This window comes from Schistocerca cancellata, chromosome 2 (genome assembly GCF_023864275.1).
Source record: "Schistocerca cancellata isolate TAMUIC-IGC-003103 chromosome 2, iqSchCanc2.1, whole genome shotgun sequence".
Lineage (NCBI taxonomy): Eukaryota > Metazoa > Arthropoda > Insecta > Orthoptera > Acrididae > Schistocerca > Schistocerca cancellata.
In genome coordinates this window covers 166,625,100-166,697,188 of record NC_064627.1, presented here as the reverse complement: position 1 = coordinate 166,697,188, position 72,089 = coordinate 166,625,100, and positions in this window count along the sequence as shown.

Genomic DNA, 72,089 nt, shown 5'->3' with positions numbered 1-72,089 from the left:
ATAAATGAAATTGTTTACCTCTGAAGCGCGTTTTCCCGCGCGCCCGACATCGTCACTCAACTGACTAGCGCAGTTCCCTTTCCTGAGGCCGTCCATCTGATTGGCTACAGCTTATTCTGCATTATTTTACATTTGACCATATTTAAATAATGAAAGATTGACCACTTTCACGTTCTGAATGAAGTAACAATAATATCCATTACATAATAAACGTTAAATTTTTTTACAGAATACCAATACAATTTTCTTCTTAATTTTGAATGTCACATTCAGTAACCTTGCATCATTGTGCTTTCTGATAAATAAATAAAGAACAAATATAACTATTATACTCTAAACTTTACAACAAATATTCTGTTACCTAATGATTCAATAAGGTGTCATGCTCTCATCGTTCAATGTGTTTTGTGTGGAGGAAATGAAGATCTGATGCTTAATTGAAAATACTGATAATTTAAATTTACTATATCTTTTAAACAAACGAAGTTACAGAGTTGATATTTACAACATTTATCGTTTTAATGATGCACTTCTGTATGAAATGTCGATCGTTAAGATCGACCAAAGCGTTCAGATTTTAGCATTCAGGTCTTTGTTACAAAACTTGTTAATTTCACTTTAACAGTAAATCATTAATTGTTGTAGATACGATCAATATTCAAGTTTTATTGGGATCACTACGAAAATTTATGGAGGACGGCAGATTAAAATTACTGTGACTTCATTCCCTTAATTACTACAGAATTAAATAATTTTCATAAATGTTTCCCTATATGGCCGATCTTAGGTCCGCCATATAAAACACTGCTATGCTTCGCTGGGTTTCCCTAAGAGCCAGCCGCTGTGACCGAGCGGTCCTAGGCGCTTCAGTCTGAAACCGCGCTGCTGCTACGGTCGCAGCCTGCGGGTATGGGTGTGTGTGATATCGTTAGGTTAGTTAGGTTTAAGTGGTTCTAAGTCTAGGGGACTGATGACCTCAGATGTTAAGTCCCATAGTGTTGCAGCTTGCGCAAAGAAAATGACAATGTCCTGGCGTAAGGGAAGGTATGGATTTGACGTGGAAAACTGCGGCAACCGTAAGGGGAATGAAAGATTTATTCAATTTTTTTACACTGCTTATCAAGGAACAATACAGGGGCCCTCTCGTATGATTAATGGGTTGCTGGATATGGTCCTCCTCCAGTACAGACGACAAAATTTTGTGCAGATCTGCGCAAAGGACGTTGAGCACTGGCCATCAGATCGAATGCAGCTGTAAGGTCAGCCCCGTGTTTAGATAATGTTACGCCCATGCGCCCAATAACTCTTTTCACCCCCACCCCCCATCTGAGAAGCACACAGGTAGTTCTCAACTCTTCCAAGGAATGAGAAGAATCGTTCAGCAGAGCAGTTCGTTGCTGGCTTGCTCAAATAAATTTGCAGAGCAATTCTGATGTTTGGATGACTATCAAAGAGATATTTCTCTCTTAGCATTTTATTTAAGACTGGTGAAGAAGGACCATTCTCATATCCAGAATTCAAAAGGAAGCTTTTGAGATGGACACATTCTGTTCCAAAATAATCCTCTATATCCTCTAAGTAAATATGCTGCATTATAGGGCCCATTTCCATCAAACCGGATAAGAAAGAGAACTTTTCAGAAAACTCTTTGTAGACACTAAGACGATTATTGAGCTCTACTGATAGTCTGCTCAATATAATTGAATCAGTGGTTCTGAAAAGGGCACGAGTCGACAAGAAGCAATTTTGGGAAAATCGATTAAAATTGTTTTTTTTAAGTATTTGATTTACATTTTTAAAGAATTTTTCATTAATGTATATATTTAACGTCTATTGTCTACCCTAAATTTCAAGTGATTATGTTTTTTGTAAGTGGACTTCTGCCTTTTTCAAAAAAAAAAAAAAGGGGGGGGGAAATTTGAATAATAACACTTTCTAAGAAATGTGTTTTTATTTAATGCTAAATTTAAATGTGTTAACATTGTATCAAAAATCATTTCTTATTTGGATTGTCAATAAAAAATAACAAAATATGTGCATTTTAAAGTTATATTTTATATTCAGTCATTATTGTGTTCTTCGTCTTATGTCGGCCATTCACATATTTCTTCATAAAAAGGGAGATGCTTCTTGGAATGTACTTAAAATTTTTTAATATCTTCAGCTTTCTTATGGTTGATTGGGCACTTGTTATGGTAAGCCTCCTCTGTTGGTAAGGAAATGTTTCCTGCCTTAGCCAGAGTAAAGTGGTGTAGTTTTAGTCCATCAATATGTTCATAAGCTATTAACACGCCAGGATTATATTTTTCACGCTGCAACATGAAATACTTTGACATATTAAAATCAGTTTTGTCCTTTTTTCTTTTTTGGCACCCTATTTCCCAAAGGCTCAGCCGACTATTTTTTTTTTTTGTAAAATTTTGCTCACCAACCTTTATATTCAACGATGAACGATTTTTTCATGAAGTACGCTAGTAAATTTACATTTTGAACTTGATTCAGCTACTTTCATTGCATACTCTGTAGGTGAGTACACACGATCACTCTGCTTTATATATCTTTTAACTACCGCAAAGTCACGGCCACAGGGGAGAAAAGAGTGCCCCCCATGTAGGACAATATTGTACAATTTTGTCAGAGCTTCCTGTTGCAAACAGACTCATGATAAAGCCTGTGACTGTGTGGTTTCGGTTTTCACCACCACAGGAATCTGAAAATAAATGAAGCTCCTTGGTGGTGTCAGGTTTGTAATTACGGACCGGTATGTAATGATTAAGAAGTGAGCACACCTCATTGGATCCTTTTCTCCCGAAGCCCCCATGATATAAACGATATACTGATGTTCCGTTTTTCATATCATTGATGCAAAACAAGTACACCCATAGTTGTCTCCTGTAAAATACCTCTTGCACTGGAATGTGCGGCAATAGCAAATTCTGCATGTAATCAAAACATATACATGCGATGTCATCTCGTTCAACACAATTTGCTGTTACTTCCTTCATTTTGTTGTAGAACTTTTGTGACCTACGCTTATGTGCCAACAGCTCTGCGGCTGCAAAACGCTTAGCGTTATCATTTACAAAATTACTTTTAAGTTTTCGACCGAGCTCCTCACAAGTAGCACACACATCTTTTTGTGGCCTTCCAAATGCATAGCCAAAGTTCTCCTTGTAATACTTCAAATAAAATGAATAAGTAACTTTAATGTCTGGATACTTTTTGCAAAACAGTACATGCATGATTTTTAGTTACCTCGGCATTCAAATACTTGATATTTCGATTTGCATAATGTGTTTCCCTTACTGGGAAAGAGGAAATATGCTCATTTATTTTTTCACAAACTGCTCCTCCATAGCTTTGTTTCTAGAGTTTTCTGATTTTCCTCGATTTCCTTTTGGAGATTCCCCTGCAGCCAGCAAGTCAACAAGTCTTCTCACTCTCTTTTCGGATACTCCATTCAAACTGATGAACGTTTTTTTGCAAATAAAATGTGTTACCTGCAAGTGTTATGCTGTACAAAACATTGTGGAGTCTGGCATTTGGGTTACCCTTCCGTGGTGTATGGCGACGAACATCAGATAAAGTCAGCTGTCCTTGAAGGAAAATATCTTGCTCCGTTTTAGTTTCAAATTCATGGAAATTTTTCAAAATTGATATCTTGTCTAGGTCACTGAACTTTGTAAAACACTTCATACTGCATTTGAAATCAAGCAAAAGCTACAAGTTTTGTTTGGCTTTAGCTGTCTTGTAATGGTTATTTAGGCAAACTGTGTTATCTGCATAATTCCGTGGAGATATAAGTGTAGTACTGTAGATTTTTAATTTATTTGTGCTTATGTACAGGTTAGACTGTATTTATGATATGTGAATGAAGATTAATAATTACAGTAGAATTCTTTGATTGGTCCCAGTAAACAGAATAAGCCTATATTAAAATTTTGATATATTTATTTTATTGGTTTTCATTAGCGAAGATGAAGGTAATGTTTGCCCCATGCAAATGTTATTTTTATTGTTTTTCTGACCATTATGTTGAAAGCTTATTTTGTATTAGATTATTTTTTTAACAAGATGCAACCTACATAAAAGTTAGGTTAGAAACTTACCTGCAATCGGGTCCTGCAGATCTGGCTCCAATGACTTTTCCAGAATAGCTGACGTGTTCATTTCTCTTTACTTTACAGTTTTTAATCTTATTCAGTTTATATTCTTCTAGGTTTCGTTGGCCAATTTTGAGTTTTCGAGATGATTCATTAGTATCACTGTCTATGTTTGCACGTAAATTAACTATAAAACTACACTCAACCAGCTGCTTGAAGAGTTTACTAAAATGGTCACCAGGCAGCAGTAGCGTAATTGTTTTGAAAGGGGCTTGAGTCCAGGACTAATGCCCTTTTCAAAACATTCAACAAATATTATACATTGGACTGATGCCGTTTTCATACAACACGATGTATCTATCTCTATAGATTCCGAATCCAAGCCTAACTCAATGTGGCAAGAAATGTGACTCGTGCCCTTTTTAAAATAACTGATTAAATTAAATAATTGGTCTTCAGTATCTCACCTTCAGATTTGCAAACCACTGTTTCATTTTCTGACTCAAAATCTGAGTCATTAAAGAACTTCTGTCTTTTCTTCACATGTTTTTCTTGAGTTTCATTGACTCGCAGAAGATGTTTTGTGGTCGGGGTAGTCTCCAGTTTTCTCTCTGCCAACTTCTTGTACACTAAAAAAGACTTAGTCATCTCATTTATGAAAGTCAGAAGTGAAATATAAAGTTTCACTACTGCAGATATGTCAGCTTCCTCTGACCAAAATACTCCCCCATATTGTAGCCATGAATGCAATATTTTTAGAGTTAAGCTGTTGCAATATCCATGTTGCTTCTGATTTAATAACAGCTTTCTCGCTTTTCTCTTCAGAAATGCATTTAAGAGCTTTATTGACTGCATCCCAAATAGCATTTAACTTTTTGCAGGCATCTTTTCGAGCTGACAATCTTGCAATGCAGAGAGACTTTGAACTCAAGTTTCCATCTTCGAAAATTGTCTGTAGAATTTTCCAGCTTTCGTAGGTGCCGAAGAAATTGTAAATCGTTTGTAGCAGGTCAAAAAATGTTGTAGCCATTTTACAGCATGTGGCTGCCATTGATCCTAACAGATTCAGGAAAGGAGTGGAGCGGGGGATAAAAAATCACAAGGGTTTGAATGACTTGATTTGGGCTTGTAGGTCAGAGTAGATCGCTGCCATATTTGCAGCATTATCATAGCTTTGGCCACCGCAATTGCTTATATCTAGTCGATGGGAGTTGAGGAACATACATACAGCATTTGCCAGTTCTTTTCCGATAGGTCCAGCATTTCTCATAAATTCTGCAAACCGCTGTAATAGTTGACCATCTTTATTACATATCGCATAACGAAATTTAACTGATTACAGTGTGAAAATCAGGTGCAGAATCCACAATAATGGAGAAATACTTTGCATCAACTATTGTTAATTTCTTCTTAAGTGCTAAATTATAAATTTGAGGTGTTTCCTTTACCCTGGATTCTATATTTAGCTATATGAGCTGCTAAGATTCGGTCAGATTCAGGTATCAGCTATAAACACATCTTAAAATTGCTATTCCTTAAGGAACCAAACTGTTCTTCATCTCCACGAAACGACAAGCTCCTTGAGGAAAGTTTTTTCACTACAGCCACTACGCTCTGTAGTACATTTCTCCAATACTTTACTTCTTCTTGAAGCTGAGTAATAAATTGTTTATCAACGCTACATAGAGTATTTACCCTTTGTCTGAAACTCACAATACAATCGTGATGTGCTCTGGAATTTTCATGTTCAGTTACCCTTTGATTAGCGTGTTTACAGTCACTAAAGCCACCTGCAGCGAGCTGGGATGAACCCCCAAACAGTTTACATGGTGCACAGTAAAGTGATCAGTGACTGGGTAAGTAAATCAAGCAATCGCGATGCACAATGTCTCCATGCAACAATTTCCTTTCAAACAAATCCCTGGAAAGAAATCTTCGTTTATCAGAATATGCACGAACTGACTTCACAAAATCACAGTTGCTGTACTGATTAAATCCATATCGTCCTATGTGATCTTGTGTTTTATCACTGATTTCCCAAAACAAAGTATCTTTATCAACAGTAGAGTCACGCTGAACTTCTCCTTGCCCCAGCTCTGGTTCACTTGCTGTGGAATTGTTCGTATGTTTGTTAGCAATTTCAGAGTCACTATCGTCGAGCCTTTCATCGCAATTGCTGCTGCACTGTGAATCATTTGTAGGTGTCAAGTACGCAAGAGAGGAAGAACTTGCAGGTAGAGAATCGAGTCCCTTGTTAACGAAAAACGTTTGCAGCTTTGGCGTTTGATCTAATATTTCCTTTCCACTTTCCCTCCTTTGTTCAACTAATTTTCTGTAGCCTGCGCCACAGAGACGTTTCCTACCGTCCATATTCACAGTTACGTTATGTCCGAACTTCACCAGATTACTGAAACGGGGGGAAACACACACAAGCAATAATAAAAGCACCCAGCTGAAACCAAGCCACATCAACGCTACATATGATACGTTCGTGCCTTGTCACACAAAAATAATCCATAGGCAGTGCTGCCAATTGCATGATGCAGAGATCCCACCCGTCTACCTACGATTTCCCCTCGGTTCATTCGAGTTAAAGGCATCACAAACTATCGAAACTGTTGTGCTCGTTTCGAATCCTTTGCAAACTCGAACGCTTTTTGCATGTTTCATAGTTCGACCACCTGGAGCGCTAGCTGACACCTTTGCTTGCTTTAGTAGAATGCGTCGGGGCGCATTCTACTAAAGACACTGCGGTGTCAGGCTGCGGTTGCTTAAGCGGAAAGCTTCCTGTTTCCCAAGTGGCCAACTTTTGAAAAGCCATCTGGAGTATTCACCAGAGTTACGTTGTTGTTCCAGAGGAGTCCAGTCTTCCCGAGAAATACATTTACGAGATTGCAAGAAAGAGCTGTGTTGACGTTAAATACAATTGTTCTCCATCGCAGCTGCTGGGGGCGAGGGGAGTGTCTACTGGGGGTGATTGTCGGACACTTTCGTCCTCCAACGGTAGGCCAACGGGAGGTGCTGCAAAATTTCCCTTTTGTGTTGGCTAAGGACCGCTGCCTCAAGGCAGGCCGCGTGCCACGAGCGACCGCGGAGGGTAGCGGAAGGCCAGGTGAGACCAGTGACCACACAGTGGTGGCATTGGGGCCACAGCAAAACAGCAATACGCTCTGAGTAGCAGATAGACGTTTGAAAAAGCGCTCAGGAGCGTTCATCAGAATTTCGTTGTTGTTCCAGAGGGGTCCAGTCTTTCTGAGAAATACCTTTAATAGATTGCAAGAAAGAGTTACGTTGACATTAGACAAAAGTGTTTTCCATCGCAGAACGACAGGCCTATTGGAAGCATTGGGAGCATGTGTAATCTGTGGGTGTTCGCCCCCTAACCCAGGGAGGTGGCATGTGGAGGCTGTGTGGGTGTATTTTAGACAAACAAGTTGCACATGGAGCGGGTGTCCTTTTATCCTCTATTGTTTAGTTGACTATACATGTTATTTTGTTGGCTAAGAAGCATCACCTCAAGGCAGCCAGCATCCACAGGGGTATGGCTGAAGGCCGAGTGTGGCCAGGGACCACGAGGGGATGGGTGTTAGTCACAGAAAAGCTACGAGGCGCTCGGCAGAGCAGCTGGCCATTTGAAAAAGCCTGTGTCCCCCCATAGGTGGATGAAGGAGGGAGGGAGGGAGGGGCGTATGAGGGGGGGGGGAGGTAAGAGGGCGCCAGTTTGTGGAAGCCTATCGATGAGAACGCACGTTCAACTACCGGCCCCTTTGCAGTCTTTTGGGACGACGATTTTCCCCAGTACTTGTGTTGCACTACGATTGCCGATTTTTTCACGACAATTTTGAAGTGTAATTAGAACTGTGATGCATTTTTTCCATCAGTTGTGGTAGTGTGTATTGGCTTCGGTCATCTGGGCTACAGGAAGGTTTTTGAGCAGGCATCTGTTGTGAAATCTGACATCAAACAGCGATAGGTACTGTATGCTTACAGGTAATACACTGTTTATACCCCTCTGTGTCCAACACCAGCATCTCATCAGTTGAACATCTTTCCTGCCAAAAAGAATAAAGATAGTACTTTACACCAGTGCCTTTTCCCTGCCAGCTTGTAGGTGAAGGGTAGAGTTTGAGTGTGTCTGTCACTAGTTCCGAGTGGTACTGTGAAATCCTTTTCCCAGGATAACACCAGTTGCATGATATCGTCGGTTTTTGAGCTGTTTTGTGATTTTAGGCCGTCCTTGTGTACCGCTATGCATATAATTATATAATTAGGCCAGAACTTTATGATTAATTATGTAATGGGGACCTATCTTTACTTCATATCCCGACCAAAATAATAAAGTACACTAATCTAATCTTCCTCTCCTGCATCTGGGCAGTTTCCATGTGTTGGGGGTGCACAAGAGGTTTCCATACAATGGAACAAGGGTGTGTTTACCAGAAAGGACGGCGCCATTTTTAATTTCCCATCATTTCTAAGCACCTCTGGTGGTATAGTTGTGTTAGGGAGGAGTGTACTTGGGCCTGCTGTCCAGAGGGACCAGGGTTTGAGTCCCCGAAAGGGCACTGCCATTTCCCACCAGTTCTTGGGTGGGGAGTGGGGTAGATCTTGGCACAGCCCTACATCAATAAAATTCCCACCAAGATTCAAAATTCCTGCCAAAATTTGAAATTTCCGCCAAAATTCGTAATTCCCACAAATAGGGAAGGTTGGGCGAGGGGATGGGAAAGGGGTGGGTGGGGAGGGAGTGAGGGGGCTGGGGCCCCCGTGCAGGCTGAGAAAAAGACGTTACGTAATCTGGGGGTGGGTGTGGGCGTGGTCGGGGGTGGGGTTTGCGTGGATAGAGACGGAGGGTATTAGTTTATGAATTTAATTAATCTGTATATCGATTTGACATCAATATTTCGCTGATGCCCCCACTACCCTACTACTTGTTTCTACCACCGAGGTCCTGCTTTGCAAGCACTTGACAGCTTCTAAACTTCCAATGATTCCCTTTAAACCGTTTTCTATGTAAAACGCTGAAATTTTCAAAGGCCCTCTCTTTCCTCTTAACTTTTAAAAAGATGTTTTGAATAGCAATATGTACTCTGTTACAGCAAGTAATACAATTCTGAAGGACTTACGAGCTTGGAGGACTGGCTACACGACCATTGTTATTGGCTGGATGTTGGTACAGCCTTAGACAAAAAATTTATAAAAAAAGAAAACAAATTATCGCTGGACAACCGCTGTAGAGTAATTCACTTAAGTCCTGCAATCTGCACGATGTGGTAACACCGTAGAGTGTGGAGTTGTCTGGAGGACGTGTTGTCCTTTTCTCGAAAGGTGGCAAGGCTGTAACTGCTCGTGGTCTAGTGGAGCTGGATTGGTAATTCAGCGTGTTCGGTCAGAGGAATAGCTGCCCTCTGCAATAAAAAAGAATGAATGAATCAACGATGAACTTAAATGGGTACCATGGGACGTCCACTCCGAGCAAATAAAATGGTCGACAACGAAAAAAACGAGATTAAAATCACGTAATGTAACCACGAAATCTGGAGAACGAATTCACTCCGTTCCTTTTTCTTCTTCTTCTTTTTTTTAATCACATTTCGATTGTCTGCGAACGTAGTCAGTCTGGTGGAGCTCAAAAATAACTCCATTCACTTTACAACCCACCTGTAATAACAGAAATCTCCATAACAATTCCGCCACACAGGTTGCGCCTGTGTCGAGACCAAGTTCGCGCCAAGATTTTCCTCGCCCTACAGCCGCCCCCGGCAGCCGGCTACCGGCCGCACGCCATTCGCCAACTTCGTCAGGCATCGTACGACTGGGTTAACGGGTGCTAAGATTGTGTTTATCAACTGTCATTTTCTAATTTGAAGCTCTTTCATCCTGCAGTTACATATTGGATTTTGCATGATCAAAAGTTATGAACGTTGACCCAGAAGAAGGCCGCTGCAATCGTGGCCGAAACGTTGGCTTTTCTATAGCAGCAGTAGTTTTTTTACATTATGACGCGGTACCAAACCCAGAAAACTTTTATGTCGACTGACTCTGGCCGCGGAAGCCTACGCAATTCTGTTATGAACGTTGTTCAAGAGTTGTAAAATAGAGCACTCTCAAAACGCGCGCCCACTCCGCGCGGCGAGCAGTGAACAGTAACGACAAGATTTAAGTGACGCTGCATAGCTAAAAGGTACCAGTAGAACCAGAAGAAGGTCGCTGTAACCGTGGGTGAAACGTTGGTTTTCTCCAGCAATAGTTTTATACTTTATAACGCGGTACCATAACCAGAAAACTATTATGCCAGCTGTCTCTGGCCTTGGAAGCTTACGCAGTTATGTATTATACGTTCTTGCAAAGATTTAGTTATAGTACGAGCAGGAAGAATACGTTTCAACAGCCGATACGAAATCTGGCAGTGAATTGAGAGCTTCTTGTGTCCGAAAGACACGGCGAATGAGGATCTGAATACGAAAAGTGCGCTGTTGAGCCAGAGCATTATAACCACCGGCCTTCATCGAAATAACCTCGTCCAGGCAATAGCAGCGTCACCTGGTGATGAATGACTGCTAGTCAGACATTCGCTCAGTGCATGTAGTATCAGTGAGCGTGTTGTTCGTGTGTAGAGTGGGGAAGGCGCGTGATCTGAGTTTTACCGAGGGCAGATTGTGATGGCCCGGAGGCTCGGCACGAGCATTTCGGAAACTGCACGGGGTTTCGAGGAGTGCTGTGGTGAGTGTCTTCAACATGTCGCGAAACTAAGGTGAAACGACATCCAGATTTCATGGGATGTCGTAGGCTCTGCAGACCAGTAAAACAAGACAGGCGGCGAACTGTGGCGGAACTAAAATCAGACTTTAATGCTGCGCAGAGTGCAAGGGTTGTCCGAACATACAGAGCACCGAACACTCAAATGATGGGCCGACGACCCATGTATGCGCCAGTGTTAACACCAAGACATCGGCAACTATGAATGAGAGGGCACGTGACCGTCGTCACTGGACCGTGGGGAAGTGCCAGAGCGTTGCGTGGTCCGATGAATCCCGATACCTCCTTCGCCATGCCGATAAGAGCGTGCGAATCTGTCATCTCCCAGGGGAACAGCTTTTTGACCCCTGTACTGCGCGATGGAGACAAGCTTGCGACGGCTCCATTATGATGTGTGAAACATTCACATGTACATCCATGGATCCAATGGAGCTCGTGCAAGGCATCATGACGGCCAAGGAGTATCCTACACTGGTTGCAGATCACGTACGCCTTCATGACGATCATGTTAACTGACACCAGCGGCATTTTTCAGCAAGATAATGCACCATATCACAAGGCCAGGAGTGTGATGGAGTGGTTCGAGGAACACAGTGGCGAGTTCCAGTTGATATGCTACCCCCCCCCCCCCCCCGACTCGCCAGATCTGAAACCGACTGAACACATCTGGGATGAGGTTGAATGTGGCGTCATATCTCGTCGCCCCCTCCACGGTATTTACGGGTATTAAGTAACTTGCGTGAGAACATGTGGTGCCAACTCCATCCAGGAACCTACCAAGGCCTCATTGCTTCCATGCCGTGACTCGTCGCCCTTGTTATCCGATCCAGAGGGGAAAAAATGGTTCAAATGGCTCTGAGCACTATGGGACTTAACAACTGAGGCCATCAGTCCCCTAGAACTTAGAACTACTTAAACCTAACTAACCTAAGGACATCACACACATCCAAGCCCGAGGCAGGATTCGAACCTGCGACCGTAGCGGTCGCGCGGTTCCAGACTGAAGCGCCTAGAACCGCTCGGCCACTCCGGCCGGCGCCAGAGGTGAACATACCGACTGTTAGGTAGGTTGTCATAATGTTCTGGCTGATCAGTGCATTTGTCAATTGATTTTATTCGCGTTTCTTAACTACCCCGCAGTTACTAATGCTTCGACTGTAGATGAAATATCATAAATTAGTAACTGTTACAATTATTCTAGTTTTTCTGTCGTAAGCACGTTGAAAACTGAAAAGCTAACTCACCGAACTCGATGCACATGTCTGGAGCGTCTGGAGTCTTTATACTGCATACATTGTGACAAAGCAACATCTATTTTGATTGGTGCAGACTTTTAAAATGTTTTGAGACCTGGTATCAAGGAAGGCATGATTGGGTTACGATTGTGGACGGGGCCGTAATCAATTGCTGTTGGTTAGTTTATTTTTCAATTATGTACACTTTATTTGGAAACAATAACAAATAAAAGGTGACAATAAATTAAGAAGTGTTCCATGGCTGAAGACCTTAATGACAACAAATTCAAAACTATTTCTCCGCTGAAGACCCCAATAGTGATAATTTAAAACTGTTTCGCGGCTGAAGGCCTGAATAGCAATCTAAAGAACCAGTCAAACTACTTCAACCTACAATTACAGTTATTAAAATATTTTTAAAAGAACAATCATCAAAAAGTCACTGCTAGAATACAATTGTCTAATTAAAAATTTTAAGACAAGTAACACCCACGGCTGAAGGCATTAATGACAACAAATTCATCTATTTATCGGCTGAAGGCCCCAATAGTAATAATTTAAAAACTGTTTCACGGCTGAAGGCCTGAATAGCACTCCTTTAAGAACCAGTTAAACATCTTCAAACTTGAAATTACAGTTATTAAAATATATTTAAAAGAACAGTCATTAAAATCTCCACTCAACTTAAACTTCCTGGATCCGGTTGACAACGAGGTTGTACCCCTCGCGACTACAGCCCTTCCATTCGGCAGTGCATGCGTGCCACCAGTGGTGCCGGCGTGTTCTCGCGCTGCGCGGACCTGGTTGCTCGTCCGTCCCCAACCGAACTGCCGACTCACCACCCGGAAACACCACAACCTCACCCCAAAGATAGTACCACCGTTACTACATATCGATAACAGCCGCTGCTGCCACTAGCGAACAGACAACGCTTGCAAATGGAGTGGCGCCAATGAACACAAGAAGACAACCGTAGCTATACCAGCTAAACTATGTCAACCTAGCAACGGCACCAAGGCGAGCCACAGCAGGGCTCATGTTTCTTTTGAGAACGCTTTCATTGGCATCGTCACCGAAACAGAAGAACACAAATGAGAGGACAGCTCAGCTTTCACTGCAAAACGTGAACATCTAAGGAGACGCTTCGTAAGATATGAATACCATTACGTTCCAAATCAAGAATTAGAAGAAAAGAGGGCTAAAAAACTTTATACAAATACTACACCAGTAAACATGTCCAGTGTTAGTTAGAATCGACCTGCTGCTATAGTGAAAGGAGAGGCAGTTGTCATCAGGACAAGGAATAAGGACTAAAAATGCAGACAATTATGTCTTGAATAAGTCATCCATAAGCAAAGCCGTCATTAACCGGTAGCGTTCTCGCTTCCCGCGCCCGGGTTCCCGGGTTAGATTCCCGGCGGGGTCAGGGATTTTCTCTGCCTCGTGATGACTGGGTGTTGTGTGATGTCCTTAGGTTGGTTAGGTTTAAGTAGTTCTAAGTTCTAGGGGACTGATGACCATAGATGTTAAGTCCCATAGTGCTCAGAGCCATTTGAACCATTTTTTTGTCATTAACCCTATAAATACTGGAAGAATGACAAGTATCTACTCACAATGATTACAGTAAAACAACTGCTGATGTTTTGTTAGCAGAACCGAAGAGCATCCACGCTGAAGAGCTATTAAGCTTTCATTATGCGCAAAACAATGAGATACCGAGATAACAATACGACAATACGGTCACCATGCTGAGTGTTGTGCTATTTTTCTATGCAGTGCTTCACCGTTGGAGTGTGGTGCTATTAACTGAATCCCTGGTGGTGTCATTTATAAACGAAGCCTCTATCCTGCCACAATACTCAGGTGAGAATTATCAGGGTGTGATACGACGGCACAGATGGGTAAACATTTGTAGTACATGCAGGGACTATCTGTATGCTGCTGATTCATGACGCTTAACTACCACTACGTCTGATTGTAGTTCAGACTTATTTTCTACTAGTGAAAGAGTTTCTCAGGAGTGGGTGGATAGCATTCACACCCTGGTACCTCACACCCAACACAGACCCATAATATGACAGGTTATCGCTGTGAAGTGCCATACATTCACGTTTTGCTGACAACGCCTTTCTTTTTTTCTTTTTACTTCTTTTGTAGAAGACTGTCGCCTCTAAATACGAATCTATTTATTACGCATTTGCAGAACATCACCTGCTTAACAAGAATGCGTTTTATTGAGGGTGCTCTAAATGTTCAGATCTTTTTCATACAGCTACTTGTGCTATAAAAATAGTAACAGATGCCCTCTTACATGCATTTTGCTTCTTACGCCTACCGATTCTTTAATGCGCCAACACTTAAGAGCTCGGCAAAGCTCGTGGCATGAGTAATTGTTGTACGTTGTTACGTCTCATGACAGAATGACTTGAAATTCTAATCACCTAAGACGCTTCTGTATGCTGCTTCATTTGTAGTTAAGTGCCTACTCAAAGCAGTTAGCTTTGTGACTTTTTATTTCTGAAATTCAGGTGTAAATTTTCTGTCCAAGTGTCGAAGGGTCCTGATCAGACTGCTGAGGAGATCAGAAGGGACTTTCTCAGTGACAAAATTGGTTAAAAGATCATTGTATTCACTGTACAGATTAGCGTGCCTGGATCGGTGTGTGAGGTCATTAGCAAGTTATGGAGGTCATAAAATGAAGTTAATTTTGGAGTCGAAACAAAGACAGAGAAAAGCCTTAGTGGAGGATTCACGCCATCTCTAGCTGCTAGCCGGGACTACGTATAGCTTCTGTTTGCAGCAACCAACACGTGACTTCTCTCCCACACTTCCTATTGGCTACCCATAACGGATGTGTAGGGGGCCTTATGGCAGCAGATCACGTTCCACAGTAACAAAAAGCCCTACTGAAGCGAGAGTCCTACTCGGCAAGTAGGTCACAATGAATTTCACGTATAACACAGGAAAATAACAAAATTATAAATAAAAAGTTTCAAATACTAATCAAACTGACTAGGCGACCTACACATTTCCTTATACGTGTGTATTTGAGTAGTGTTTACAATATGCGAAACTGACTGTTGCAATTTGAGTGTCTTTTTTTCTGCCGGCCAGTGCGGCCGAGCGGTTCTAGGCGCTTCAGTCCCAGGTTCGAATCCTGCCTCGGGCATGGATGTGTGTGATGTCCATAGGTTAGTTAGGTTTAAGTAGTTGTAAGTTCTAGGGGACTGATGACCTCAGAAGTTAAGTTCCATAGTGCTCAGAGCCATTTGAACCATTTTTGTCTTTTTTCTGTTGCTTAATTCAAGTGAGGCATTTGAATTTTGGCAGTTTGTATCTCATTATTCCTAGATTCACAGTGTACTTCATAATCAAAGGTATATGGACACAGTCCAAGAAGAATGTTGACAGTCAACTGAGAAAAGCAAAACACACACACACACACACACACACACACACACACACACACAAACACATAACGAAAATTTGAGCAATCGATGGCGCTGTTAAGTGACGTGCGGTACAAGGCTTCTCTGCGTCTGAGACGCCCCATGACTGTCTCCATGAAGGATCGTGCGCTGCTGGTAAAGCTCAGTTGGTCAGCTGAAGTTCCGAACACTCAGAGGTATGAAAAAAGGCGCTTTTCTGATCCTACAATACGTCGAGGATTGCTATCCATGCATCACCCATGTCCTGAAGTTCCCTCTGTTGACCTACCAGCAAGACAAACGTTCGCTCTGGAGTTTCCTACCTGTATACACATGGCAGTGTACAATGAATGTCGCCGGCCAGAGTGGCCGAGCGGTTCTATGCGCTTCAGTCTGGAACCGAGAGTCCGCTACGGTCGCAGGTTCGAATCCTGCCTCGGCCATGGATGTGTGTGATGTCCTTAGGTTAGTTAAGTTTAAATAGTTCTAAGTTCTAGGGGACTGATGACCTCAGATGTTAAGTCCCATAGTGCTCAGAGCCATTTGAACCATTTTGACAATGAATGTCCATGGAACATTCTGTGGACAGACGAAGCCTGTTTCCATTTCCAAGGACATCTCACCACACGGAATTGCAGAATATGGGCAACGGAAAATCCTCACGCACATCAACCGGTACCGCTTCATTCTGCAAAGGAGACTGGGGGCTGCGGGTTGACGGTATCGTTTATCATACGGTCGTATTTTTTCGAGGAGACGAGTCGTCCAGGTCCTGCTACCTGTACCGTCTTTGGTAAACGTTGTGAGAGTCTTTTGCGCACCAACGTCGTTCCAACCCTTCAACAACATGGATATGCGCATGGGGTCATATTTATGCTAGGTGGAGCACACCTCTGCACATTGCACAGCCAGTGAAGCGGTTGGTGCAGTGGCGTTTGGAAATGCTAGAATTATCAGCCGTGATTTCTCAACAGCCTGGCCGTTCGGATCACCTGATCTTACTCCGTGTGACTTCTGCAAGATGTTGTATTCAATGCTCCAGTTATAAACGTAGCTGAATTAAAGGCACGAGACATTCCGATTTGTTGTTGAACATGCTGTTTCTCGATTTCAGTTTGTGGTATAAAACTGTGGACAGCTTACTGAACATGTCTTGCAGCACTATCCAGACAATTATAAATGGTTCAAATAGCTCTGAGCACTATGGGACTTAAATATCTGAGGTCATCAGTCCCCTAGAACATAGAACTACTTAAACCTAACTAACCTAAGGACATTACACACATCCATGACCGAGGCAGGATTCGAACCCGCGACCGTAACAGCAGCGCGGTTCCGGACTGAAGCGCCTAGAACCGCTCGGCCACGGCGGCCGGCCAGACAATTACAAGCCGATGTTACTTTGCCTTTTATGCTGTTCTTAGCCACGGAACAATTAAAACCCGGTTTTTGCAGTCCGATGTGGCATGATCTTGCCGTGGTGGGTGGGCTTATCTAACTAAAGGCCTATTCACACCTGTGCAACTTCCCGTGAGCACTAGGCGCATGTGGCCGTTGCAAATAAAGGCAAAGGAGGGCATGCAGCGGTGCAAAGGTGCGCGTGCCTCTGATTTGTACGTACGGGCCACCTTGCGCAGGTGCAGAAGTCTCCCCACTTGAGCCACGGGGACACGTGTAACAGTTGTGCGCATGTCCGCGATTCTCTTCGTTTATTCGTTTTTTGGACTGTCACTGACAGTTGAAAGATTCAGTTTTTGACACCCGCTCGTGTTAGCACCATGGCTGATTGGGTTTCTGGAGGATTATCATTCCTTTCCTTGTTTGTGATTTGTCAAATCTGCCAGTTATAAAGACAGGACTAAGAGAAATGATTGTCTTCCGTTGCTGTCAAATAAGTAAAACATGCAAACAACGAAGGCAACCTTGAACGAGATTTAAAAAAAAAAACCTTCGTTCCTACTTCCGTTGAACATAACGATTATATGTCGAAGAAGAGGGGTCGTTCTGGAGCCCTTGACGTGCCAAATCCGTCCTGGTTCCTCTACGACCCGATTTCCTTCATTCTCGACGGGGAGAGATAAGCCAAGGCAGACGTTCACAATTATCGGAGAGAGATGCAATATTTTCATCATTGCAAAATTACATGCTTTCTGTCTAATGTCACCAGTATCCAAAGTCCCCCATCACTTCAAAACCAAGTTTAAGTTAACAACCATTCTTCCCTAGATTTTGAAAGTTGAATATAAACGAAAAACATTTCTCTCTCTCTCTCTCTCTCTCTCTCTCTCTCTCCCCTGTCTCCTCCGCGTCTCTCTCTCTCTCGCTCTCTCTCTTCTCTCTCTCTCTCTCTCTCTCTCTCTCTCTCTCACACACACACACACACACACACACACACACACACACACACACACACACACACAGATACGATGCTGTTTCACAAATATATTTGGAAATAACGTTGTATGTTATGTTCCAACAGCTGTGTATATAAAACCACCAATATTTTCATATCATTGAGTAGTTTAAATTAATGGAGTTCCTCTAAGATGCGTACGTGGTATTGCTTTCTTGTACTTATTCATTGCTTTCTTATACTTATTCATTGTAGGGTATGCATGTCGGCGAGAGCAAGGAGACTGGCTTCTCCATGGCTGATCCTGCCACTAAATGTGACATTATATCCGAAGTGATGGAGAGTGAAGAACTAGAAAATTGAGTTGTCGGGCCCAGTATGTTGGATACATGATATTTATTCATCTGTGTGCCTTGAAATACTATGTCGGATGCTAAATGATCTTTTATGTATGGTTTTTCTTCCGCCAAGAAATCCAAAACTTCTAGACAATTTCCATTATTTACTGGCACTTCAGATTCTTCATGATCTTGAAGAGCTAACATTTGCCGTGCTAAAAAGCAGATACAATCGAAATGTCTCTCCATTATACTTCTGTTTCGCTCAACCTTCTCGTCATGTTTGAAAGCTTCCATGCGTGTCGCTTCTGAAAGAAGATGGTTAATTCTTACTGTACCTAGCTGACTGTACTTAACATCTGCTGTGATATGTGAAATCGAAGATTCATGCTTTTTAACTTTCGAAAGGAAATTTTGAAGTCTCTCTTCGCCTACTCCCCACTTACGACGTTAAAAACCGTCCTTGCCCATTACAAAAAGTACACGGTGAAAACAAAAAAGTTTGTTCCTTACAACGCTGCCACTTAACCACAGTTTTGAACTGTACCATTGTGTTTCGAAACGTCTTACAAATTTTCCACAAAATTTTTTAATAGAGAGACTTGGCGACCGCTTTCGTTCCTTCACCAGGAGTTTATCTTCCAAAGAAAGACAAGACAAGTATGTAGGGCTTTAAGTTAAAAAATTCAGTGGCTCTTGTGAGGAAATAAACACGTCCATGGTGGTTTGAGGTAGTCAGCAATACAGTGCATTACAAGATAATGATTTAAATATTACACAACTTACAGTTTTCCTTTCGACAACACAATGACAAGACAAACTGACGATGACACCTCACACCTGACAGGGCCCACCGAAACAGACTTCATTGGTCAGTTAATCGCTACCATTATTTACGACATTTTAACTACAAAATTCATGTTCCATGTTCACCATTAGCACGTCTAGTACTGTTGAAACCTACAGACACGCGACGGAACTACTGACGTTTGCAACAACATCCAATGATGCACTCACATGTATTTTCTATGAATTATGAATGTCCTCTCGTTCTTTGTGTTTACTTAAAATACTTAACATTCTGTAGGTTAGTTGCTAGCGTGCTAGACGATGCTAAGTAGCGCTATCTATTAGCGAAGTGCTGAATGGCTTGTCTTCCACGTAGGCGTTAATCCACTTTCTGGCGAGCAGCAGAAACAAATCAAATGGCAGCTTTTTTTAAAAAAAAAGTTTCCACAATGCAAAAAACCCAGTCCGTCACGTAAGAGAAACGGGCTTACTGTGCTTGCTCGTAAAAATCAGGGAATTCCGAGTTGTTATTGGTTGGAAAGCTAGAGGTGTGGTGCTGAAAAGATTTATGAGGATACTTGATCATATCGGATTAAATTCACTTTGGACGAATTAATTTGGACTTTTTTGGTAGGCTCAGTCTTAGAGCCTTAATGGACGCTGCACCTAGCTCTGAGAAAAAAAAGCACTACGTAACTGCAGCAGCGCCCACGCGATCAGTGGTCACTCACGTGCAGCGAGTGCTGTCAGCGAGCCTGCAGCGCTAAACGCAACCCTTACTAAAAGTCTTGCATAAATTTCATCGTTGCCTCATATATGATGATATATATCTTTGTGCATTAATATTCGCCTTTTATGTGAAATGTTTCTAACAACTAAAATCTACAGAGACGATCAGATGTTTTAGTATTTGCTGTGAGTGGTGTGGCAACCTTATTAAATGAAAAGTAATTGCAGGAGCAGTGCTGTTCCACTTAGACACATATGTCTGTTCTCTTAATAAGACATAAATTCGCCAACAAAGTACTGCAGTGAGTAAAAGACTAGTTTTATATATAAGTAACGTCACACAAAATTGTCTTGCCAAGAGACACGTCCGTAATCAGAAGTAAAGTAGTCCATAAAGTTTTCTCGGAAAGTTCTTGCGTCAGAACTGGCGTTTCGTGGAGTTCTCTGAAAACCTAAACGTCCCAAGTTACTCCCATTATTTGTTCTCCATTTTCCTGATTTTTTCTTCCTTCGGTATTTTCACTATCTGTGTATACGGGAGGGCAGTACAATTGTGATAAAGCTGCGCTTCTTCGAAGGAAGTTGTGTAGGAAAACACATGTGAGAACAATAAGATCAACTGTCTCATTTCTCACATTCATTGCCTTTCTAAAAGTTTCCCATATAGATACTAAAACGCAAACGCGTTCTCCACTATAAGCCGTGCTATTGACAGTCTGTAATTATACACACGACACAGAGATCCGGACGCAATTCCCCTGGAAATGGTTTCATCATGTTGGTTGATAACGGAAAGGCATCATATGCGATAAACACATATGGTGTTGGGTTAGTACTTCCTGGAAGAGTCTTTTTCTCAGGGATATTTAACTTTCCAGTTTCAGCATCGGCGTATAATGACGTCCGGAGAAATAGCCACCATCAGATATCTGGCCTGGAATATCTACGTTTACGTGCCGAAATAAATATTTTTCATCAACAAAAGCCAAGAAAAGACACTGAAATTTTGTTTACTGTTTAAATAGCTGTTTCCTCTGTCGTGTGGGCGCTGTAGAACCACAAGTTTGCCGCCCAAAGACTCCAAACAGAGCAGGAAATTCAACCTCATTTCAAAATCACGCACGACATCCAATCGCTCTTCTCTAAGAGCTTGGAAGCTGAAAGTAACCAAAAAAGAAATTCAGATCTAATTAAACTAATTAAACGCTTTTGATAAAATCATACAACCTGTCCTCCCTACGCACGCAAACGCAAACACACACACACACACACACACACACACACACACACACACACACACACACACACACACCAGTTCTGATGGAATTTTGCTGAGGTATAAGTAAATGGATGTGTGTTAAACTTTCAGCAGAAATAACAATATATTCGCACATTCTTAAATGTAAACGTTAAGCATCAACTAAGTTGTTTGTTTTCCAGAGAAAGAAAAGTTAAGTGGCCGTCAACTTACTACAACGTAGCTATCCAGAGGTTTCACCAGAGCCTGGCAAACGCCTGGTATTATGTTACATATCGATGCGGTAGATATTTTGAAGGGAACATCAAATTGGGGTAATTGTTACCAGTACCAAGAAACCGAAGTGTCACACTTAATCATGTGGCTTCTCGTATGGCGTCCTAATACTTCGTATTCTCCATTGCTATCAATCGTCCAACAAGACGAAGTATTATCTAGAAATCACTCGATGACATATGAGTGAAGTTTTTAAGCATCACGCAACTTGCCCTCTTTATTTCTTCCACCATTCTCACACCTACATTAAAGGTAAAAGGCATTCGTTAACACAGCAGTGGCGCTTATTTCCGCAATTTCGTCGATTTGTCCAAATAATGCCGGCTAAGGCTAGCACAGCAGACATCTTGTCACTCTAATAGCGTACGTGGTCTCTCGAATCACGCATGCGCACATGCTTAAAAAGAGACATGCACCTATACCACGTTCTGGTCACGAATTTTGTTTGTTTATTGTACGTGAAATTCACATGCAAAAATTACTTTTTCAAAACAGTTCAACTCCCAAATCTCTGGAGAAAATAGGCTTTGAAGTTTTTCGAGGATCTTTAATTCTCTGAAATGAACGGAACATGTGCAACAGGCAGCGTGGCTTATCTGGGATTGTTCTACGGCGGTAGATTGATGACGTATGGATCGCTAGTTCAAATCTACGTGGGGGCTTTTTTTCTTTTTTGCGTTCATTTCGAAGACCTGCATCCTTTTATATAAATATATGGTAATGAACAAATAACTAATCGTTAATTTATGAGAAATGCACATCTTCTTGTTTTTCATTACATGTCACACACAGAATTCCAATTTTAACAACAAACATAAATTCTTAGTTGTCAATATTATATAAAAGATTGTTGATAATGACTGGTTAGTTTAAAAACTATAAATTTATTAACACTCGTTCATAAAATATCAATAATTAACCCTTTCGAGACGGGCCCGAATAGCTCTTGAGCACAGGTCCACAGCCACGGACGTAATATATCCTGCATTATGTGTCGTACAGTGAAATAATTTTGCAGGTACATTCAGTAGTATATGTGGAAACTGTCTGCAAATTGTGTTGCGGATAGAGTCAGCATTGGAGAAGTAATAATTAAAACGTCATACCTGTGAGACTCGGACTCCGACTCGAAAGGGTTAAGAATTTGTCTTTGCAACAAACTCTGCAATTTTGCGTTTGAAAATTAGAAACAAGGAGACATGCATTTTTTTAATATAAGTAAAGACCAGATTTGTGTTAATTAGCATATTTTTGATGAAGTTTATGTAAAATGATGTAAGTATTCAACATGAACGAAAAAATATTGCTTTTAAGAGCTATGTACTTACTTCTGATGCTATATACACGAAAGTTTCGCGTTTTAACGACATTCCAAAATAATCTTCTCCTTGTGTTCTACTATTTGCCAAAAACTCGTTTTGGTATCTTTAACAATTTATGAAATACGATGGATGTGATGAATAATTCACTATAGCTGTATCGTTGTTGGCACGGCACATACAATCCTTATTCTTAAGATCAGGGCCAGATATAGACTTCCTCCCAAGTCTAAAGAAAAATTCGAAATGTTACCTACATTTGCGACCGCTATTTTTCATTGCAAACTATTCAAACTTCGTATTGTGAGCTACAAATCCCAAAATATCACAAGTACTATGACTATTAGCGGAAAGGTAGGTAGTTCATCATGAAGCTGATATATGTCTATAAATAGATGAAGAATCAAAATGTTTCATCCAGGAGTTTCCGTAATATCGTTTGAGGAAGATTTTATAGAAGCCGATGTGTACACGTCATCGTTCTGCCAGAGTAGGGCGCCGACGCGGGCAGAGAACCTAGGTGTGCCTGGGATCACGCGTGCTCACAAGCTGAGAGAGGCATGCGCCTACAGGCTTGCCTCTACTTCTGTGTGGGTCAAACATAGCCGCAGGGCGACACGCCGCAAGGCACACAGGTGTAAATATACCTTAACAGTGCCGCAACTGTTGACTTCTGTTTTGTGCAGTCCTGCACACTGAACAGTACGGATGCTGTAACGTGCGACTGAAACCATAACCGACGTAATGCAATTCATCTGTCATTTGAAGCCGAGCCCATTTACATTAAGACACTTACAGCGCCATCGATTGTAATAATTTTGATTAGCTTTTTTTTTGTTCCATGGCGTTTCCCCCTGCTTTAATAATACGCTGTTTAAGTGAAACTGCAGCTTTAATTATGGATATATACAGGGTTATTACAAATGATTGAAGCGATTTCACAGTTCTACAATAACTTTATTTTCTGAGATATTTTCACAATGTTTTGCACACACATACAAAAACTCAAAAAGTTTTTTTAGGCATTCACAAATGTTCGATATGTGCCCCTTTAGTGATTCGGCAGACATCAAGCCGATAATCAAGTTCCTCCCACACTCGGTGCAGCATGTCCCCATCAATGAGTTCGAAAGCATTGTTGATGCGAGCTCGCAGGTCTGGCAAGTTTCTTGGTAGAGGAGGTTTAAACACTGAATCTTTCACATCACTATGCGTGAAACTTGCCCGCACGCGTTCAACCGTTTCTTCGCTCACTGCAGGCCGACCCGTTGATTTCCCCTTACAGAGGCATCCAGAAGCTTTAAACTGCGCATACCATCGCCGAATGGAGTTAGCAGTTGGTGGATCTTTGTTGAACTTCGTCCTGAAGTGTCGTTGCACTGTTATGACTGACTGATGTGAGTGCATTTCAAGCACGACATACGCTTTCTCGGCTCCTGTCGCCATTTTGTCTCACTGCGCTCTCGAGCGCTCTGGCGGCAGAAACCTGAAGTGCGGCTCAGCCGAACAAAACTTTATGAGTTTTTCTACGTATCTGTAGTGTGTCGTGACCATATGTCAATGAATGGAGCTACAGTGAATATATGAAATCGTTTCAATCATTTGTAATAGCCCTGTATATATCAGAAACAAAAAAAATAGGATTGAATGAAATCAAAATTGTGATCTTGCAAGAAGGCGGAGCCTGTTTAATTCATTATTATTTTCTGTAGATAAAAGATTAGCGCTTAAAATTCTTTTATGATCCATTTGCAATTACAATAATAAGTACATCTACAATACCGAATAGTAGCAACATAAGAAGTGAGGAGATAGCCGCAAGGAAATAAGAGCGAGAATTACCTGTTGCCTGCTCATATAACGGCAACAACACGAAAGAACAACGTATGAAGAGATATCGATTGAGCTAACGAAGCCTTGGGAATTCCAAAGAGGGACCTTACCCTCACTCCTCCAGTTCTGTGGCTATACAAACCAAATACGGCTGTACAGCAGACACAGTGAATCATGTATACCTGTAGCAGATTAAACGGCAGCCATGGTAAGTTGAGATACACAGCTAGCAGCGAACTTCTACCAGGTGGCAGAAAAAAGGTTTGCAGTGCAACATTCTGTTCGTCAAATATAGCCAGAGGCATTCATTGAGAGGTTGCTTATGCGATTCTGCTGGAATTAACTGTCGCTCAATCACGTCTCTATTTAAAAATGATGAATTGTAAACGAAATATTCCGTTATAGAAATTACCGTAAAAATTGAGTCATCGTTGTTAGGTTATAGTTGTTCATCTTCTTCGTCTTAGACGTTAATCCGTCGACTGGTTTGCATCCGCACTTCATTTCTCTTCAAACTAAGTTAATCTCCCCATCTCTGTATACTAGCCACATGAAATAGCCCAATTTGTACTACACGTTCTGATATTTGTGGTCACGTACAATTTTTGCCACCCTACTCATTTCTTCATTTCAGAACAAAGCGTCTCTTTCAGCTATGGGTATTTGATATGCTTTTTCCTTGACTTAACCCAATATTTCTCCAAATCACATTTTATTTCTGCAGCTGATTGTTCAAAGTTCTTCTGTAGCACCATATTTCAACTGCAGTAACATCAGCTTTTCTGGTTTTCGTAGCGTTCACGTCTCAGAAGCATATGATGCTATGCGGCAAAGAGTATTGTTTTGGTGTCTTCTGCTCCTTATTCAGTATCTGTTTGGACTTCATCGTCCGTGGGATATTGAATACTTATCTTTCTTTGGATAGAATGGGCAGCAGACATTAGGATGTGGAGGTATAGGTTCACTGTACAATTTCAGTTCGTGTACCGCAGTTGGCAAGGTAATGCCCAGGATTCAGTCATATTCCGACACGCAGATTTTGACTGTCCGACCACAGCTAGATGCTGTCGACGAAAGCGTACTGATGAAGATATAATCACATTCGGCCAACTGAAGATCTGCGTAAACGCTAAAGCGTTTAGTGGCATAAATAAATGTACATAAAAAGTGGTTGGTTGTTGTAGTTTTTCAAGAAATGGGAACGTTTGTAGAGGATAAGCAGTATTCTCTCACGCAGATCAAAAACATTCCTCAGATACATGGAAACTGTAGATGATTTAAGGGGTACATCATGAAGCCGCCGCAGTTTGCGATTCAGGATTTGCAAATTACGGCACAAGGAACAGGGCTACCTCTAGCTGCATTACAGGCAGTGAAGAGCACTGCATTCCCAGAGATTTCCATGAATTTCTAATATCAGTGTTCTCCCTAAGAACACTGATATTAATATCGGAACGTCTACCTTATTATCTTCCTTCAAGGCGATGTAAGTCTTGTATCTAGATAATCTTCTTGAATAGGAATATCAATAATTGGAGAAACTCGGTGGCCATTTTGAAAATTTTTTCTTGTACACTGCCTGATAAAAAGCTGAAGCAACGAGAAGAGGATGAAGAAACTTAGCGCGTGTGTAATGTTATTTAAATGATTGCAGACTCGAGTCAAATTTACAAAGTACTTAGCAGTATGAGCACATTTATCAGTAGGATGTTGCGACCCCCGTGACCTGGATGCACGCACTGATTGGGTTGGGAATGTTGTCTGCTGAGGCAATCTGTCCCGCAACTGCTGTAACTAGCCCTTGGTACCTCGGATCCTGGGACCGTACTAGATGGCTCCAAATACCATGACCCCAGGAGCAAACTTGTTGTGCCCCTCTGAAATATATGGCTACAACCAGATCGCCGCTGTATTCGTCGACGATGTTCATGCAGGCTAGTGCAGCACAGCAATCCATCAGTCTACATCTACGTCCACACTGATACTCTGCAAATCAGACTTAAGTGTCTGGCAGAGGGTTTACTGAACCATCTTCAAAATAATTCTCTGTTATTCCAGACTCGAACAATGTGCAGTAAAAACGAACACCTATGTCTTTCTGTGCAAACTCCGAATTATCTTATTTTATAATGATGATCTTTTCTCCCTATGTAGGTCGGCGTGAACAAAATATTTTCGCATTCGAAGGAGAAACTTGGTGATTCAAATTTCGTGATAAGATCCCGCCGAAACAAAAATGCCTTTGTTTTAATGATGTCCGAACTCATATCCTGTATCGTATCTGTCACACTGTCTCCCCTATTTCTCTATAATTCAAAACGTTCTGCTCTTCTTTGAAGGATCCGAGACCACGCAGCAGTGCTCCAAAAGAGGATGGACAAACTTAGTGTAGGCAGTCTCTTTAGTAGACCTCTTGCATTTTATGTTCTGCCAATAAAACGCAGTCTTTGGTTCGCCTTCCCCTCAACATTATCTGTGTGTCTTCTCCAATTAGAGTTGTTCGTAATTGTAATTCCTGGGTATTTAATTGACTTTACTGCCTTTAGATTTGACTGATTTACCGTGTAACCGAAGTTTAACGGATTCCTTTTAGCCCTCAGATAGCCGGCCGCAGTGGCCGAGAGTTCTAGGCGCTTCAGTCCGGAACCGCGCGACTGCTACGGTTGCAGATTCGAATCCTGCCTGGGGCATGGATGTGTGTGATGTCCTTAGGTTAGTTAGGTTTAAGTAGTTCTAAGTTCTAGGGGACTGATGACCTCAGAAGTTAAGTCCCATAGTGCTTAGAGCCATTTGAACCATTTTGTAATGCAGCTAGAGGTAGCCCTGTTCCTTGTGGCGTGATTTGCAAATACTGAATCGCAAACTGCGGCGGCTTACTTAAACTGCTGAGTGAAATTGAATGCAAGTGAACATACTTTCTCTTTACTCATTCTTATCATGTCAACACTGACCCACAATATTCTAGTGCAACGCAATCTGACTGCTCAAAAAAGGATGACAAGACTTCAAATAATTAATTCAAAAGCATAGCCCTGACTATAAGGAAATCTTAACAACAACCTATACATTTCATTAAGCACTTACCTCACAAAAATCTTCATTACGCGAACTACTGCAATACAGAGAGCGTCAATACTGCCAGCTAAATAAAAGATTCTAACTCCTAAAGCTACTAACTACTAATAGACATGTGGTTAGCAAAGGAAAGATTTTGTTGCAACTCAAATAATGTATTTTTTACCTTAATGAGGTGACATCCAGTTGAGGCACAAACATAAATCGTCATTGACATCTAGTACAAATGTATATAATCATGCCAGAATGAGATTTTCACTCTGCAGCGGAGTGTGCGCTGATATGAAACTTCCTGGCAGATTAAAACTGTGTGCCCGACCGAGACTCGAACTCGGGAACTTTGCCTTTCGCGGGCAAGTGCTCTACCAACTGAGCTACCGAAGCACGACTCACGCCCGGTACTCACAGCTTTACTTCTGCCAGTATCTCGTCTCCTACCTTCCAAACTTTACAGAAGCTCTCCTGCGAACCTGCAGAACTAGCACTCCTGAAAGAAAGGATATAGCGGAGACATGGCTTAGCCACAGCCTGGGGGATGTTTCCAGAATGAGATTTTCACTCTGCAGCGGAGTGTGCGCTGATATGAAACTTCCTGGCAGATTAAAACTGTGTGCCCGACCGAGACTCCGCTGCAGAGTGAAAATCTCATTCTGGAAACATCCCCCAGGCTGTGGCTAAGCCATGTTTCCGTTATATCCTTTCTTTCAGGAGTGCTAGTTCTGCAGGTTCGCAGGAGAGCTTCTGTAAAGTTTGGAAGGTAGGAGACGAGATACTGGCAGAAGTAAAGCTGTGAGTACCGGGCGTGAGTCGTGCTTCGGTAGCTCAGTTGGTAGAGCACTTGCCCGCGAAAGGCAAAGGTCCCGAGTTCGAGTCTCGGTCGGGCACACAGTTTTAATCTGCCAGGAAGTTTCATATCAGCGCACACTCCGCTGCAGAGTGAAAATCTCATTCTGGAAACATCCCCCAGGCTGTGGCTAAGCCATGTCTCCGCTATATCCTTTCTTTCAGGAGTGCTAGTTCTGCAGGTTCGCAGGAGAGCTTCTGTAAAGTTTGGAAGGTAGGAGACGAGATACTGGCAGAAGTAAAGCTGTGAGTACCGGGCGTGAGTCGTGCTTCGGTAGCTCAGTTGGTAGAGCACTTGCCCGCGAAAGGCAAAGGTCCCGAGTTCGAGTCTCGGTCGGGCACACAGTTTTAATCTGCCAGGAAGTTTCATATCAGCGCACACTCCGCTGCAGAGTGAAAATCTCATTCTGGAAACATCCCCCAGGCTGTGGCTAAGCCATGTCTCCGCTATATCCTTTCTTTCAGGAGTGCTAGTTCTGCAGGTTCGCAGGAGAGCTTCTGTAAAGTTTGGAAGGTAGGAGACGAGATACTGGCAGAAGTAAAGCTGTGAGTACCGGGCGTGAGTCGTGCTTCGGTAGTTCAGTTGGTAGAGCACTTGCCCGCGAAAGGCAAAGGTCCCGAGTTCGAGTCTCGGTCGGGCACACAGTTTTAATCTGCCAGGAAGTTTCATATCAGCGCACACTCCGCTGCAGAGTGAAAATCTCATTCTGGAAACATCCCCCAGGCTGTGGCTAAGCCATGTCTCCGCTATATCCTTTCTTTCAGGAGTGCTAGTTCTGCAGGTTCGCAGGAGAGCTTCTGTAAAGTTTGGAAGGTAGGAGACGAGATACTGGCAGAAGTAAAGCTGTGAGTACCGGGCGTGAGTCGTGCTTCGGTAGCTCAGTTGGTAGAGCACTTGCCCGCGAAAGGCAAAGGTCCCGAGTTCGAGTCTCGGTCGGGCACACAGTTTTAATCTGCCAGGAAGTTTCATATCAGCGCACACTCCGCTGCAGAGTGAAAATCTCATTCTGGAAACATCCCCCAGGCTGTGGCTAAGCCATGTCTCCGCTATATCCTTTCTTTCAGGAGTGCTAGTTCTGCAGGTTCGCAGGAGAGCTTCTGTAAAGTTTGGAAGGTAGGAGACGAGATACTGGCAGAAGTAAAGCTGTGAGTACCGGGCGTGAGTCGTGCTTCGGTAGCTCAGTTGGTAGAGCACTTGCCCGCGAAAGGCAAAGGTCCCGAGTTCGAGTCTCGGTCGGGCACACAGTTTTAATCTGCCAGGAAGTTTATATAATCATGAATAATATTCAATCTCCAGCTCGAACATGTACAGATCGTTAGCGCACGCTAACACTTCAGACCTCTACCCTCCATCAATGCTAACTTCTCACATTTAACATCCATCACTGCTGGCTGTTCATCTCCAACTCAACAGTACTTCCATACTGCTGTCGACTACTTTCCAACTGCCCAACACTACTGGCGATTAACTTCCAACAACGAGTCCGACCAGCCACAGAGTCTGTTACAAAGAAAGCGCAGTCAGAGATCCAATGCAAAGCGCTACACAGGGCTGCCAACACAGAAGCAGCGCACTTACAATACGACGCCATCCATCAGTGGTCCATGCTTCGCTGTCTCGGCACGCAGTAGTTTTATGTTACGAAGTTAACGGCAGCCTACGCAAGCACTGTAATTTACTCTTGCGGCTGCTGCTGGTCTCCGGCCGATTGTGCGTAATGACGCAGAATGTTGCGGGGAGTCCATTGCTTGATCTCGGAGGGCAGGCACAGGTGTGACAGCGTTTACGGTGTGCCTGGTGTCCATTACGACAGGCTTCTGTTGTGGCGGTCAGACCTTGACGACGGGAGTGCCTGGCCTGACGTTCCCACACAAACCAGCGTTAGGCCGAGTACCCCACAAATCTGGATATTGCTCCATTCGACCAACTGGCAAATGATGACTCTGCCGCATACTAGTACACAGCATCTCCGTGTTCGTCCCAGTGATCATTCAACATCTGACACTGTTCGCGCTGTTCGTGTACCGTACCAGGCCTACTAACAGCACTAAACAGGAACACCACTAACACACTCTAGTGGGTGTACTACCTTTCAGAGAGAATTGCAACTGCACTACTGGTCATTAAAATTGCTACATCGAGAAGAAATGCAGATGATAAACGGGTATTCATTGGACAAATATATTATACTAGACCTGACATGTGATTACATTTTCACGCAATTTGGGTGCATAGATCCTGAGAAATCAGTACCCAGAATAACCACCTCTGGCCGTAATAACGGTCTTGATACGCCTGAACATTGAGTCAAACAGAGCTTGAATGGCATGTACAGGTACAGCTGCCAATGCAGCTTCAACACGATACCACAGTTCATCAAGAGTAGTGACTGGCATATTGTGACGATCCAGTTGCTCGGCCACTATTGACCACACGATTTCAATTGGTGAGAGATCTGGAGAATGTGCTGGCCAGGGCAGCAGTCGAAATTTTCTGTATCCAGAAATGCCCGTACAGAACCTGCAACATGCCTTCGTGCATTATCCTACTGAAATGTAGGGTTTCGCAGGGATCGAATGAATGGTAGAGCCACATCTGAAATGTAACGTCCACTGTTCAAAGTGGCGTCAATGCGAACAAGAGGTGATCGAGACGTGTAACCAATGGCACCCCATACCATCACGTCGGATGATACGCCAGTATGGCGATGACGAATACACGCTTCCCATGTGCGTTCACCGCGATGTCGCCAAACAGGGATGCGACCATCATGATGCTGTAAACAGAACCTGGATTCATCCGAAAGAATGACGTTTTGCCATTCGTGCACCCAGGTTCGTCGTTGAGTACACCGTCACAGGCGCACCTGTCTGTGATGCAGTGTCAAGGATAACCGCTGCCATGGTCTCCGAGCTGATAGTCCATGCTGCTGCAAACGTTGTTGTTAGCAAACGTCCCCATCTGTTGACTCAGGGATCGAGACGTGGGTGCACGATCCGTTACAGTCATGCGGATAAGATGCCTGTCATCTCGACTGCTAGTGATACGAGGCCGTTGGGATCTAGCACGGCGTTCCGTATTACCTTCCTGAACTCACCGATTCCATATTCTGCTAACAGTCATTTGATCTCGACCAACGCGAGCAACAATGTCGCGATACGATTAACCGCAATCGCGATAGGCTAGAATCCGACCTTTATCAAAGTCGGAAACGTGATGGTACGAATTTCTCCTCCTCACACGAGACATCACAACAACGCTTCACCAGGCAACGCCGGTCAACTGCTGTTTTTTGTATGAGAAATCGGTTGGAAACTTTCTTCATGTCAGCACGTTGTAGGTGTCGCCACCGGCGCCAACCTTGTGTGAATGCTCTGAATAGCTAATCACTTGCGTATCAGAGCACCTTCTTCCTGTCGGTTAAATTTAGTTTCTATAGCACGTCATCTTCGTGGTGTAGGAATTTTAATGGCTAGTAGTGTATAATAATTTACATACCACCAAGTGGTGTATATGGGTACAAAGTTAAATTGACCGTCGAACAGACTTCTGAATCCTTCACAGACTTCTGAACCCTTCACTTTGTTTGTCAGGCAGTCTTTATTACAGTCTCCGATTACACAAACTGTTTCCTTACTGGTTTAGGGCATTACACCGTAACTCTTCAACTGAAGTACAATGCGCAATAGAATTAAAAGAGCACTTATTTGAAGCCGCGTGATTACCATCAGTTCGGACGCTTAAGTTTGAAATTTGTCTCAAAGGTGTGTACAACCTTCCTCTGTAACGGTGTAAAAGCGTGGCGGCCTGCGACATCACCCACAAACTCGGCGACGCCTCAAAGAGCAAGGTGTCGACACTTGTGGAAAAAAAAGGGCCACAGCTCAGAAGTTCATTTGATGTGCAAGGCTGGTTAATGATGTCAAACTGCCCTCAGGTTTCACCACAGCTCTGCCCAACGCTACCGTGGATGTGTCACACGATGGAAAGGTCGTCACAGTTTCTTTTACGCACATTTCACCACTTCTTTTGACGCCTCTGCGATGGAGGTCAGAACCGCGACGCTCGGAGTTGAAACCACGCGGTTTTCACATCAGTGGCCGAGGAGAACATTCCAGACACACCGCTCCCCAGAATCGGCACGAAAAGGCCGCAGGGGGGGGGGGGGGTCATAAAAGGCCTTTCCCTGGGGCGTTGATTCCCACGCATTCCGCAGTCGAAAACGACAGTTCGCAGTGCGACGGGCAACAGGGACACGTTCTTCACAGCCTTTGACACTGCTGACACCCTCGGGCGTTCCAACCCTTTTCTAAAGACATTGTCGGGCTACATCGCCATCGCACGTGATCGCTTTCGTTTGGAGTCTTCACCATACACTTCATTTTGTAACACATTGGTTTCACTAGCAGTTTTCCCAAGTTCCATCTGAGACTTAACGACAGTTCGTTGCTTTATTATTGCACTTACCATTTTACCTGAAAAAAAAAGCTCTTAGTCGGACCAGAGCCGCGGCAGCAGTGATTTGTCTTCAGATATCAGAGATGCTTTATTCGACTGAGAAGACTTCACGCTTCACAGCAATTGGTTGTTCATGTTTGGCGCATGTATACCTACACTGTGACAGTGTCAGTTCCGTTATTTTATAGCCACACCTCGGGTACCGTGAAACAACATAAAGAAACCTTATTGTCTCTGTCGCTATCCTCTTAGCACTGCGGAACCCCTCACTATGTCCCTGCTGTAGGCTACGGCGGTCTGCCCTAACACTCTGTGTGTTGACCGGAGCTCTTGACGTGGTGCAGCTTTTCTCGTGAACGCCATCTGTTTTTCAGCGGAGAGATAGTCACACTTCATCTGCCAAAGCGTTATAGTCTATGTATTCGGCTGTTGCAGGAAAAGATGTGTGTCACAGCGGTGCGACTGAATTGTCAACGCTGAAGTGTAAAACTGGACCAACTTGCTATTCACGGAGCGGCACGTGTACTGGTTGATCACTACGATCTCGAAAATTTATGGACAGCAATAGTCTTTTGGTTTAATATCCTCCTTATATACGACCACTAACGTCGCAAGAAAGGCACCTGCTAAATACCACCTTAGAAGGTCTGTATTGCCCTAAATATAGATCTTTTGGTTTGACAACTTTAAGTACTAAAATGATGTTTTCCGTCAAGTCAGCAATGAATTCTATGTCTTTTATGAAACCTCTAGTTATGTTTTCTCATTTGCTTTAATCTTATGTCACGGATGCAGCGTTTGTTGTTTGTGAAAAAATAATGTCCACATTGTCCTTTGTTGTCGTTTATATTCAAAATCATAAATCAGACCCTCACCACACCATATCAAAAACATTATCTGGACGTTTTAGTCACATACAGGATGTCAAAACTGTTAAATAGGCCATAATGCATTAATTAGTAGCAGTGTCTCGCGATTTCCACGAAATAAAAATGTAATGAAACATGTTTTTTCGGCCAATTTTGGTTTAAAAAAATACAGAATTTGTTGTGGGACATCGTGGAATATTCCTGCATTAGCCCCTATAGTTTCATGAAGTCCCGATAGGTGGCGTCTCTAACGGAGACGCGTTTCAGACAGAAAGCTGTCATTGAGTTTCTTTTGGCGGAAAACCAGAGCATCGCAGATATTCGTAGGTGCTAGCAGAATGTCTGGGCGCATGGCAGTGAACAAAAGCACGGTGAGTCGTTGGGCGAGGCGCCTGTCACATTCGCAACAAGGACGCTCAAACTTATCCGATCTCCCGCGTGCCGGCCGGCTGCACAAAGCCGTGACTCCCTCAATGTTGTAACGTGCAGACGCTCTCATTCGAGGTGAACGACGTACCGCAATCAAACACCTCAACTGGACGCCTCTGTTGGTAGTGCTGACACTCTCTTTCACCGACTGGGGTACTCAAGTGTGTCTACCCGCTGGGTTCCTTGCCACCTGACAGAAGACCATAACGAGCAATGAAGGATCATCTGTACGGAATTGCTTGCGCATTACTAGGGTAATAGTATCAATGTTTTGCCGAACGTCGTCACAGGCTGTATCGCGTCGTCTTATATTATTTTATTTTCCTATTGTTATTGCTAGAAAAATCTTTATTCAGTCGGTCGTCGAAATTTTGAAATAAAAGTTATTGTGGATGTCGCGTTATAAATATTTCGCGTGAAGCGCTGTTGCGACACAGGCAAAGATCAATTGTGGAAACCAAGCCACTGAATATTATAAATAGTGTTATTAAAGAATACGGCCGACTGAGTACACAAATAAGAGGGCACGTACATTCGCGAATGAGTGGTAAAAAAAAAGCGTTAATACTTGTAGGAAATGAGTCTTAAATACAGTTACGCTTGTACACTCTGAAATGTATGCGAACATACGAACGGGATAGAGGTACGTACATTTTGAGTGCAATCATTCCCCGTGACCTGGATAAAAGGAATTACAATTAAATGTATTTATTCATCTTAGAACGTAAATTCGTGGACTTCGAAATTAAATGAAAAGAAAGACTGCAGGTTCTGAATGTCGCGGCAAATATATTGAAATTGACGGTAGCGGCCACGAAAGAAAAAATATGAACACATTCACGTACCTCTATTGTTCAACAGCGTAGCCGTGAAGATCGTCGCCTCCATCTAAATTCTCTGCATAAAATTAAAATAATAGTAATAATTTTCCAGAGTTTCAGGAGCTGGGACCCATGGTACCACAAAAGACGAAATCGCTCTGCTTAAAAATCACTTTCATTATTTAACCCAATTTTATCAGTAAGAAATGGCACACAACGTCTTAACACTAGGACAGGATAACAGCGAAAGGTAACATTCTAAAATTAATAAACGAAGAGCGTAAGGCTTCTTTTGTTCAGTAAATGCTTTACGCATTAATCTCTGGTAGTGGAATTAGTGTCTATTCATAAAAAAAAAAGTATAATTCTTTTACAAGGCGATGAAACATGGGTTCATCACATCGAACCGGAAACTAATTGGCATTCCATGGAGTGGAGCCACACCACCTCTTCTCCGAAGAAAAAGTTCAAAGCCTCATCATCAGCCGATAAAGTCATTGTGACTATCTTCTGGGACTCTGAAGCGGATATTCTGTTTGATATCCTCCCTTAGGTGCAAGGATCAATTCTGAAGTGTATTGTGCTAGCCTCAGGAAATTGAAGAAACGGCTTCAGCGTGTTCGTCGCCACAAAAATGTAAACATTCTCCTTCTCCCTGAAAACTTAAGGCATCACGCAAGTCTGCGCACCCGAGAGGAGCTGGCAAAACTTCATTGGACTGTTCTTCCTCATCCACCTTACAGTCTGGATCTCGCAACTTCCGACTGCCACCTGTTTGACCCAACGAAGGACACGCTCCGTGGGAAGCAGAACGTGGATGATGAAGAGGTTATTCATACAGCAAGAAGTTGCAGGCCCTCCCAGTAATTTGGCGTAAGACCGCCGCATTGAACGGGGATTCTGTTGAAAAACAGAGTTTGTAGCCAAAATAGTGAGGAATAATATCGTGTGTTGTAATCCCGAATAAAACCTATCCGCTTTCAGAAAAAAAATATGCTGCATTAATTATTGATCCCCCTCGTACTTTTAATTCATATGATTATCATCCAAGAACTACGACCCAAATGGTATTCACAATTACTGGCATGCCACAATGTCAAAACTGAACTACTAAGCCAACGGAATTACGTCCTATTTAAGGAAAGGGATAATAATAAATAGACTGAAATACGATTTTGGAAAGCGGAAATTTGGTATCGTCCAAAGATCGTGGTGTTGTACGAAATACGGTAAGTCACATTGATGCCAAAGACGTCAGCGGTGTCTCCCTGCAGTCTGCACCGACGAATGGGAGGCGCCAAAGACACACCAGCTCCTCAGCGCCGCCACCGAACGGAGACGCCGATGTATAACCCAGCGGGGAAAGGCTCTGCCCAGTTCATGACCTCTGATCAAGAAGAGACCATCGATTATTTAGGACTCATACCTTAGAATGTACTGTCATTACGAACCTTGTGAACTTAGTATGTCAAAAGAAGAGCTTTGTAAATGTGGACCACAAATGATGCTCTAATATTCAAAGACAGTTGTAAATATTCGGCACATTCCTCTGGTAATGGATTGCATTAAGTTAAGTAAATCGTTTTATCTCTGTTGTAATAATGCGAACTAATATTTCATATGTTGAAGTTTCGACCAACCAACACCCAGAGCAATCAAAGAACCCACAGTTATGACCCAATGATTGAGATTTCGGCAGGGCATAATAGAAAACATGGACAATAAAAACTTTTAAACTACTAATTATCTCTAACAAAACAGACAGCATAGAATTCGGTGAAGATAATCAATCAAATGAGAAATATTGTGGAGGAAAGGGAATTAAAATACCTGCGAAACGGTTTTGTAGTCCTGTTGTGTAAAATATTCCAGAGGTAAAACTGATGCCTATTCCCATCTCGGGGCATTTACTACTCGCGAGGAGCTATCAGCCAAAAAGAAACGCTTTTTAGGATGAGAACGTGAAACGTTAGACCGTTAAGGCACTGTGAAATTCATGAAACTCTAAAGGTACAAATGATAACAGTGTCGATGGATATTTTACTAATCAGAAAGATAGGATGGAGAGGAATAATTTTGATCATATAATTATTCATATTCATATTGGGATAGGTAACGGTAGAAAGATTAATGAGTAAGGAAATAAGAGACAGATTGAAATAAAATTGGTTGTCAAGACACAGACATCCGACAGACGTTGTAATCATGATAATATATACACTAGCTACACATGTGCGCGGCAGTGTACTTGAAAAAAATGTATGAGAATATTAATTACCTCACAGAATATGCCAAGGGAATGAGAATTTAATCATAATGGGACACTGGAATTCACTCACAAGTGACGGTACGTAACAGAAGATAAAGGTAGAGTTTGATTTAAGTAAGTGAACTGAAAACAGATAAAGATGAGTAGAAATCGGTGCTGTGCATGGCTAGTCATTGTGAACAAACTTTTCGAGAACCCGCTGAGAAGGGAGAAGGAGTATACTAGGGGATCAGACAAAATATCTGGTTGAGTATATTTTGGTTAAACAGATTCAGGGATCAAGTTTACCTGCAAGTTACCCAATTGCTGACATTGACAATGATCATAAACTTGTACTCATGAAGTGAATGTTAAAATTAAATATGTTAAAAATTTGAACCTAGCAAGTTGGAATAAATAAATAATATCACAGTAAGGAGTTACTGATGTGAGAAAACTACTAAATGGTTTTAACGAAGGTGTTCTACATCAACTGACAAATGCTGAATAGAGGCAACCGGGAAACCGTGTATAAAATGAGAGATACAAGGAATGTAAAGAAGCTGAAAGTAAACAGCATCAATATAGGCCACTCAAAAACGAATTTTTTCGGAAATACAGAAAACTAAAGAAGAACGAATGGAGGTAAGACATCGAGACACACATACAAAACTGAATCAGGGAAACATAGATGCTACGCTCAGACTAATAAACAGTCATTTTGGAGAACACAAAAAGAGCACGACGATTAGTGATTAAAAATAATCTTAGGCGAGAAAAAGAATACACAACGTGGAAAAATTTTATTGCTGTCCTATAGAAATTATGTCAATTGAAAATTAGAAAATGGTGCGAAAAGCTGACGGGAGCGATATAATACTTTTATCTGAACATCAAAAACTTTTCCACGAATTGGGAAGGAACAAATTCCCAGGTTACATTCATGTCCGAAAGAACAAAAGTGTTGACGATCCATGGCTGTACGAAATACTTTGAATTAATTCGCTGACTGACGTGAGCTGTATCAGCCATAGATTTTCTTCCCAATAATGAAATATGAAAATCTGTGCCGGAATGTGAGTAGAAACCGGACTTTTTGCTTGTCGGGAGCGGTGACCTTAAGTAGTTTGGCTAGCCGTGTACGCTCTTGTGATCGATCCAAACATCCATATGCCACACTGCCTGTATCCTTATAGCGTTATCCACGAAATTATCACCTAATGCTCGCAACACTACTTGGATTCCTGCAACAAGTCGAATAAGGCAACGAAGAATAAAGACTCGTGTTGTTATCATCGTGTCATCAAAGAAGTCGCAGTCACGAATTAATTTAGAAGTAGGAGTATTTCGTACAGCTGTGGACAGTCAACAATATCTGTATTTTCAGAAATGCATGTAAGTATTACAAGCCTAGTCAGGCTCACAACGATTGTGAAATAAAGTTACTTAAATGAACAATTCCATTAGATTTCGAAAACAATGTAATTCTTGAACTTTCAAAACAAAACAAAAAAAGAAGCGATAGTGGATAGTTGTGAATATTACCGAACAGTTTGTCTAGTATCACATGCATCAAAAACACAAGAGTGTGCAATACATCGTATTGTATATGCATGATAGCGATGTTTCTTTTTATCTCTGTTAGCGATCGCCTGGGATTCCAGAGGCGCTACGCGTTCGAAATTTACTGTAAACTGTCTCCCATCTTTCTGTTCTACTCTCTGGTTAAAAGAAATTAAACAAGAATAATGTGGCTATTTTAATAACCGTTCTCTTTTTGTTCTTTCATGCAACTGCAACACACATTATATATTAATATACTGAAGAATGAAATGAAAGACTGTAAGTTAATTAGCAAAGGACGAAGAAGTTCTTAAAGCAAGCAGTATAGCGAAATGGTACAGAACGTGTTGCAATCGTAACCAGCGTGATATCGACTTTATCGATAAAAGGCTGTGTAACTTATTCAGAAAATCTAGAGCTGATTTGATAGAACGACCTATAAGCTATGTTTTTAACCAATCAATAGCTTACCGTGTGTTGTCTGACCGACTTAAATATTTTACAGTCACACTAGCCTATGAAAGTGAAACACCTCTAATTACTGACCCGTTTTACATCTTCCGGTCTTTGCCGATGTTTTTGAGGAATTGGCCTGTGATAGAATATTGATACATTTTCGACAGCAAGCATTGTTAACTGCCTTTATCTTTTGTAAAAAAAATACTCCACAAATAAAGTTATAGAAGAACTGATAAATAAAATCCTAATGAAAAGAAACAATAAATTAGTCTGTTCGTATGTTCTGTAATGGCACAAAAGCCTTTGATGGTATGGGCAGCAAAATTCAGATCATGGGAAACCATGAAGAAATAAGTGTTAATGGAACAGACTGCAGCCGCACTTGTTTTGCTGATCTGATGACAATAAGTTGGACAATGTTGGAAGGAGAGAAATTTTTGTGTCTCAGAAGAAATTATGAAGGGCGTCCCACAGGACTCAATTTTGGATTCACTCATATTATTTATACATGTGAATGACATTCCACTTAACATTCATCAAGCAGAACTGGTACTTTTGCAGACAGTAGTAGCGTTATAATGAATCCCATTAAACCGAAAGCAGGAGAAGAGGCTAATGATGTTTTTCAAAGAATTATTAAGTGGTTCTCTGAAGATAAATTCTCCCTAAATTTTGAGAAAACACAATTCTGTACTACAAATAGAGCCACTCCATCAGATGACACAGGACATGAACAGAGGATAGCAGACAGGGCAGGATACTTAGAATTTTTGGGTGCACATGCTGACGAAAAGCTGGACTGGAAGAAGTATATTACTGAGCTATTCAGACAATCGGCAACTTTTGCTCTTCGTATAATCATTTGCCTTGTTAACAAACGAGTCAACTTTTTAACATATTTTGCATATTTCTACTCATTAATGACTTATGAAATATTTTTCAGGGGTAACTCATCTCTTAGAAACAAAGCAGCAGGTGGTCATCTTGACTTGAGGTACCTCTGGAAGGTGTTAGGCATTTCAAGTGCACCATCGATATCGGTCATAAATAATCCGTCACAACCTGAGAAGAATAGTGATTTCCATATCTATAAGACTAGAAAAAAATGACCTTTACCATACACTAATAAAACTGTCAGTGGCTTAGAGAAGAGTTCAATATACAGCATCCAAAATTTATTATTATTTGCCCAATGACATAAAATGTCTGGCAGACAGTAAAGCAAGTTTAACCTAAAACCATTTCTTGTGGACATCTATTATTCCATGGACGAATTTTTATTTAACAACTGGCAGGCTGTAAAAATTAGTTTTATGCGTAACTGTATGAGATGTACTGAAAAATAATGTGGCAATTGATTTTAAAACTAATAATGCTTAAATAAGCTGTAAACTGACTCATTTTGATAAAATAATTATTCAGATGACCTATAGAACATATAACTAACTGATTATATTGTCTACATCATGTGCAGGTGCAGTTCAACAACAAATGGAAGAATGTAAAAGAAAAAGTTTGAACGTAGGGATTAAAACAATTTTAATTATGCTAAAGTTATACACAGTTAACAGACTGAAAGGAAATTAGTGTGAAAAAATGTTGTAGTCACGGTAGAATTTGGTGAATTTTTGTGCAGAACATTGGAGAACGAACCAAACAAGTGCAAAAATGGCTTGGTGTGCTTGTAAGATAAGAAAGAGTTTCCACATATCTGTTTGCGATGTGTGTGGAAAGGAATGTTTATAATCAGTGTAAATTACCAGTTTTGGCTTATAGCAGGGAATCATGGACTTTTAATGCTAAACTGTTCAAAAATTGAAGGATTGCTTAGCGAGACGTAGAGTGAGAGTGTTGTGAATGACTAACAGAATGGTGTGGATGAAGCAGTTATGGCTGTAATAAAAAAGAAATGGTGATGGATCGAGGTAGCTGTCTAGTGATTTCCAAAAGATAAGAGAAAATGAAGCTGGCGTCATAACGGTTTTTGTGTAGCATGGAGAGATTCAGGATAACTGTTAAAGGAACAACTATCATCAAACTTTCTCGATTGTCTTACTAGCTGATTTCGTGCTTCCTGTCCATAACGTGGATTTCGTTTCATATTGCGCCTAATTTTCCGAAAAGAAAATTGGTTAATACAAAAACCACATCACGAAACAATCATTGGTTTCTTCTTTGACCACCCTGAATTGGCATATATTAGATTTTCAAAGCAATGGCTGTTGTCGCGTAATATAAAATTATTGTAACTTGCTTCTAGGCACCGTAGAAACGGAATGAGTCTAATCCGAGTGAACAGAATCTGACTTTGAGACTGGTACATTAAAGTCCAATCCAGTTGTTTTTTGACGTTATCTTCTTTTAAGGCAATGTACTTTGCTCGTAATTTTTCCACATAGTCCATTCCCTCCCTGGAGTACTATTTTGGAAGGGCCGTAGAATACCCATCCACGGCTGGTGCCATAACGTCCTCATTGGAATCAGAACACTTCCTGAGTCTAATGTTTTAAGATGAGGGAATGCGTGAGGAAAACATTTTGTGTCATTACTCACTAATTTCAATATTAGCAACTACGCTTACTAGCGATAGAGGGTAAGAGTATTTCATTCACCACTCTACATTAAAGTGGTACAAACTAAATTTATTCTAACCAGACCAGCGCATACTGTTTCTGAATTTGACAAATGCCATTTGGGCACGTAGGGAGTGCGTCTAAAACCGATTAACTGGGTCTTACTTCGCTACTGAAACAAATACGTATACAGTAACATCACGTATTTAATTTGTTCCTGTGTGTTAACCGAGGACACGTTTCCTGTCATTCGAGCAGGTTGTGTGGTCTGGTTACTGAAGATCGTTCCTTAACAGTACGGGTGAAATCTTTAATTTTCCTACGGTTTCACACGCGAAAAGTTACTGCGGCTGGATATACTGTTATAAGTAATTTCGCCTTGTTCCCCCGGCGACAGCACTTGGTTAGTATTGCATATTCAGTACATCAGTCGTCGCGTGTGGCGTAGAAATAACGCTTACTTGACTGCTTGGTCAATCAGTTGTTTATCTGACGTGAGAGGTCAGAGACAGATAAGTGGATTCTCGATTCTCACTAACACGTGCTCGTTCAGTTGCTAATCATGCACTAAAGTGTTTCACTAATGAGACAGTGCATGGCATCGAACATTAAGGAAATATACTAAAATGTATTAAGACAGCAAAAGATGTATTTTGTATCCCAATGAAACAACAAGTTATTCATTACCAGTCACTATATATTTATATCCACGACGCGTTTAGAATGTTTAAACCTCCATCTTCAGTTAGATTTACATGTTTTTGTACGACGTGAGTGCTGTGTTACGATTTTGGGGTAACCTGTGGCACTGTCTCAGATGGCCACAAGCTCCGTTGTCTGTCGTAATACGTTACATATAAACTGTCATATCACATATAAACTTTTATACTCTGTAAATTAAGTACGACAATTCTCACGCTTCGCGAAGTTACTTACATAACTTTGGGAAACAAGGCAATTCCTCAAAATAGGTTCAATCCTGCAGTTATTGTATACAACAAGAAAAACTACAGAAGAGCATAGAGTTATGATGCTCCTACCCATAATGCACAAGGTAGTCACTATATTTATCACCAACGGCATTAAAAAACAATAGATTTTAGTGACGCAGAAGAACGGCTGTCTTTACAAGTGTATGAAGCCAGTGCATCATTTACAAGCCGTGAACGACACTGTCTAAGGGTACAATGAGAACCATTTCATCTATGGTTCCACGGATTGAGAGACAGCTTTTGACTAGGTTTCAGCAAGGGCTATCCTAGGTATAACGGTTCTCTTTTAGTATTCTATATTGATTTTACGCTTTTTGATACTACCAAAGGTAAGAGGTTAGCATTAATTATTTTCTTTACGTAGGTGAAACCGTTATAAGCAGAGTATCTTATAGGAGGCCAAAATAAATGTTTGTTTTTAATTTAAATGAGCGCCAGGCTCCCTACAAGATTATCATAACTGATTTTCATCTAAATACAGTCAAGGCCAAAGTTCACAGATTTACGACAAATGGTATCTCTGAACTCTCGCAAAATTAACTCATGGAACTATTCAGCTTTAAATTAAATAATGTTTTGAAATGATTTTATAACTTCTGCTCTTGTGGAAAGCTGTAAGGTAAGTTAATATTAAGTCCACCGCGTAATGGCGGCCTATTGTTGCCAGTCAGCGATCACTGCTGTCGTCTTCTTGATAGCTGAAAAATACTGATTATTCTCTCGTTTCAATTAAAACATTACGATTAGTGGCTGGCATGTTGTTGAAGTAATACAATGAACTCAGTTTTACACATATATTTCTATCAATAACCTGATACACACATTTTTTTTCGTCTAATCGAAAGAACAAAAAGGACATCTGCTAGCGTTTAACGCTACACACAATCTCTATCTAACAATAGTAACATGAGAATCAGAAACAACAGAAGAGAGAGTAACAATTTATCTTTTCCATCTTCTATAGCTATACAAAGATATGAATGTTTTATTTCACCATATTCTTTACTGTGATATTGTGTATCATCGTTATTGTCTTTCCCTACCGTCGTATCGAGTTTATAGTTTTTGTAAATAATTTTATATTATTTCACAACTGACTTTCAGTCTGGTCTGTTTGGTCTTATTCAATATTTTTATACACACTTCACACGTATTATTCTTAAATACCGCAAAAGGGACACTATGTAGGCTTTCAGAAGCTAGACGCTAATTCCGTTCAGGTTACCACACTGAAGAATATATTCGCCATTGATACAGATTTCATTAGAATTTGTCAGTACAAAGGAAAATTCAGAACTGAATAACGAGTCAGCCGTGGGGGTTCGACACTGAATAAATACGAGTTATAGCAACACATGTCAATAATATTTGTTTTGCTGGTGACTCTGTACTGTTTGCTTCTACTGCAGATAATCATCAACTCATTCATACATAAAATTATGCATCGTATTTCATTGAAGAAGAGCTCTCAGAGATATGTAAAAAACCAAGGTACACTCATGTTCAGAAAAAAAAGGCTTGAACGACTAGAGATAGGACGTTCATATTCACAGGGTATGTACATTAGTATGTTCTCCAGAAATGGTTAGCATTTGAACCATGTCAGCCTGCGGGTTCAATGTCAACATCGACATTGCAGCGCAACACCAGTCACCGGCAAAATGTGTCTGCGGGTGGCGTTGTCACTATAAACCGAAGGTAATGGATTAGTGCGACTTGAGAAGACGTTCAGGATGTCTCGCAGACGTATGAGCGAACCGTACCGTCAAATCAGTGTGTCTGAAAGAGGGTGCATTATTGACATGAGAAAATATGATGCATCCATCGGGAAATTTGCTGCTCATTTGGGACGGAGTGTGTCGGCAGTGCAACGGGTGTATGCTTAGGACAGGTCATCGACTCTGGCGCTTCAGTGAACCGTGTAACCGGGGCTGACAGTCCGTCGAGGCTTATTACGGCATGGGTTACGCGCGCGTCGTCCACTTCTCCGCCTACCCCTCACGAATGTGTAGAAACATACTAGACGATAATGGTGCGTGGATCGATGTCACTGGATATAGGAATGGCATCAGATAGTGTTTTCAGACGAATCCAGGTTATGTTTGTTTGAAAATAATGGCTGCATTTTGGTTCGCCGCAGACGGGGAGCGGCTTCACAGTGACTGCATTCGCGCAAAGAAATACAGCGTCACCTCAAGGCCTTATGGCGTAGGGTGCTAATGGGTACAACCACAAATCACAGTTGGTGCGTGTCCAGCGTGCTGTGACCAGTGTGAGATACGTGAATAACAAGCTGCGACCCGCACCCATATCCTTCTGCACAACATCCCAGACACCATTTTTCAGCAAGATAATGCACGACCGGCGCCTTGTCACGGTCTGTGCGACTCCCCCCGCCGGAGGTTCGAGTCCTCCCTCGGGCATGGGTGTATGTGTTGTCCACAGCGTAAGTTAATATACACTCCTGGAAATGGAAAAAAACACATTGACACCGGTGTGTCAGACCCACCATACTTGCTCCGGACACTGCGAGAGGGCTGTACAAGCAATGATCACACGCACGGCACAGCGGACACACCAGGAACCGCGGTGTTGGCCGTCGAATGGCGCTAGCTGCGCAGCATTTGTGCACCGCCGCCGTCAGTGTCAGTCAGTTTGCCGTGGCATACGGAGCTCCATCGCAGTCTTTAACACTGGTAGCATGCCGCGACAGCGTGGACGTGAACCGTATGTGCAGTTGACGGACTTTGAGCGAGGGCGTATAGTGGGCATGCGGGAGGCCGGGTGGACGTACCGCCGAATTGCTCAACACGTGGGGCGTGAGGTCTCCACAGTACATCGATGTTGTCGCCAGTGGTCGGCGGAAGGTGCATGTGCCCGTCGACCTGGGACCGGACCGCAGCGACGCACGGATGCACGCCAAGACCGTAGGATCCTATGCAGTGCCGTAGGGGACCGCACCGCCACTTCCCAGCAAATTAGGGACACTGTTGCTCCTGGGGTATCGGTGAGGACCATTCGCAACCGTCTCCATGAAGCTGGGCTACGGTCCCGCACACCGTTAGGCCGTCTTCCGCTCACGCCCCAACATCGTGCAGCCCGCCTCCAGTGGTGTCGCGACAGGCGTGAATGGAGGGACGAATGGAGACGTGTCGTCTTCAGCGATGAGAGTTGCTTCTGCCTTGGTGCCAATGATGGTCGTATGCGTGTTTGGCGCCGTGCAGGTGAGCGCCACAATCAGGACTGCATACGACCGAGGCACACAGGGCCAACACCCGGCATCATGGTGTGGGGAGCGATCTCCTACACTGGCCGTACACCACTGGTGATCGTCGAGGGGACACTGAATAGTGCACGGTACATCCAAACCGTCATCGAACCCATCGTTCTACCATTCCTAGACCGGCAAGGGAACTTGCTGTTCCAACAGGACAATGCACGTCCGCATGTATCCCGTGCCACCCAACGTGCTCTAGAAGGTGTAAGTCAACTACCCTGGCCAGCAAGGTCTCCGGATCTGTCCCCCATTGAGCATGTTTGGGACTGGATGAAGCGTCGTCTCACGCGGTCTGCACGTCCAGCACGAACGCTGGTCCAACTGAGGCGCCAGGTGGAAATGGCATGGCAAGCCGTTCCACAGGACTACATCCAGCATCTCTACGATCGTCTCCATGGGAGAATAGCAGCCTGCATTGCTGCGAAAGGTGGATATACACTGTACTAGTGCCGACATTGTGCATGCTCTGTTGCCTGTGTCTATGTGCCTGTGGTTCTGTCAGTGTGATCATGTGATGCATCTGACCCCAGGAATGTGTCAATAAAGTTTCCCCTTCCTGGGACAATGAATTCACGGTGTTCTTATTTCAATTTCCAGGAGTGTAAGTTGGATTAAGTAGTGTGTAGGCTTAGGGACCGATGACCTAAGTAGTTTGGTCCATAAGACCTTACCACAAATTTCCAATTTTTACAATGCATGAACACATGCCTTCTTGGTGTCACAGGATGTCAGCCTTTTGCCCTGGCCTGCCAGATCACCGGACTTGTCTCCAATCGAAAATGTGTGGAATGTAGTGAAACGAGGTTGCAGCACTGTGGCCGAATGCCAGCCATCAAAGCTGAACTTTGGAACCAGGTGAATGCAGTTTGGATGGCTGTACCACAGGACGCCATTCGCGCCTTATAAGCATCGATGCCATCACGCATGGGACAACTTATTAGGACCCTTGTGCCAGCTAGGCAACAGGACACATGCTGAACCGAGGTGTGTGAAATGCTAATCATTTCGCGGTCTAAGGCGCTGCAGTCATGCACTGTGCGGCTGGTCCAGGCGGGGGTTCGAGTCCTCCCTCGGGCATTGGTGTGTGTTTGTCCTTAGGATAATTTAGGTTAAGTAATGTGTAAGCTTAGGGACTGATCACCTTAGCAGTTAAGTCCCATAAGATTTCACACATTTTTGCTAATTATTTCTGCAGAACATACTAATGTACATGTTCTGTGAATTCTCCAGTCGTTCAAGGCGTTATTTTTTTCTCAACATGAGTTTATACGTTAACGTAAGACGAAGATGTCATAACAGCTTGATCTGAGTACGGTATTAACAATAAACTGTCAGTATATGGCTTAATGATATTCACACTTTTTCCATTTAAATTTAAACGAGTAAATTGGTAGGATAGCTGATACTTTGACAAAAAGCTGCTATCTACTCAGTTTCACCACATAGCTGCTGTTTATTTGCTGTTGTTAGCTTAATATTTACTTGAATATAGTGGAAATTTTCAAAAAAGAATAACTGACTCTAATTTACATGCATTGAATTTAAAAGCCAGGGTGATCTGACGCAGTGTGAGGATTTATCACACGACAAAATTTCAAAAGAAATCTTAATTGCTACATTACATTCAATCATTATAAAAGAGGTATAAACAAAACTCCCAACGAGCTAAACTCTGACATGGTTAGATATATGTTTTACTACAACAGAATTCTGTGATTTGAATAACTTTTAAAGGGAAAGCAATTAACTGAAGGCGGAATCAGTCTCTGCCCTGCGTAATAGAATGCAAGTTGCTTTTCGCCGGCACCACATAATCGCCGTGTCTCAAAGGCAACAGCAGCTTGTCGGTGGTAAACAACGTTGTGGACGGTTCTGCATGCTACAACACACCAAAATTCCAATTATACACACTCACAAAACTGGTCTCTGTAACATAACAATTGAATACAATGAGATAACCTCCAACAGCACTAACATCTTTAATTTTGTTCTTCGTTATCGTCTTTTTTATTTTTTTCATGTTTTATAAAAAATGACAATTTACTTCAGTTATATTCGAATGCTCGTCCTTTATATTCGTAAACAGTCATCCCATCCACTTCTTTGTTTTTTTTCTTTTTTCCTTTTTTTATTTTTAGTGGGCTTCCCGTCTCTCCTTGCAGCCCTGGCCTTCATCTTCCACGCTTCAGTGCCTTTGATGTGTACGTGCATATCCTGATAAAAAATAATAATACTGAAATGAAGAAATAAATAGGATTTCGTCGTTCTTCCGACTTCATGAAGTATCAAAATTCCTTTAGTAAAGATAAAGGGCGATCTCAATTTAAGCACGTACTACTGTTGGTTAAATAAAATGTATTTCGAGGCCAAGGTCACCAGCATTGTGAAGCCTAATGCAGGACTGTTAACATAGGGGGGTTATGTAGGGATTTTACTAAAGAGGATCAGGTAGTGATTGTGGGTGGGGCTGGTAATAGTATTGATAGGGATGGGGAGTATGACATAGATGGTGACCTGGAAAAGATAGCCACTCAGACTGGCAACACGAATGTGCATTTCGTGGAACTGTTTCAGCGTCACGATCGGCCTAATCTTAATACTTGGGGGTGCACTGATGACAGAAGGCATGAGTCACATTTCAGTGGTGTCGGTGGAGTCTATCAGCAGGACGGGTTTCACTAGACATGGCCAGTACCTCAACAGGTATGGAAAGGGGAGGTTGCCAAAGCTTATAGGTGACAGCATAGGTGGGGGTGGTGGGATCACTCATGGGAAAAATCCGATAGTTGTGGGTGTTAGAGCTGTACCTTTTTTAGATTGAAGTCAGCTGATAGGTATTCCTGCTTAAGGGAAGTCTCTCTAACAAAGAAACCACTTTCGACAAAGCTTAGGTATCCGATTAATGAGGGAATTAGTATATTTCATCAAAATATACAAGGTATTAGAGATAAAGTTAGTGAACTTCTTATAGATGTTGACTCTGAAATTATTGGTATATCCGAACACTTCTTAAATAAGGAGATAATTCAGAGGCTTCCTCTACCAGGATACAGGTTGGCTGGCAGCTTTTCTAGGAGCTCTTTGCGGTGTGTGGGAGTAGCCATGTATGTGAAAAACGGTATCCCATTGGAATCCATTGATGTGTCAAAGTACTGCACTGAAAAGGTGTTTGAATGTTGTGCAGGTGTGGTTAAATTTAGTGGAGCTAAACTTCTTACTGTTGTTATTTATAGATCCCCAGACTCCGATTTCACAACCTTTTTGCTAAAGCTGGAGGAGGTTCTTGGTTCACTTTATAGCAAATACAAAAAGTTAGTTATATGTGGTGACTTCAATATTAATTGTATAAGTGATTGTGCAAGGAAAAAGATGCTGGTAGACCTCTTTAATTCATATAATCTTATGCAAACCGTATTCTTTCCAACGCGAGTGCAAGGGAACAGTAGAACAACCATAGACAATATTTTTGTTCGTTCCTCATTACTAGAAGGGCATTCTGTTAGCAAAAAGGTGAATGACCTTTCAGATCATGATGCATAAATTTTAAGTCTAAAAGATTTTTGTGCTGCAACACATGTTAAATATAGTTACCAACTTTTTAGGAAAGCTGATCCAGTTGCTGTAGAGACTTTTGTAAACCTTATCAAGGAACAAGAGTGACAAGATGTTTATAGTGCTGATACAGTAGACGATAAATATAATGCTTTCCTCAAGACTGTTCTCGTGCTCTTTGAAAGTTGCTTTCCGTTAGAACGTTCAAAACAGGGTACTAGCACAAACAGGCAGCCTGGGTGGCTGACTAAAGGGATAAGAATATCTTGTAGAACTAAGTGGCAATTATATCAAAACGTTAGAAACAGTCACAATCTAAATGCAGCAGCCCATTACAAACAGTATTGTAAGGTGCTTAAAAAAGTTATTAGGAAGGCAAAAAGTATGTGGTATGCAGATAGAATAGCTAAGTCTCAGGATAAAATTAAAGCTTATGGTCAGTCGTAAAGGAAGTGGCTGCTCTGCAGAGACAGGTCAAGGATATAGAATCAGTGCGTAGTGGGAATGTCCGTGTTGCTGATAAGTCGCATATATGTACAGTATTTAATAATCACTTTCTGAATAAAGCAGGTGAACTAAATAGAAACCTAGTCCCAACAGGGAATGATATAGTGCTCGTAGAAAAAAGTGTTCCGAGACTATTACCTGAAATGCTCCCCCATGATACTGACAAGAGGGAGATTGAGTTAATAATTAAATCACTAAAGACCAAGAACTCTCATGGATATGACGGGGTATCTAGCAGAATACTGAAGTATTGTTCCATGTATGTTAGCCCAGTACTTAGCCATATCTGTAACTTTTCCTTTAGGAGTGGTCGGTTTCCTGACCGATTAAAGTACTCAGTAGTGAAGCCACTTTATAAAAAGGGAGACAGGGATAATGTTGACAATTATACACCTATTTCTATGCCATCGGTGTTTGCTAAAGTTATCGAGAGGGTTGTATATACAAGGTTACTGGAGCATTTAAATTCACACAACTTGCTGTCAAATGTACAGTTTGGTTTTAGAAATGGCTTAAGAACTGAAAATGCTATAGTCTCTTTTCTCTGTGAGGTTTTGGAGGGATTAAATAAAAGGTTGCGAACGTTAGGTGTTTTCTTTGATTTAACGAAGGCTTTTGACTGTGTTGACCACAAAATATTACTGCAGAAGTTGGACCATTATGGAGTAAGGGGAGTAGCTTACAATTGATTCGCCTCTTACATTAAGAACAGAAAGCAGAAGGTAATTCTCCGCAATATTGAGAGTGGTAGTGATGTTCAGTCCCAATGGGGCACTGTTAAATGGGACGTTCCCCAAGGGTCGGTGCTGGGGCCACTGCTGTTTCTTATTTATATAAATGAGATGCCTTCTAGTATTACAGGTGATTCAAAAATATTTCTGTTTGCTGATAACACCAGCTTGGTACTGAAGGATCTTGTGTGTAATATTGAAACATTATCAAATAATGTAGTTCATGAAATAAATTCGTGGCTTGTGGAAAATAATTTGATGCTAAATCACAGTAAGACTCAGTTTTTACAGTTTCTAACTCACAATTCAACAAGAACTGATATTTTAATCAGACAGAATGGGCATATTATAAGCGAGACGGCACAGTTCAAGTTCCTAGGCGTTCGGATAGATAGTAAGCTGTTGTGGAAAGCCCATGTTCAGGATCTTGTTCAGAAACTAAATGCCGCTTTGTTTACCATTAGAACAGTATCTGAAATAAGTGACATTTCAACACGAAAAGTAGTCTACTTCGCATATTTTCATACGCTTATGTCATATGGTATTATTTTTTGGGGTAGTTCTTCTGATTCAAAAAGGGTATTTTTGGCTCAATAACGGCCTGTTCGAGCTATGTGTGGTGTAAGTTCGAAAACCTCTTGTCGACCCCTATTCAATAGTCTGGGAACCCTGACGTTGCCCTCACAGTATATATTTTCTTTTATGTCGTTGGTTGTTAGCAATATTAGCTTATTCCCACGAGTTAGCAGCTTTCACTCAGTTAATACTAGGCAGAAATCAAATCTGCATGTGGAATGCACTTCCTTGACTCTTGTGCAGAAAGGAGTGCAGTATTCTGCTGCATCCATTTTCAATAAGCTACCACAAGAACTCAAAAATCTTAGCAGTAGCCCAAACACTTTTACGTCTAAACTGAAGAGTTTCCTCATGGCTCACTCCTTCTATTCTGTCGAGGAGCTCCTGGAAGAACTAAAAAATTAAGCAAATTCCAGTGTTACATTCTTGATTTTCTTTATTTAAACTAACGACTTGTCGCCTGAATATGTTTCTTATATTTCATTTTATCTGTTTCTACAATCTACAACTGAATATGTTTCTTATATTTCATTTCATCTGTTTCTACAATCGTGTTATAATTTCATGTATTGACTCGTTCCATGACCATGGAGGCTTCTCCTTAATGTGGTCCCACGGAACAATAAATAAATAAATAAATAAACAAAATAAACGAGGAAACTATATCGAATGAAAAGAATTTTTTGTTCTTCTAGTTAAATAAAAGCAATGTTTGTTGCTATAGGTTCATCTTCCAAATGACTGAAAATCAATCGTGTTTTTATGTATTTATTTATTTGCTTTTAAGAAGGTTCTTTGGGGCGTGTACTTGTTCCTTACGTGTTGCCAACTTCTACTGCTAGTCTCACATCGGTATCATTTTCTGAAACAGCTGCAGCATTGTAAGAGATTCTTCCATAGTGTCTGCTTTCACATAGCGTCGAATATCTATTAACTGGCGTAATGGAGAACACCTGTGGAGATTCCCTGATCATGATAACAGCATATTGCCAAATGTTTTCCAATGATTGTCATCCTGTGCAGTCCGAAAATATTCCCCTTCAATGTAGGACAAATATTCGAAGAACGTGTCGTCGCGGTTCTCAATAATGTAAGTGACTGTATAACCGATCATTCATAGTGCTGCATTTTGTTTCATAACTGTGTATCGCATGCGGTCAGGCCGCATCAGTTCATGAACGTCCAGATAGCGTGCATTCGTTCTAACAATGACTACTAGTAGTTGGCTGAGGAGGTTCCATATGTCTAACGCTGCTCAGCAAGCAAATCTGTGCGCGAGTGAGTCAACGTTCCCGCGTTTGTGCCAGGCAGCTGTTGCACAAAGGTGGATTCGGCGCAGTTTGATGATCGTGGAGATTTTGTCATTGACAATCAGATACCACCACGAGCGAACGCGTGAAGGTAGGAACGACTGGTGAATGTCTCGCCACAGTACTGTCCAGTTCACCTGTGGTTCCTTTTCTTCAATGGGGTTTGCACTTGCGGTCTTTGTCATTACTGTGTATATTGTCTTGCTGATGATCTGCAAGGAGCTTGTAACGCTGGCACCCACATAACTACAATGAAGCGCCAAAGAAACTGGTATAGGCATGCATATTCAAATACAGAGAGATGTAAACAGGCAGAATACGGCGCTGCTCTTGGCAACGCCTGTATAACACAACAAGTGTCCGGTGCAGTTGTTAGATCGGTTAGTGTTGCTACAATAGTAGGTTATCGAGATTTAAGTGAGTTTGAATGTGGTGTTATAGTCGGCGCACGAGCGATGGGACACAGCATCTCCGAGGTAGCTATGAAGTGTGGATTTTACTGTACGACCATTTCAACCATTTCACGAGTGTACCGTGAATATCAAGAGTCTGGTGAAACATCAAATCTTCGACTTCGTTGCGGCCGAAGAAAGATCCTGCAAGAACGGGACCACCGACGACCGAAGAGAATCGTTCAACAAGACAGAAGTGCAACCGTTCCGCAAATTACTGCAGATTTCAATGCTGGGCCATCAACAAGTGTCAGTGTGCGAACCATTCAACGAAACATCATCGATATGGGCTTTCAGTGCCAGTGCCCCACTCGTATACCCTTGATGACTGCACGACACAAAGGTTTACGCCTCGCCTGGGCCCGTCAACACCAACATGGACTGTTGATGGCTTGAAACGCGTTGTCTGGTCAGACGAGTCTTGTTTCAAATTGTATCGAGCGGATGGACGTGTACGGGTATGGAGACAACCTCATGAACCCATGGATCCTGCATATCAGCAGGGGACTATTCAAACTGGTGGAGGCTCTGTAATGGTGAGGGGCGTCTGCAGTTGGAGTGACATGTGACCCCTGACGCATCTAGATACGACTCTGACAGGTGACACGTTCGTAAGCATCCTGTCTAATCACCTGCGTCCATTACGTCCATTGCGCATTCCGACGGACTTGGGCTATTCCAGCAGGACAATGCGACAGTCCACACGCCTATAACTGCGACAGTGTGGCTCCAGGGACACTCTTCTGAGTTTAAACACTTTCGCTTGACACCAAACTCCCAGAGATGAACATTATTGAGCCTACCTGGGATGGCTTGCAACGTGCTGTTCAGAAGAGATCTTCACCCGCTTGTACTCTTACGGAATTATGGACAGCCCTGCAGGATTCATGGTGTCAGTTTCCTCCAGCACTACTTCAGACATTATTCGACTCCATGCCATGTCGTGTTGTGGCCCTTCTGCGTGCTCGCGGGGGCCCTACACAATATTGGTCAGGTGTACCAGTTTCTTTGGCTCTTCAGTGTAAATTCAAGGAAGTAGTTTGGATGTGTTGGTTTTCCGGTGGAATCGTCACAAGGTGTATTTGTGGCGCCAGGCTCATTGATCTCATGTTGGTTAAGAGACTGCGGAGAAGGCCTGCGCCCTGACGCTGTATTTATTTTGTCATTCGGCTGATGAGGAGTGTTGCACACTTGTTTCGGACGCTGATTAGCCCAAGACCTCCCCGTGAGAGAGGCAGGGTGAGTGCCGCGAACTGTAAAGATGTTGCCACGTAGAAGAAACCAGCTGAACGTTTTGAATATTCGCCGCCAAAGCTGGAGGGCGCGGAAGTACTTGGGCCATGTAGCACATTTTACTTCTCATGGATACATGAATTGTTTGCAACTGTTGCAGGAGGTTCTGATGTCTACCGGAACGCAGTTTCAGTGTGGTCCTGTTGAGGTTCAGGAGGCCAACCCAGTTCTTAATTATCATGCGGCCGGGTGTGGCCTCCCAGTAGATGCCCAGAGAACGGTGTGAGGTCTGTTGCTCGGTCCATGTCACTTCAGCAGTTTCGCCAAACCCGCCACGAGGGAGAAGTAGGTCGTTTCCCTGCTGTTGATCTGAACGCCAGGCGCCTTCATGTGGATTTTAAGTACGTCCTTCAGGGAGGCCAGGTCTTTTTGAGAAGACACAACAACAGATACATCGTCTGCGTATCCTGTGTAGCAGATCTTTGTGTTTTAAATTATGAGTCCTCTCATACTGTTTTCAATGAGACATAGTAATGGTTCAGTGGCTATGGCGTACAAGGCCATCGACAGCGGGCATCCTCGGCGGACACATCGACCAATACGGAGATTTTCTGAGGTGACCATTGATTAAAATCCGTAAAAACTCATGGCTAACATGGTCAAACGCTTTAGAAAAGTTGAAAAACACAATTGCTGTTTCAGTTCTGGCCGCTACCGCGGAGCGTATCATGTCCCGTAGTTCACATGCTGCAGTAAGGATGCTTCTACGAGGGATGGCACAATGTTGGTAGTTACCTATTCTCCAAGAGTGATTCCATATGAATCTTGGTCGCACGTGTAATGATTCTGAAATTGTATTAACCAGCGTAACAGGCCACAGGTTGCATACATGCGCGTTCCGGTCAGGTTTCGACAGAAGAACAACTTTGCCTTATTTCAGAGCTTCGAGTACTGGTACGCGTTGCCACATGTCATTAAGAATAGCTTGAAGCGACTATTTAAGTGTCTCAACAGCATTCGTAGAATCCTCTTCCGAGGCCATCAGGCCCTGGCGACTTTTCCTTAGCTGCGCGGAAGGTTGCTTCCTCAATTTCGGTGATCGTGACTGGGGCTATCCGCCTCTTGCGTGTGTTCTTGGATGGTGGTTAGCACTACGTGGCAGACCTTATCTTCGAAATGTTATCCTTCGTACAGGGTACTATAATATGCGTGGGCACAGTCCATAATCCCCCGCTGGGTATCTACTCGCTGACCGGAGTCATTCACAAGTTCAGTAATTAGTTGAACTTTTAGTCGGTGAGCAAGGAGCAAAATGTGAAGCAGCGATACCCTTTCTTCTGCGGCTACGTCTTTTGGTCATGACTGAAAAAAGGCCCCAGAGAATTGCATTCGCCACACGTCAGTGACTTTAGTTTAAAAATACTTGAGCTTCATATGCGATGCATCTTATACCACAGTAGTTCTTTGATAAAGGTCCCTGATACATTGACAGTAAAACTCAATGCTTGATTTTTGCCAGATTCGTTTTCGCCGAGCGCACTGTTTCACTATTGTCTGAAGTCTACGTTTTGCGTAGGGAATCCATCATTCAGATTCACTGTTGATAAAATAATCTTTAAAATGAAAACATGCCTCAAATCCATACCATTTATCTCAAACTTTAGCCGGCCGCTGTAGCCGAGCGGTTCTAGGCGCTTCAGTCCAGAACCACGTGGCTGCTACGGTCGAGGGTTCGAAACCTGCCTCGGGCATGATGTGTGTGATGTCCTTAGGTTAGTTAGGTTTAAGTAGTTCTAAGTCTAGGGGACTGATGACCTCCGATGTTAAGTCCTATAGTGCCTAGAACCATTTGAACCATTTAATCTCAAACTTTACCTGAATCGAATGTACACGCGCTGAATTTAAAGTCCAGGTTGATCTGACGCAGTGTGAGGATTTAATTTTAAGTGAAATTTCCTTACAAGTTTTAAAAATACAGCACTCTCACGATAAAATTTCAAAACAAATCTTAATTGCTTCTTTAAATCAGTCAGTATAAGAAAGGAGCAAACAAAACCGCTAATGACCTAAAATCTGACATGGTTGGTGGAAGTTTTCCTATACCAAAATTCTGTTAATTTGAGTAACTTTTAAAGGGAAAGAAAATAATCGAAGGCAGAATCAGCCTCTGTGGAATAGAATGCAAGCGGCTTCTCGCCGGTACCACATCAATCTCCGTGTTTCAGTTAAAGGCAACAACTGTACAATAGCAGATGAATACAATGAGATAATCTCCAACAGCACTTTAACTAGAACCTTCAGAACTAGTAAGCACAATCAAACACAACCCTCTCAAACCTGGGCAAAAATTTAAACGTACTGCAACAGATCGCAGCCCGATTCCAAACAAATGTGAGTTGAGCGTCCAGCTTAATTGTCCTTCAAGTTAACCACTAATCCGAACGGTTCACAGAGACGCGCAGCAGATCAGCAAACGCTAACACCCGTAGTACGTCACGACAACGTGAGCACGACCAGGAGTTAACAAGGAATGACCGGCCGAAGCCGTTATAAGCTTCAAACAGAAATCCTCACCAGAAGTAATGACCGTGAGGTAGTGCCACCAGCGCTAATCCAAACCTCCCGTTTGACAGCGCTCTTATACAACTTAAAGAATGGACTCCCGGACCCTCAGGATCGTCTCCAGCAGAAATTTTGCTTTGCAGAACCCACAGCCAATGTATAAGTCCGGACTATGAGATCACTGGCCATCCATATGTTGCCGTGCCGATCCATTCTCATCCTGATACTCATAAGGGGACTGTACGCACTTGTCCTCAACGATTTGATTCATGTTGACAGAGCATATGGAACTTGGCTAGGACGTCAAGTTATGTAAAGAGGAAAGAGCAACTCGCAATCGTTTCCCATAAAAGAGGATGCATATATATGCGTATATGTTCTATTATGTGCTCACTAACAGGCAAGGAGTCGATAGTTAAGTGATTAAGTGTTAAGTTTTATAGTCACAAGTTGTCTGGATCGAATCTCGCTGCTGGTGCTCTATGTTCCTGGTCCCATATAACTCTAGCAATAGGTTTATTGCCGCGCGGAATTAGCCGAGCGGTCTAAGACGCTGCAGTCATGGACTGTGCGGCTGGTCCCGGCGGTGGTTCGAGTCCTCCCTCGGGCATGGGTGTGTGTGTTTGTCCTTAGGATAATTTAGGTTAAGTAGTGTATACGCTTAGGGACTGATGACCTTAGCAGTTAAGTCCCATAAGATTTCACACACATTTGAATAGATTTATTATGAGTCTCCCAATTATCACTATTTAATGATTCATTTATTATTGCATAATGTTTATCCTAAAAACTGAATAACAAAATATTTTTTTAAAAGTATATTGGAAGTAGAAAGGATGTACGAACATTTTGAATTAGATCAGATCAGTATGATCTTGTTGTGACACGTGTGGCGCTCTGCAAAAATGAGGATGATACTGACTGTAGAAAAACGTAAACAATAATTATTGTGTCATACAGTGCACTTAATGAACGTCGAGTTTCTGGATGAACATATGAACATGGTTTTTTCTGTGTTCCTACTGTAAAACAAACTTGGCTACCGTCCACAAGCGGTTCTCAGTCATCACACAGTTTCGCGGTTTACCACACACATCTGATCATATCGCTGAATATTAGTGCAGACAACTGATGGTGTACGATTGATTGAATTTTTATCCAGTCTTCTCTTGAAGCTATCTCTTCATTGTGTTCGATGACGTTCGAGCGATTTTGTAGTCGCTTTATAAGGTTTTGAACATTCCTGTGAAAATAAACAAATCAGGGCTGCATCAACGGAGTTCATTTTGGAGGAATTGCTTTAATACTGCACTTTGGCACCCCGTCTCTATCTTGAAAACTTTCATCATGCACTCCCGGATTTCTTTGCCCTCCTCATGAATCGAGGAGCAAAAGAAGTTGTTCTTCTCTCACGTACGGCTTCAAGACGTCAATTAGAATTTTCCCGTAAGGTACGGTTATGAGTCTGTTGGACTTTGAAGATGTTATCATAACGTTTTTGTATTTGCGTGCCTACTCATCAGCAGCTTTTTGCAACCTTGATCCAACTGAATGGTCACTAGCAAGCAGGCGAAGATCGTTCGTAGTAAGATAAGGTGACAACATATTGTACACTGTACGAATGTGATACCTTGTGCATATCCTTTCGCTGCACAATAACCAGCTTTGATCCTCATTCTGCGAGAGTTCATAAGTTGACTGATACTGGTACCCTAGAAAAAACATTCAAAAATTAGAATCTATTGTCTATAAAATTATTATTGCAATTAAGGTAAATAAATCAGGTACTTTTATGTGTAATTATTGTTTGAATAGTGTTAATAACAAAATCCTGGTCGTATTTTAGTATACGGTCTCGAATATGCATTCGAAGGTTTGCTGCAGTGTAGCGCTTTCGCTCTCGGATATAAATTTTGTGATTTTCCTCTGCCGAATCCGATGTCTTCGTTTGAAGAACAAAACCCAGGAGTCAGAAGCTTGAAAATTTGGCTAGCAGCAGCAAGAGCCTATTGCTACTGGTTTCTCGTCGGCACCTGTTGATTATAATCTATAACTTCTATGAAACGATCATAGATTTACGAATCAGTTGTTTTAAGCTTGCGACCGAACCGCTGAATCTTTCCATCAGTAAATGGGGTATGTTCTCCACTGACTCGGTTGTTTTAACCCCCTCCACTGACGGAATGACCCACTTCCCAATTCCGTATGTATAAAACCAATACGGACTTGTAGCTGTCACGCCTTTGCGCTTACTGCTACGTATTTTAACTGTAAATAGCTCAGTCCCAATGGTAAGAGGCAGTAGTGAATTCACGTAGTTAATATTTGAATCCAGCACAGCTGCCACAAGCTCAGCTCACTTTTATTCCACTCCTACCCTCGCCATTGCACCACATTAACTAGGTGCTACGTGGACCTTGCTAAATTCACTTGCGTATACATTTTTGACCGTTACTCGCCAGTATTTACCTAATGATTAGTACACTCCTAACCGGACTATTTCCCTAAGAGCTGTGATGATTGAATGGGTTCGATCCACGGCCTACAGTGCCCTACAGTTCACACGGTAACACTGCCTACCTGACCCACTTAACTTGGTAGTGAGCTTATGTATCCAATCACCACTGCTAGCAGCAGTGGATAATCCTATCAGCACGACGAGAGCAGCAGACTTACCGTCAAATCCTCCTGAAAATACTTATAACTACGGTCGCCAGCTCTGAAGGAGCAAAAGAATAAATTAATTTTTGGGCTCGTTTCAAAGTGAAATGGCTTGAGTTGAATTTAAACTTAATTCTGAATATTACTGTTTCTGATCATTCTAGATGATTCTACAAAGCAAATACTCTCTCAATTTCTGTGAGTTGGCTTGGTAATTACTACCAAGACAGGTTATGCAACTTCGGTTAACAAAATTCAATCCTTCAACTTATTTAATGGTTTTGGATATTACTCTTTGGACCATTGATACAGAATTAGTTAAGTGACTTTACTTGAAAGGTTGCTCAGAAAAATTTAAGTAACTATAAATAGGCGACTCATTCTGGTGTGACCATTGCTCTTTTCAACATTCTTATACGCTAAAGTATTCTACAACCAAAAGAATTGTAAATGAAAGAGGCGATAGTGGCCTCAGTCTGATTTCACTATACTATGTTTGAGGTTACTACACTTTACAATGAACAACATGTGTCGTAATTTTACTCATTACTATATTCTGTCCTCTGCACTTGCATAAAAGAAAAGTGGTATTCTCCTTTTACATGTATACAAAGTTCGACTTAACAATTGCAAGCAGTCTTGCCTTGGGTAGACGTGTCGGTGCTCGTGGTGAGATGCATGTGGCTAACGCAGCTCTTCACGCCTCATGCCCTTAATGGCGGCTGGAACTACGAGCTGTAGCACTCGTATAAGCTACTGCACGTCCGCCATAAAATCTGGGCACAGGAACTCTTACAATCAGCCCCAGTGGCATAGAGGCGGCTTCAACAACCATTCGTCGCGTTTTACTCCAAAAACGGCGACGATATTCGCCTCTTCGCTGTTGCACAATCACTTTTGCGTGAGCACAGTAACGCACGTCCGATCACGTCAACACTCCCCAGGCCATTCCATTGTTCAGTACCTGTGTCTCCAGCTACCCCTAGCTACGCTCGTATCACCAAGAGTGGGGGCGTTCCCCTACCACCTTTTTTACCGAAATCATTTAGTATTTAAGAATATTTATATTTACTACCCTGGAGTTCATACCAGTCATAATAATTTACTACTAGCGCTTTACAACATTAAATTATACAGTAATAACTTATAATTACCAAGAAAAAGAATACATTTGACTCCGAGAGCTTAGTGCATTGTCTGACAGGCAGCGCTAATTCCCAGTTTCGCCAATAGATGGCATCAGGGTGCACTCCCTGGCAGTCTCACACAAGCGCGCCCGTTTCCGACGCGTGGGCTCCAAATTACTGTCAGCCCACCATCATTTCAGTTCCGTTACAAGCTGCTCGTGCCTTTTTCCACCTCGTTTTATATGTTCTTCTCATCTTTTCAAACCTTTTATGCTTTTGAGGCGTGAAGCTCCCCTTTTACCGAGAGTGTTTTTCATTTATCTAGCAACGTCCATAGAATATTTCTACACGAATATTTTCCAGTATACACTGAAGTGCCAAAGAAACTGGCACACCTGCCTAATATCGTGTAGGGCCCCACGAGCACGCAGATGTGAACCAACACGACGTGGCATGGACTCGACTAATGTCGAAAGTAATGCTGGAGGGAATTGACACTTTAATCCTGCAGGGCTGCCCTTAAATCCGTCAGAGTACAAGGGGTTGGAGATCTCTTCTGAACAACGCGTTGCAAGGCATCTCAGATATGCTCAGTAATGTCTGGGAGTTTGGTGGCTAGCAGAAGAGTGTTCCTGGAGCCACTGTATGACAATTCTGGACGTGTGGGGTGTCGCATTGTCCTGCTGGAATTGCCCAAGTCCGTCGGAATGCACAATGAAAATGAATGGATGCAAGTGATCAGTCAGGATGATTACGTACGTGTCACCTGTCAGAGTCGTATCTAATCGTATCAGGGGTCCCATATCACTCCAACTGCACACACCCCACACCATTACAGAGCTTCCACCAGCTTTAACAGCCCCCTGTTGACTTACAGGTTCCACGGATTCATGAGTTTGTCTCCATACCAGTACATGTCCATCCGCTCTATACAATTTGAAACGAGACTCGTCCGAGCAGCCAACATGTTTCCATCATCAACAGTCCAATGTCGGTGTTGACGGGCCCAAGCGAAGCGTAAAGCTTTGTGTCGTACAGTCGTCAAAGATACAAGAGTGGGCCTTCGGCTCATAAAACCCATATCGATGACATTTCTTTGATAGCCCAGCATTGAAATCTGCAACAATTTGCGGAAGGGTTGCATATCTGTCATGTTGAAAGATTCTCTTCAGTCATCATTGGTACCGTTCTTGCACGATCATTTTCCGGCCGCAGTGGTGTCGGAGGTTTGAAGTTTTATCGGATTCCTGATAATCACAGTAGACTCGTGAAATGGTCTTACTGGAAAATCTCCACTTCATCGCTACCTCGGAGGTACTGTGTCCCATCGATCGTGCGCCGACTATAACACCACGGGGAAGATCAGTTTGGATTCCACAGAAATGTTGGAACACGTGAGGCAATACTTACCCTTCGACTTATCTTAGAAAACAGATTAAGGAAAGGCAAAACTACGTTTCTAGCATTTGTAGACTTAGAGAAAGCTTTTTACAGTGTTGACTGGAATACTCTCTTTCAAATTCTGAAGGTGGCAGGGGTAAAATACAGGGAGCGAAAGGCTATTTGCAATTTATACAGAAAAGAGGGACATGAAAGGGAAGTAGTGGTTGGGAAGGGAGTGAGACAGGGTTGTAGCCTATCCCCGATGTTATTCAATCTGTATATTGAGAAAGCAGTAAAGGAAACAAAAGAAAAATTCGGAGTAGGTATTAAAATCCATGGAGAAGAAACAAAAACTTTGAGGTTCGCCGATGACATTGTAATTCTGTCAGAAACAGCAAAGGACCTGGAAGAGCAGCTGAACGGAATGGACCATGTCTTGAAAGGAGTATATAAGATGAACATCAACAAAAGCAAAACGAGAATAATGGAAAGTAGTCGAATTAAATAGGGGGACGCTGCGGGAATTAGATTAGGAAAAGAGACGCCTAAAGTAGTAAATGAGTTTTGCTATTTGGGGAGAAAAATAACTGACGATGGTCGAAGTAGAGAGGATATAAAATGTAGACTGGAAATGGCAAGGAAAGCGTTTCTGAAGAAGAGAAATTTGTTAACGTCGAGTCTAGATTTAAGTGTCAGGAAGTCGTTTCTGAAAGTATTTGTATGGAGTGTAGCCATGTATGGAAGTGAAATATGGACGATAAATAGTTTAGACAGAATAGAAGCTTTCTAAATGTTGTGCTACAGAAGAATGCTGAAGATTAGATGGGTAGATCACATAACTAATGATGAGGTATTGAATAGAATTGGAGAGTAGAGAAATTTGTGGCACAACTTGACTAGAAGAAAGGATCGGTTGTAGGGCATATTCTGAGGCATCAAGGGATCACCAATTTAGTATTGGAGGGCAGCGTGGAGAGTAAAAATCGTAGAGGGAGACCAAGAGATGAATACACTAAACAGATTCAGAAGGATGTAGGTTGCAGTAGGTACTGGGAGATGAAGAAGCTTGCACAGGATAGAACAGCATGGAGAGCTGCATCAAACCAGTCTCTGGACTGAAGACCACAACAACCAACAAGGCTCCGTAAAAACAGCAGATGCAGTACAGACTGCTAATCGTTTGTTGTGACCGCCTCCGGTGGCTGAGAGGTCAGCGCGACAGAATGTTAACCCTAAGGGCTCAGCTTCGATTCCCGGCTGGGTCGAAGATTTTCTCCGCTCAGGGACTGGGTGTTGTGTTCTCCTAATCATCATCATTTCATCCCCATCGACGCGCAAGTCGCCGAAGTGGCGTCAGATCGAAAGACTTGCACCCGGCGAACGGTCTACCTGACGGGAGGCCGTAGTCACACGATGTTTACATCGTTTGTTGTTACTAAAGTGGATACGTGCCTAGGTGCCTGCATATATAAGGCGCAAATTCTGCTGGATAAGAAAGAAGTCGCGGTATAACTTTTTGTGTATGATGCTCCAATGAACAGATGGAAAGAGCAAATTGCTGAAAGAGGTCCATCTTTTCCGATTAATCAACAGACTGTCACAGCGAGTGCAGATAACGATCCGTTATGAGCAACGGTGCAACGACACATTACGATGAAAAACGTAGGCAACGGTTACAAAATGATGTAGCGCAAATATGAATATTTCCGTATCATTGGATGGAACACTTGCGACATAAAATATACAACAGGATAACACATCACAGCTCTGTCGGTGTATTTTCTTCGATTCCAGGTATCACAAATTGCATTTCTATTTATTGACTATATTATAACTACCTTAAAGGAAATTATGATATTTTAAAGTACTACACGACTGAAGTCTTGAATCTTTCTGTACACTTACGCCAAGCATGTTGCAAAGAGATGCGGGTAATAATCAGATACAGACTGCAGATATTCTAAACGTCAAAGAAACTCACATGATACTTGTTTCAGTGCTTGTTCAGTTTTAGTCACAACTTCCCCCTCTGTATCTTTAATTTGAGCTTTTACCAAATTTTGAGAATTTTACGATAGAAGCTGATATTTGTGATTATTCCATGGAAATAATCCGTACACATTTTCGAGTGTCTAGCTTCTTTTCCAGTAACATGGACATGTTAGTATTCAGTTTACAAATTTCTCGTCTTGGTTAATGTAGAGCTTTTATTGCGATCTTTGAATTCACTTATTTAAGAAAAAGAGACAGAGGTAGAAGGGAAAGAATGGTTGAGATTATTTAAGCTGAAAAGAAAAATAGCTCTTTCAAAAAAACCGTAAATCATCTTGCGAAAGATGACAGAAGCAGACTGGTGTGCGTGGAAGATTATTGCTACGTGAGTGGATGCAGTGTCTACAATCTATCGCAGTTTCACCTGTCTTAATTATGAGGTCTCCGTGGTAATTAGTCCCTCATGTTGATTGAATGTTGAGCTTCGGGCGCAGCTTACAACGTCTATTAGACAAGTAGTTTCCACTGCTCCTCTTATTTGCTTAGCCTAATGAGAAAAGGAATGGCGATAAAATAAATCCTTGTCTGACGCCTGTCAGAATCCTAAAGAAAGGAGTGATCCCATCTTCTGTGCTTATACAGCAGCTAGAGCCTAGATACAGGTTTCTGAAAACATCAATCAGATGGTCATGGATTCCATATAAGCTAGCAATATTCCACAATGGATCTCAATGCATACTGCCAAATTCTTTTTTAAAATCGAATAAGTTTAGGTGCAGTGGTCAGCTGAATTTTATCCATTCTTCTACTCCGTTTCGCAGAAGAAATATTTGTTCAGAGATCTCCTACTTAGAAAGCCAACCTCTTTTTCTCGAAGTCGACAGTCTGACGCTCCCTGTATCCTTTTTAAAATCACGAGGCAAAAGACTTCTCTTGCCTTCGAAAGAAGCGGGATAGCTCTCCAATTTGAGCATTCAGTTAGATTTTCTTTCATCTGTAGTTTAGTGATACGCCTCTAGTCTTCTGGAACTTGCATTGTTTGTCGACAGCTATTGCATAGTTTAGTAAAGTGATGAATTACGATGTGGAATCCAAAATTTTCGGGAAGGGTGCTGGCATCTGGAAAGTAGGAGTAGTAGCTCTTTGCACCTCTAGGTGGCGAGAGCTGCACATCTGATGAGTCAGTGTGTGGAGTGCCACTCAGCTGGGAAGACGGGTTGCGTGTCCAGGGTGATTTCCGTAATAATCTGTGTTTGGTGTGGCGATTTTACAGTGTTGAAGTATGCACGGTCCTTCGTCACACCGCATCTGATGATCCAACCTTCTTGTCACGGGTTATCTCCAGGGACAACAGCTGGGTTTAAGGTTATGACCCAGAGACAAAGCAACAGTCGTCCCAGTGGAAGAGCCCGGGCTCTCCTAGACTCAAAAAAGCGAGACAGGTGAAGAGCAAAGTGAAGAGCATGATTTGATACCAAGAGAATTGTGCATAAAGAATTCGTCCCACCCAACAGTGAATTCCGCGTACTACTGTGACGTTTTGCGACGGCTTCGTGAAAACGTGTGGCGTCGACGGCCGAACTTTGGCGTCGAGGGAACTGGCTGCTGCATCACGACAACGCGCCGTGTAACACATCCTTGCTCACCAGGACCTTTTTGGCAAAAAACAACATGGCGGTTGTACCCCACTCACCGTACTCGCCGTATTTGGCACCTTGCTACTTTGCGCTATTCCCAAAACTGAAACTCAAGTTGAAACGCTGTCGGTTCGACACTCTGAGGATTCAAGAAGCATCCCTGGCTCTGATAAACATCCTCAAACGACAGTACTTCCAGAAAACGTTTGACCAGTGGCAGAAGCGCTGGGACTGGTGTGTACATGCGGATGGGAACTATTTCGAGGGTGACGGTGACCATTAGTCCAAAGGTAAGGTTTTCAACAGATAGCAGCACCAGTTCCGAAAATTTTGGATAGCACCTCGTATAAGTCCAGACCGCCACATTTCACAATTTCGGGTCAGGTTTCACCCTGACCAGCTGCTCTGTTGTTTTCAGCTGTTGTGATTGTTACACATCTCTGTTTTCGTGATGTCACCTGTTTTTACCATTAACTCTTGCATTTTGTATTAGATTCTAAGTCTAAGCATTAAGCGTGTTGAGTTGGTTTAAGGTTCTGTTAAGTGCTCAACCCATCGGGCAGGAAATTTATATTTTATGAGCAAAAGTTTGCCATTTTATTCGTTTATGAGATATTTTGAAAACCTGTGGGCTCCAATAAGTTCTCGAACGATAAGGTATACTGCCCAGGCGTCTCTTCGAGAGGCAGCATTTTGCGCGTCCCTACCTTTCCGTTCAAACCACTTTTTTGTGGGCTCTGTAAATGCTCTAACCGTTCGTATTTTCGTGTATCAGTGTGAAGCTCTTCTCGATCTTTAGCTCGTTCATGCTGTTGCTTTACGATCTTTGTTTCATGCCATGTCCAGTCTTGAATACCCCGCTCTTCCTCTGCGTCGTCCAGTGGTCCCCTTGTTTACAGAACTGAAAACTGAGACCCTGGCCAATTCACGGAACATAGTAACGCACTAGCAAAAATTCCGTCTCACTGTAGGTCACTTTTCGCTACCAATACGTCGAACGGTGTTTATGGTTATCATTTACTGCCGCCCCGCCACTAATACACGTCCATTATACTTTGTATCTCTGTCTCTCCCTCCCTCTCTCTCTCTCTCTCTCTCTCTCTCTCTCACCACACACACACACACACACACACACACACACACACACACATACGAACTACTTCTTGCTAAATTTTTATCTGTATAGTGCCAACATTGTCCCAGAAATAAATTAAAATTACTTCCACTCCTCGGTTCAGACCAAGGCTTTCGGGAGGTCTTCCTAGGTTGTAAGACAAACGATGGAACTGGTGATCGCCTCCCATGTATTCTCAACTGGGATACCCTCTGTCATACTAACATATCGCCTGGTAATCACCTGAAAACAAACGCGGTTCTAATAGAGAACTTCCCAAATACCCGCTTAACTTCTCGAGGTAGAGAATGAGCAGCATATAAAGAAATGCGTCCCCAGACTGATACACACACAATATGCCGAGCAAATCATCGGGTTTACTCTCGTACACGCACGAGAAGGAACACATATACACACCAAGCCTTCATATTTTTTTGCTGACGTATTGTTCCAGAAACAAATTGGAAATACGTCCAATTCCCTCGTCTAACAAAGTTCTGTGGGTGGATTCTTTTGATTGTAAAGAAAATGCCGAAACTGGGAATTTATTGTGTGAAATTCAGCTCTCTGGTATTTGACTGGAAAGAACCTCTATAAACGCCCGAATATTGTACAGCACAACCTGCTTTTCCGTCTTAGGAGTGTAGTGGTTCAAATGGGCCAAATGGCTCTGAGCACTATGGGACTTAACTTCTGAGGTCATTAGTCCCCTCGACCTTAGAACTACTTAAACCTAACTAACCTAAGGACATCACGCACATCCATTCCCGAGGCAGGATTCGAACCTCCGACCGTAGCGGTCGCGCGGTTCCAGACTGTGGCGCCTAGAACTGCTCGGTCACCCCAGCCGGCGAGTGTAGTGGATTTTTATTTAACTGTGTTCCGTAAAGTCTAATAATTTTCAAAGACAGTCACCGCTCAGAGATGTCGCACCTTTGTGAGTTGTGTGCCGCAAAGCAACACTTTCCACGACCTTATCGTAGCATCTACATGCACGTAAACTTGTACAGTGCTCCCTGAGTGAGAAAAATGGCGAGCACCACTGTGGTTTACATTCGATATAGAACTATAGTGTCCATGGCGACTGGCTGGGTAAATCAGTTCAGAGATTGAAGGAATATTACCAAAGGAGGAATGTCATAGCATTAGAGGCGGGATACTAGCTCAGTCGGAGAAGTAAGAGAAAAGAAAGGTATGGTAATCAGTTCCAAAATATTTTTGACCCCAAGTGATTTAGGAAAACCGCGGAAAACATCGTTGTCTTTTCCACTGTGTCACATCACAAGAGTTCTCTACTGAATTAGATGATGTGTGCAGTAGATCTGACAGTGTCTCTGCATCACGTTTCCCAAAATGAACTCTCACACGTTGACGTGGTACTGCTGAAAATAATGTGAATTCATTCGTAATAAACACACGAGAACTTGACAAAAAGTTTTTAAGACTTTTTAATTGTAATAATGTTTCATTAGATGTACACATTCAGAACCCATTTAGTTTTAGTGAATTTTTATTTTCACCGTTTGTTTGTAAATTTTCGAAATATTTTATATTTCAAAATTTTCACAATAGAATACATTGCTTAAATATGTATTTCAGCCTTATTGTCACTATTACGTAGAACCAAGAAATGGTAAGGTTGTTATGAACTGCAATATCGTCTGGATGGTAGCCTGCAATTTTGAATGTGACAGAACTGAAAGTGTAAATATTAATACTGTGATATTATCGAGCATGTGGTTGGTTATAAGGTACTGATGAGTTTCGTATCAGTCGTTCTTCCTGTAATCTGCGAGCAACTCATGTCTTCTTTGGGGCTGTTTATGCTCGAAAAATGAAAACAGTGTGAAGAGAGTTATGAAAAAAAAGAGTAATTAGAAACTTAAGAACCTTCTGTAAGTCACATAGTAAAAAAAAGAGGAAAAATTGAATTAAAGAGCAAATGTTCCGGCAGAAAAAGAAAAAAAAAACTGAAAACGATCAACATGAGAGATGATGCCGAAGTTGGTGATGATGAGAGGATTATTTAGGAGCACAGTATTGGTGTCTTTACACGATGTGTGTTGGACCATAAGCTGTATAATGGAAAGACGACAATGAAAATTTTGTGCCGGAAGCGGGAATGAAACGCCCATCTCCCGCTTACAGCGAGCGGTCGCCTTCTGATTAAGACTACCCGAGCACACTCCACAACTATGTGTCTGCAACCTGCACTCATACGTCCACCACGTACATTCCCGTACGTTAGTGACATATTAATAAACGAGTGCAGCCGGCCGCTGTGGCCGAGCGGTTCTAGGCGCCTCAGTCCAGAACCGTGCTGATGCTACCGTCGCAGGTTCGAATCCTACCTCGGGCATGGATGTGTGTGATGTCCTTAGGTTAAGTTAGGTTTAAATAGTTCTAAATCTAGGGGACTGATGACCTCAGATGTTAAGTCCCATAGTACTCAGAGCCATTTCAACCAAACGAGTGAAGGTTGTAGACACGTGCTTGACGACATACGGAAGGGAGGTTTGGGTCTGGCCGTGGAGAGGGCTCACACGCGATAAGCATGTGCATGTGTGTCCGAAGGAACATTGCATCTTAATTGTGAACAGCACACGCACTGTAATATCGTATTGGTGTCTTAAGTGCTCATACTGAAGTCTTGGGCTCCAAATGGTTGCAAGCGTACAAAAACTTCTTATGTCTGACATACACACTTGAGACTTGTATACGCAAGAAAATGGCTTCAAAGCAAGGACACTTCTCAGTCTGGAAGTATGGTATTACTACAGTAAGTACCTATAGCTGGCTGATCGCCAGGCAAAAAATGGATGTACCAGCCACTCTGAAACACACTAAAATGTCCAACTTCAAATTTTAGGCTATAGTCTGGACAGTTTACAAAATTTTAAATACGTAGGTTCTACCACATTTGTCTTATTGTCATTTAAAATAGAGTGCACATGCCAATTTAAATTTATTAACGCCCTCTTGATGGAATACAAAAAAAAACAGTCAGTTAAAAGCTGATGAATTGAATTCCATGCTCCACAATTTGGTGATCCTCTTGCTGGAGTCTGTTAGAGGAGTCCGTTGGTTACCTCTGCCAAATTTCAGTATGTAGCCTGTAGTTTCCTCTTCAACGGATTCACTGTACAAGAAGTGTGCAGTGTGGTCGGATGGTTTTAGGCTCGACGTGTTGGGGGCGCAAGTATCGTGATTATGGACGGACTACGACCAACTTTGTCAAACTGCTAAATGAATTGCGGTAATCCTTAAAAAATACACTACACGATTGAATTTCGAATCATAACTAGTTGCAGGGACATCCATCAGCGGAAGATATATGTATCAGCAGAAAACACGATTTTTCTTTAAAGAGTTACGACTTCCAGAATGCAGCAAGTCACTACAATTAGGCTAACAAGTATCATCTGCCGGTCACAGTATGTCCTGAACCGCTTATATTGCAAAGAATTGTCGAAAGACGGCTCGTAACTAGCAGTGTCTTTATTTTCGTAGCCTATTAACAGATGTCTTCTCAAGCCATGGGAAACAAAATCAATAGCGGAATTCACAGCAGTCAGTGAAACAAAGGCGCTTAACAGTGCCACGCGCAAGCAACAGAAACGAAAAATGCGCTTGGCTGCAGAAAAACTGGCGAAGTGATAGCAGAAACGCTTTATTCGGTGGTCAGCACCGCAGCGTTATCACTGAAGCGGCTCGTATATAAATGAGGCGAGCGTTACCACAGGGCGACGAAAGACTCGGCGCTGCGGCTAGTGCGGCTCGCACCGCGGTGAAGGTAAGAGAAAGTCTGCGCTTGTGAGGTGGAGTTCATAGCACTTCACTTTTATTTGGTTCTATCTTACATTTGATTACAATAGCTGTCCCCCATTTACTTGCACCTACAATATGTGAACATCACAGATGAGTTTTGTATCAGATGAGTAAATGAGTTCAAAAACGACAATAAGGAGTTTGTCCATTCGTTTAGAGAGATTTCGTTTTAGTTTCATGTGTCCGCGTCCAATGAAAATTTTTGGAGTGGGGGCGTCAGAGAGGTACAAAACTCTGTCATCGCTCTGTTTCGTACATTGGTGGGCATTAAAACTACAACATCAGCGAGGATAAAAACAAATGAAATTAGTCTTGTTGTCAATAAACCCATTTCTGGCTAAAGACACGTGTCACAGATCCTGAGTGCTGCAAGACCAAATGAGTGATATGTCTGTCCTCTATGGCACTGGTTGCGTGTGACCACTGAGGCCCTCTATGGAACTGAGTGTGTCCCTCCTAAACCCACCGATTCCATATTCACATGACAATCGTGTGATTGTGACTGAGGCGAACAGGAATATATTATCTGCCCAAAAGTATCAGGACACCTAATAGCGGACATTAATATGGACTTTGTCTATTCTTCATCTGCACTTAAGAGCCAAAGAATCTCGTACACCTGCCTAATATCGTATACGGCCCCCGCGAGCAACACGAAGCAGTGCTGGAGGGAATTGACATCATGAATCCTGCAGAGCTGTCTATAAATCCGTAAGAATGTGAGGGGGTGGAGATGTCTTCCGTACAGCACATTATAAGACATCCCAGATATGCCCAATAATGTTTGTGTCTGGGGAGTTTGGTGGGCAGCGGAAGTGTTCCTGAAGCCACTCTGTAGAAAGTCAGGACGTATGGCGTTTCGCATTGTCCTGCTGGAATTGTCGGAAAGCACAATGCACATGAATGAATGTAGGTAATCAGACAAGATTCTTACGTACATGTCACCTGTCAGAATCGTATCTAGATGTATCAGGGGTCCAACATCACTCCTAGTGCACACCCCCTACACCATTACAGAGCCTCCACCAGCTTTGACAGTTCCCTGCTGACATGCAGGGTCCATGGATTCATGAGCTCGATACAATTTGAAACGAGACTCGTCCGAATAGGCAACATGTTTACACTCGTCAACAGTACAATGTCGGTGTTGACGGGCCGAGGCGAGGCGTAAAGCTTTGTGTCGTGCCGTCATCAATGGTACAGGAGTGGGCCTTCGGCTCCGAAAGCCCATATCAGTTATATTTCATTGATGTACCAGCATTGAAATCTGCAGCAATTTACGGAAGGGTTGCTCTTTCGTCACGTTGCGCGATTCTCTTGAGTCATCGTTGGTCCCGTTCTTGCAGGACCTTTTTCCGGCTGGAGCGATGTCGGAGATTTGATGTTTTATCGGATA